The sequence below is a fragment of the Staurois parvus genome, unplaced genomic scaffold (assembly GCF_062004578.1).
Source record: "Staurois parvus isolate SC_StPar_1 unplaced genomic scaffold, SC_StPar_1.0 ptg000080l, whole genome shotgun sequence".
NCBI classification, from domain to species: domain Eukaryota; kingdom Metazoa; phylum Chordata; class Amphibia; order Anura; family Ranidae; genus Staurois; species Staurois parvus.
This window is the reverse complement of record NW_028317876.1, coordinates 6,021,487-6,093,575: the sequence shown is the minus strand read 5'-3', so window position 1 is coordinate 6,093,575 and position 72,089 is coordinate 6,021,487. Positions and strand designations below refer to the sequence as shown.

General features: G+C 43.7%; 1 pseudogene; it reads right to left on the bottom strand.

Moving 5' to 3' along the window:
- Positions 1 to 45,413: 45,413 nt before the first annotated feature.
- LOC149469168 (uncharacterized) lies at positions 45,414 to 71,517 on the bottom strand (annotated as a pseudogene).
- Between the last annotated feature and the right edge of the window lie 572 nt (positions 71,518 to 72,089).

Genomic DNA, 72,089 nt, shown 5'->3' with positions numbered 1-72,089 from the left:
GCAAATTGTGTAAAACAAAAAAAAATAAATACTATGTTACTATGGTAACATTATACTACTTTGGTCATAGTGAAATATGAAAAAAAAAGAAATGTAATAAAAAAATAAGAATAAAAAAAAAAAAATTATCAATTTTTTTTTCGTACTGTCACTGATCAGTGTCCCTGATCACCGCCATGCCAGTTATATGAAGACGCTGTACTGCACTGCTGACAGTATGTAAAAAAAAAATAGTGAAAATCATTTTTTTTATTTCTTCATTTATGGAAAATTATGACAAAAAAATTACAACTTCAAAAAACTCGCCATGACTGTTATGAAATACGTCGGACTGTATACTTTGCAAAAATGGGTCATTTGGGGCATATCTGTACTGTTCTGACATTCTTGGACCTCAAGAAATTAGATTGGCTGTCAGAACTTCAGGATTGATCAATATTCAGATACAGTCAGGTCCATAAATATTGGGACATCGACACAATTCTAACATTTTTGGCTCTATACATCACCACAATGGATTTGAAATGAAACGAACAAGATGTGCTTTATGCGGGAATGCGGGACCATTCACAGTGTGCAGCACTGCTCACAAATGCGCAGTGGGTACCCGGCTGTAAAGCTGTCACAGACGGGTACCCATAGTTAAGATGTCGACGCCGGGGACAGAGGAACCTGGCTGCGGCGAGCACACTGCTGGATCAATGGAACAGATGAGTGGCTGTTTTTTAAAATCTACAGTTTTTGTAGCTGTTGACTTTTATTTTTTCACAGGAGACTGGAGGTCAGCTTTAACAGTAAAATTAGAGTGCTACAGTGTTTACAATTCATTGTCAAATTTGAATCAGCTTCTTTGTGTAAATTATCAAAAGGGTATAGATATTATATCCTTGAATTGTAAACAATGTAACACTCTAATTTTTCTGTTAAAGTGCCACTTATAAATGTTCAATAAACCTGGATTATTTTTTCATTGCACACAACAGTGGTCTGGGTTCTTTTACAGCACCAGTTAACACACTGTGCATAAGCTCGTCGGCTTGCAGCCCACAGTGGGACCCGACCTCCCAAGGTGACAAAGCTGCTTCTGCATAGACAAGACACTCAGATAGCATTTACAACCCGGGAGTGGAAGTTTCAGAGAAGAGTCTTCAGCAGGTTCAAATACAGGAAAACACAAACAGAAGAAAAATAGAAACAAAAGTAAACACATGTAAAGCAGGGTGTGCTATCATCCAATTTTTGATTGTACGTTGGTATCTGTATAAGAGTATATGCCTGCTAAATGTTCAGTGTGCCACTGCATAAGAGCCCCATGTTGCCAAAAGCTTACCTGTAGCCAAATGTTCAAAATATGTAACTAAATTTACAATCCACCATGTACAAGATGGGCAGTGTTAGGATATAAAGATAGCACGTTTGGTTTGGAGTTTCACATTAAGGTGAAAGTGTAATGGCACCATCTATCTGAAATTTAATATACACCCAAAGAGAGGGCACCAAAAAGTGTATGTGCATAAAATGACTTCAGCAAAACATCTGTGCACCTTGGAAGCCCCCTGCACTAAGACAGACACAGTACACAAAAAGGCCTCAGCTCTAGTTCCAGATCAGGTTAGTCCAATGATATCCCACATTTCAATTACATAGTTACATAGTTAGGCTGGCTGAAAAAAAGACAAAAGTCCATCCAGTTCAACCATTAAAAATAAAAAAGTTAGAATCCTATACCCACAGTTGATCGAGAGGAAGGCAAAAAAACCCAGCAAAGCATGATCCAATTTGCTCCTGCAGGGAAAAAAATTTCTTCCTGATCCCCTAATGCTGCATCTATTTAATGGTGACAAAGTGTGTTGGGGACTAAGCTGAAGATCATAGGCAGTGTGTATCCCTATTGAAGGGGCTACAAGACTGGTTTAGGAAGATACATTTATATTGTTTGTTTAAATCTAGCCAGTCTGGTTAAATTATATACCTAGTTTTAACATAATTATTATTTTTACTAGAGTTCCTGAAATAAATCTGGACAATTCAAACTGAAAATGTATAAGAAAGGTAATAACACTAAAAACTTTATGTCAGGGTGCGTGGTCTGATGTGAGCGGACGCCCTCGGTTTGACTCCTGCTCCTGCCCCGAGACATCCTGTGTGCTGTGAGCTGTGACAGAGAGGAGGCTCCCTGTTGGATAGTACTGGCAGCTGGGTTGAGCAGTGGCGGTCCTGCAGACTTGAAGTGCTGGCGGTTTGGGCGGCCAGAGCTCCGGAGGCTGACAGCAGCTTTCTTGATTGATTCCTCTGAAGTTCTGGGGGCTGTGGAGAAGAGGAGGGCTTCCTGTCAGGCAGCGGAGATAGCTGGGCTGTGCTGGAGGATGGAGCTGAGGAGTGGCAGCCTGTCTGAATGATCCCATAGAGGGATTGATAAATCAATAAACCGGCTGAGTTGTAATAGAACCCCCGATATATGCAGCTTCCATGACCAGAAGGAAGGGAAAGGAAGCAGTGCAGCAGGATGGGGCAGGCATGCATGCACAATGATCCGCAAAGGATAATGGAAGTCAGGCAGCAGCCAAGCTGGAGTGCTTTGTACACACTCCTGCAAAAGGGAGCCAACCTACCTTGCAGCAATTGTAAAATCCAGGCGGTGGCTTCCCCAGCAAAGAAAAACCAGGGGCAACCACGTCTTTCGGACCATTCGCAATGAGTGTTGCCGTTCAGCCTGGGGGAGAATCGTATAGGACAATGGAAAATAAGCCCTGTTTGGTTGGAATTAAAGGGAGAATGGAGGGGTTGGTTCCTGAGGAAGTCACGTGACCAGGAGGGGACAGGAGGGGTGAAGTAACTGCTGAGAGGTGGAAGAGTCGGATGAACATCAAGCGTTTAAGACTTATGATTATATGGGTCTAACGAGAAGGGGAGCATGAATTACACCTAGTGGTGATGGGGTATTGAGCACGTTTTGAGGTGTTTTTTCAGAATCTGCACCATCTATAAGAGAGAGGATAATTTGGTTGAGTTTATTGAGGTTACTCACAGTATAGTAGTCTACAGTGTTGCATTATGAAATATGTTTTTTGTTTGAGTGCATTTTTCACATCTCTGGAGCCATCAAGGAGAGTGCAGATGGAAGAGTTGGTTTGAAACAATACCATTGATTAACACAGCGCACTTGACCTATATTGATTTGTATCTAATCACAATGTTACCAAGTGTTTCATTCAAAGGAGGGACAGCACGTTTTTACTTTGTTTGCACAGCACTGAATTTGTGAAAATGGACTATACACACTATTATGGACTTATATAGTATCTACGCATAGACATACCAATCACTTTAGGGTTTAATTTTGTATTGAGAGATTTAAAGGGATAGCGCACCACATGGTTGGTATTTACTCATGTTAGGCGTGTTAGAGTGCACAGTATTAGTGGTTGCAGCAATCCTTGTTTTGATATATATATATTATTTTTTTTATATTTCCCTTATATTATTTAAAATTAAGGAATTAGGTGGGATTTTAACAGCGCACCAAGCACTGTTACTCATATACATCTAATAATATGGCTCCATTGGTAGCTGAATTGAAACGTAAAGGGAGAATTTGGTGTGGTCTCTCCTTGTCGGTAGTAGGACGGAGCAATTTATTCAAGATGATCTGGATGCCACAATTACTATACGTACTACATAACTCACCAGTATGGATACCTAAGCAGTAGTACCAGAGAATAGACACTATCTTTAGGGAATTACTCTGGAAAGAGAACAGTCCAGAAAAAGTTTACGTATGTTACAGTTATCTAAAGATAAGGGAGGGATTGCGTTACCACATCCCTGGAGCTACTTTCTTGCGGTGCAGTTACAAGATCTAAAGGAAAGTAACTTACCGATGAAGGAAGATTCCAGTGGGAAAATGATGTTAGTAGGTACATGCCATAACATGTTAGTGGAAGTTATGGAAGCAGATGCTTTCCACTTTAAATGTCCCACTCTCTCTATAATTAAAGTATGGCAAACAGTGAAAGCGCTGATGGGCTACAATGGATATACAGAATATTCCCCACTTTAGGATAACAATCATTTACAGAAACTGCAGTTAAGAACATTGGAGTGGAGTGAGATGCCTTTTCTCCGCAAAGTAATTAATACAAGTGTATCTAAGGGCCTGATGTCAGATTTGTATGCTAATATAAGTGATGCAGTAATAGAAAGAAAGTGGGAACTCCTGTGTAGGAAAAAAGTAGGTGGAGGTCTTAGGAATTATCACAGAGGAGCAGTGGAGACATAAATTGAAATTAGGGCTGATAGTATCCTTGTCTCCCTTAACAAATATTGTCTCACCTTTTTTCGTTGCATAGGGTGTATCGTACGTACCCCCCAGAAACCGTTTTTATTTGGGCAGAGGCAAGAAGCCAGGTGCCCACGGTGTGAAGATCCAAGGGGAGACCTTATCCATGTAGTAGATGCCCAAAGGTACTAGGGTGAGGTTCTTGGCACCATAAACTCCGTATATGGCACATCTTGAAGGTTAGACCCAATGTTGAGCATATTGGGCTATGTGGATGAGGATAAAGTTTTGCGTGGGGCACAGGTGGCGATGCTTCGGTGTCTATTTCAGGCACGTAAATTAATCGCACAAAGATGGCTTGCAGTAATGCCACCTACAGTACATGCAAGGAAAGGGTGAGGATTGTGGAGGATACAATAAGAAAAGAAAGATTGGTATATATTTAGGCGGGGATGTGTAAAGGAAGCCCTGGATAATTAGGGCGGGATCAACTCTTGGAGATCTGGGAGAAACCAGGTAGGAGCCCAGGTGGGAAGGGAAGGGGAAGGAGAATTCCTGAAAGAAAGTCACATATGGTTGGTAAAGAACGTAGGTTAGAGGTATATTGGGAACCCCTAATAGAAGTGGTGCTTAAAGCAAAAATATAAAAGGTAATGTAATTTTTATGTAATGTATGTATAGTGGAAAATACATTTGATTGTGTATGAGTGAAATTTATTTACCAGGCCAATTTTCAGCTTTCAGCGCTGCCGCACTTTGATTGACAATTGCGCGGTCATGCAACATTGTACCCATATGAAATTTTGATCTTTTTTTTCTCACAAATAGAGCTTTCTTTTGGCGCCGCTGGGCGCTTTACTTTTTGCGCTATAAATAAAAAAAGTGCAAAAAATTTGAAAAAAAAAAAACATTTCTTTGTTTCTATTATAAAAATTTTCAAACAGGTATTTTTTCTCCTTCACTGATGTACGTTGATGAGGCAGCACTGATGGGCACTGATAGGCGGCACTGATGAGCACTGATTGGCAGCACTAAAGGGCACTGATAGGCAGTACTAATGAGGTGGCACGGATAGGCGGCACTGATAGACAGCACTAATGAGGTGTCACGGATAGGCGGCACTAATATGCAGCACTGATAGGCGGCACTGATAGGTGACACTGATGATGGGTACTGATAGACGGCACTGACTGGCATCACTGCTGGGCACTGACTGGCACAACCCCTGGGCACTGACTGGTGGCACTGACTGGCAGCACTGCTGGGCTGCACTGGTGGATGGCACTGGTGGGCAGCACTGGTGGGTGGGCACAGGTGGGTAGCACTGGTGGGCACAGGTGGGTGGCACTGGTGGGCACAGGTGGGTGGCACTGCTGGGCACAGGTAGGTGGCACTTCTGGGCACAGGTGTGTGACACTGCAGAGTGGCACAGGTGGGTGCACTGCTGGGCACAGGTGGGTGATCTGCTGGGCACAGGTGGGCGGAGCTAGTGGGCGCACTGCTGGGCACAGGTGGGCGGAACTTGCGGGTGGCACTGCTGGGCACAGATCATCAGGGCACTGATCATCAGTGCCCTGATGATCGGTGCCGATCCCCGCTCTGACAACTGCCGGTTCTCGGCAGTATTTTCCTCACGATCTGACAGCGGGAGGAAAGTGCAGCCGAGAACCGGCAATTGCATTTCCCTCTGATCAGCGTGTCATTGGACACCGCTGATCACGTGGTAAAAGACCGCTGTGATCGGCCTTTTACCACATCACGTGATCAGCTGTGTCCGTAGGACACAGCGATCACGGAGATCGCCGGGTGCGCGCCCCCTGGGGCGCGCAGGAGAGCGCGTTCTGGGAGGCCGTCATATGACGTCCACCCAGAACTGGCCGGCCGCAGTGCAGCCGTCATTTGGCTATCTGCGGTCGGCAACTAGTTAAAGTGGATTGTATGTTTGAAAAATTTTTTTCAATAAAGAATTTTTATTGGAAAAAAAAACCTTCATGTCAGAATGATCAGGTGATCCTGAGATAAATGCAGACTTACATGCAAATCTCTTAAAGATCAGGATCAGTCTTGCTCCTCCCTCTCCCTACTTAATTTAAGAGTTTATTCATTAATTCAGACTCAGCCACAGGCCAAAATCTGAGATATGCGCAGGAGTGGGTTTCGGCACACATCTGAATAAGCCCTTAACAACCAATAGGGTACAAGGGGCCTGTTAAGTTGCCCGCGTATGTGACATTCACTTTAGCAATTCCACTGAAAAAAGAATATGTTACAATATCTAATAGTTACAATAAAAAGCATGCTCTCAGTTTGAAGTGTTTGTGGCAAATTTAGTAAAAAAAAAAAAAAAATCAGTTCAAGGGATGGTACTTGCAAGCAATATGAAGTGTTCCTTGTGCTGCTGGTTGTGGTTTTAGTTGAAATCCTCTGTCCTCTAATCCCCCCTACCCGCACGGCCATAATCTGTTGTTGCCCACCTCCTTCATTCATAGAAGCTGTACTTTACCTTCCATGAATGAATCTATCTATGAATGTAGTACGGGCGGCTGAATGGATGAGTTGGGTGGAAAGAGTGGGCATAGTCAACACTCTTGAGGAGTGCATATGACAGGTTCTTTGGCTTGTATAAACCCCTACGTTGCAGCAGATTATGGCTGCATGGGTGAAGTGGTAGGGGGAGAACAGAGGAAAGAGGATTTCAACTAAAACAGCAGCCAGCATCACAAGGTTTTTATTTTACATTTTTGACTACAGTTTCTCTTTTTCATGGAAGACTGTTTAAAAAGCTGCACGTTAAACATTTAAAACATTTTATGATATATAATTTATTTTGATAAATTAGCCTGATATACCTCATGCTCTTCTTCCACTACAGTGGTCATTGGAGCTGTTAAAAGATTATTTCTAAAATGTTCAATTTCAGCGATGCTTTGGTTCAAATTATCAGCAACTTGTGCCTGAATCTGAAAAATTCAATTTTAAAACTCTTTATTGATATGAACGCTGTACAAGGATGCTAAAATCAATCTTTTATTACTAAGATGTGAAAACAGCCATCATATAAATAAGTCTAAATATACAAAAAATTCAGCGCAATACTAAATAATCAAATGATAAATATACATAAATCTTGCTCCATGACAATTATTTACATACCGTATATGTGCTAAATCATATCACCTTATAATAAACATCTAAACGTGCTCCATACCATAATAATGTCCATAATAATCATGCGTTTTCTGAAACATATTCACTGTGCGTTTATATATTAACAATGTCACAATAAGACTCAGTGCTCCAGGTGATAATGTGCAAGCTCTCCTCTATATATATATATATATATATATATATATATATATATATATATATATATATATACACATACATCAGGTGATTTCCTGTGACCGCCAGTGTTATGTCCTCCGACACACTTATGCGCTCACCTTGTGTATTGACCTGAAACGTCAGGTCAAACCGCGCCTTTACCTTTAACCCGGACGGGTATACTGATGTATCACTCTCCAACTCCTCCAAATTCCAAAATGCACTTCTTGGAAGTTGACCCAAACCCTCAGGTCAAAAGCGCATCTTTCCCTTTAACCCAGGTGGGTTCGCTGGTGTGTAATAGTTCCAACTCCTCATACACCTCCAAACTTCAAAACGCAGAGTTTACTAACACATGTCAAAGTTGCAAAATTGTGCTTAGGCATTAACATTTGTTTTACCCTTAGGTGCAAAGGGGTTAAATTGCAGAATCCCACAGGGGTTAGACCCAGGAGGAACCTGGATCTGCATTTGCAGTAGATTTTCATCTCCCTCTCCGGCGGCTCTAACTTCCCCCTTCTTTAGGTCCCAAGCTCGATACATATTCATTAAAATTTGGCATCTCAGGAGCAGCAGTCAAAATGCCCGCATTTCTATCCTATCATAAAATGGAGCTCCATTAAAAAAGGGAAGCTTGGCTTATTTTGCACCCTCCCCCCCTCCACTGTTACTTTTTGGGGGGAGTGGATACCCGGTTTTGCAAGGTACCTGCTCCCACTTCCGGATCAGTTTGTCATGGTGAACTGGGCAGGAAGTTCGGCCTCGCTCCTCTCCCCCTGCAGTCTTCTGGGACACTTCACAGGTCCCAGAAGACTATGGGACCAACCACAAGGTGAAGCGTAACTCGTGCAGTAGGAAACCAGCTGTGAAGGCTTCAAGGCTTTACTTCTGGTTTCCCTTACTTGCAATGCCGGCGCTGGGAACCCGGAGGCTAGTGAAGAACTAGCAAGGGTGAGGATGGCGCTGGACACCTGGACAGGTAAGTGTCCTTATATGAAAAGTCAGTATTTATAGCTGTTGACTTTTAATTTTTTGGGGGACGCTTGGAACTTCTCTTTAAGCTGTTTATGCCAATGTTTTTTCTAGAGGTGCATCTAAGAAGGTACAGGCATTTTTCATGGATTCACGTATTGTGGTTTATATATATTCTGCATTTCCTTTCTTTTTTTTATTCATTAGCTTTTTTTTTTTTGCTTCTGGGTTTGAAAAAATTGATGCACCAATCCAATCATTTTTATTTTTCTAGAGTGACAGGGAGCAGTAACATCTAGGGCTGTCACTACTGGGTTTGTCCCCTCACTTAACTTGGTATATTTGTTTTAGTACTCAAAAAAAAAAAATGTTTTTTTGCCTGAGTCCATCTACCACTCCATCTATAGTAGCTCAGCCCCCTACCTGATCATGCTAAGTCGTCACTCCACCCTCCTCACCTATCCCAATGTCTGTTCAGTGAGCAAAATACTCCTCTCAAGGTTATACATTTCCTTCAGAGTTACTCCAGATTTCTGATGCCATCTTCCGAAAGTGCAACATTCTTGAGACATATCCTCATCGACTTGTTGCCCAGTTGTGAACACAAGATGAAACTGTACACCAAACAACCACTCATCCCAGTTAAAGGACAACTCACAACTATTAAGTCCAACAGCTTCATTTATCTTTTGTATATAAGGCTCTTTCCTTTTACAATTTCACAAATTAGATTGGAAGCTCTAAGGGCAGTGCTCATACCAATGTATTTATACCATACTGTAAAGCATTATGGAATATGCTATCTCTATATAAATAAATCAGATTCATAATGATAACAACAATAAAATGCATTATCAAATTTCTTCTATATGCAAGAAATGTAAAAGAGGAACAATTCTCACCACACTAACACCTTCCTGTGTTTGCTGCAGAAGATCACAAACAAACTGTAGTTGTATTTGAAAAGCCTGCAAATAGTAGCAGTATTAATTTAATGAAAAAAATACCGATGTGCAATATACATTTAAATATCTATATTGGTAATCTTAAAAAAAGAACACAAATTGAATATGTTAAATACTATGACATTATAATTTGATGATTTGTTTTACCTAACAAACCAGTTATGTTGGCCAGAGATTTTTACCTTTTCTTTCGATCGATTGGAATGATGAGATTATTTTTCACCGGGACACATACAGCCTGTACCAATCAATATGGCCAAATCCCATTGTTTACATGCGGATCGGGACCTAAACACTGCCGTGAACACAGGCCCTCTGCATTCAAGGCACTAGCCACACATTTTACAAAATTCCTACTAAATCTGAAACATAACATTTATTTTGAAGTGGTGGAAATTGACAAACTGCATGTTATGTGTAATGTCTATGTATATTGTGTACATGGGCATAGGGGGAGATGTCATTTTAAAGTGGTTGTAAAGGCTCAAGGTTTTTTACCTTCATTCTGTGCATGAAGGTAAAAAACTGTCTGTGTGCAGCAGCCCCCATAATACTTGAGCCCCATCCCGATCCAGCGATATGCATGAGAGCCTCAGCTCTCTGGGGACTCTTCCTCCTCATTGGATGAAACAATCAAAGCCAGTGGGCCAATGAGGAGAGAGAGAGGGGGTAGGGCTTAGCTGAGGCACTATGTGTGAATAGGCACGCAGAGCAGCGGCTTGGGAGTGAGCCTACTTAGGTGCCCCCATAGCAAGCTGCTTGCTTTGAGGGAACTTGAATGGAGGAAGGGGCCAGGAGCATCTGCAGGGGACCTTAGAAAAGGAGGATCGGGGTTGCTCTGTGCAAAACCACTGCACAGAGCAGATAAGTATGACATGTTTGTTTTTAAATTGCCTTTAATATCACTGTAATGCTCTATTTTATTAATTTTAAAACAGTATTAAGTCCAAAGGCAAACATTATATTGCAGCCTACCAATTCTTATATGTGATGGTTGCATTAGCTTTTTATTTTTTTTAAGCTCCCTTATCCTCACATAGTGATCCTTCCAGTAAGTCTGTTTGTTTCTTTTCAGAAGAACAAGCTCACTTGCAGATGTAGCAGCTAGAGGGTTGACACAAGCCATTTATCACTGACACAGGTGGTTACAGAAATACAGTCTGCCAGAAATATAGCGTGCTCCTACCTTACTCTTAGAGATGATGACACATCACTAAATTTGTAAAGCTGTGGTGTCAGCCTGTCTACTTTATTTCTGATGGACTACAAAGAGGACAGATCTCTCCTCATCTCCATAGCCCCTCCTTGTACACAGACAGACAGCACAGCACGGGATGTTATCAGCTGAAAAGATTTCTTGGAAAATCAACAAGTATTTTTTGCACAACTGAACAGATATCACAAAACACTTTCAATTGTATATTTAGCAGACCAAAAGGGAGTAAATAAGAAAAGTTCGTTGTTAACCCCTTCGCGCCGGCGCCTCCCGGCCCTTTAAGGGGTTCAGAGGCCAGGAGGCGGGGCAGGGTTTAGGGTCATGTGACTGCCGTGACACGCCGTCACGGTGGTCACATGATTGGGAAAGGTTCCGATCGAAAGAGGAGATCAGGATCTTTCTATGAGTACCGGACATGTGTGCTAAGAGCACGCAGGGCACACGCTCTCTGCACACATGTTCTTTTTTAATAGAACGCAAATGTGTGGCTGCTCGGTGTCTAGGCCCAGACGCCTGGAAGCCACACATTTGTGGTCGGCCGACGTGAAGAGGTTAAGGTTTACACTTTAAATTCTTCATAACAATGAATAAAGAATTCACTTGTACTGGTACACAGGAATGTCAACTGAAAAGCCAAGCAGTAGCTGACAGCTATTCTGGTGCCTGGAGAACTATAGGACATTGCAAAGATGAGCTCTTTCACCCACTAGGTCTTTAAATAGTTGTAGAGTGTCAGGCAGGATGGAGTTCTTCTGTAAATTAGATCATGACACAAAATATATACCTCTATGGTGTCTTGAAAGCTTCTGTTAGAATCCAGCATAATATGAAAGCCAGTCTCTGTAAATAAAAAGGTTTTTTTTTCAACTCATTTTTCATTGATTAAGGACATTTAAACGGTTTTCCACTTTTCCAGCCAAATTGGGTTAACACCTACTTATACAGCGGGTAAAATAAGTATTGAACACGTCACCTTTTTACTTGGAAATACACTGCTCAAAAAAATTAAAGGAACATTTTGAAAACACATCAGATCTCGATGGGGAAAATATCACGCTGGATATCTATACTGATATGGACTGGGAAATGTGTTAGAAATGTAAGGATCCCCCATTATTTGATGGAAATGACTAAATTCAAAGACCCCTCAAAAATCAAAGTGAATAAATGATGCAGCAGGCTAGTCCATTTTGCTGAAATTTCATTGCAGCAACTCTTCCATTTTGCTTGAGGTGATTGTAGCCGTATTAGTGCATTTGCGACAGGAACAATTGAGTACTGTCCGTGATACTTTTTTTATTTGCACTAACATACAATTTTGAGGACAAGCTTTCGGGGTATGTCCCCTTCTTCAAAGTCCAAGCTTGGCCCTCGCCCCTTTTGAAAATACATTCACAAAATGTTCAAGGCTTCAATTCGCCTCAGAAACGGGCTAAAGTTTTTCATCACCTCAAATCGCAACAAATTGATGTGGTATGTCTACAGGAGACCAGGTTTTCTCAGTCCTCCGCTCCGCGTTATCTTTCACCTCACTATCCCATCTTTTACACGGCCTCGGCTCCTGAGAAGCGCCGGGGTGTTCTGATAGCTTTTAAACGCAATCTCCCCTTTGTCTGTTCTAGGCATATAGCGGACCCCACAGGCAGGTATTTGCTTCTGCAAGGCACCCTCTGGGACCAGGAGGTTACCTTTGTCTCTTACTATGTGCCTAACCGTTTCCAGCATAAATTCTTTTTGCATCTTTGCACCATTGTTTCTCGACACTCTAATGGTCTTCTTCTTGTTATGGGGGATTCGAATGTTACCTTGGATTCCACATTGGATAGGCGCTACGCACGGGGAGCGACCCCCTCTCATGACTTGGTGCTAGAGGAACGTATGCGCTCTCTTTTGCGGATGGCGGGGCTAGCGGACGTCTGGAGGGAACTTCATCCAACTGAACGCGACTTTACGTTCTATTCCAATCCTCATGGCAGTTTTTGTAGAATTGATCATATATTCATGCAGGTCCAGCAGCTCCCCTCGGTCCGACGGATAACTATTCCCTCCTCACCCTGGTCAGATCATGATCCCTTGGTACTCCTCCTTGCCCTTTCTGGGTCAGAACGGCGCCCTTTTCATTGGCGCATCAATGACTCTTTGCTGACCACTCAGGCTACCTGCCAACAAATAGAATTCTTTTTACGAACATACTTTGCGGAAAATCCGGGATCGGTCTCTTCAGCAGTGCCCCTTTGGGAGGCTCATAAGGCCACGATGCGGGGTCATGTTATACAGCTGGCTGCGGTCCGGAAGCGGGAGCGGGAACGCCGACTCTTGGAGCTTCATTCTCTCCTGGCCTCTGCGGATGCGCGTTGGAAGTCATCTCCATCCGTGGCCCATAAATGCGCTCGGGACACTCTGGCGACAGAATTGGACCTCCTTGCCTCTTCGGAGGCGGAACGGGCCCTGCGTTGGACCAGACATAAATTTTACTCCTGCGCTAATAAGCCCGGTCCCATGCTAGCCAGGAAACTCAATTCTGTGGGGAAACCCCATAAACCGATTCGACTTCGACTTTCCACAGGTGGCTGTACTTCTAATCCCCAGCAGATTGTTTCCCGATTTTCGGACTTCCTTTTGCGCCACTATGCTGCCCCAGATCCTTTCCCTGTGGCCCAGGCAGAGGCATTCTTTCAAGACCTCCATCTTCCCGGATTAACCGAGGCAGCACAGGCAGCCCTCAACGCTGGTGTCACCGTACCGGAAGTGCTCCAAGCGATCAAATCTTTACGGTCCACCGCGGCCCCAGGTCCCGATGGCTTCTCCGGTCTCTATTATAAAAAATTCTCAGCCCTATTGGCGCCCTTTTTAGCGGCCTATTTCAATGAGTTACGACAGGGCTCTTTGCCCTCTCCGGACGCACTTAGGGCACATATTGCTATGATTGCTAAGACGACCGACGATGTCCAGGAACCGCAAGCCTTCCGGCCCATTTCTCTTCTTAATGAAGACCTGAAGATATTGGGCAAGATCCTTAGTTTTCGCATCAATAAATATTTGTGTAGCCTGGTCCACCGGGACCAAGTAGGGTTCGTCCCCGGGAGGCAGGCGGGTGATAACGTCCGTAAGGTGGTCCATCTTATACATTTTCTGCAACAACGGAAAATCCCAGGATTCCTACTGTCCTTGGACATATATAAAGCTTTTGATTCTCTATCTTGGGAATATCTGCGGTTTGTGCTGTCTCGCTGGGGTTTCGGGGATTCTATTCTCTCTTGGATTCAGGCCTTATATTCCTTTCCCTCGGCCTCCGTTACATACGCTGGGTATTTCTCGGATCCCTTTCCTGTTGGGCGAGGGACGAGGCAGGGTTGCCCGCTGTCCCCGGCGCTCTTTGTCCTGGCGCTTGAGCCACTGGCTTTAGCGCTCCGGACCGATTGCAATATATCAGGGGTTCCATACGCGGGACAGGAGTTTAAGCTGAGCCTCTTTGCGGACGATGCCCTCTTGACCCTTACTAATCCTCTGACGACGCTTCCTAACTTGCAACGAGTTCTTGAGCGCTTTTCCTTGATTTCGGGTCTACGTATCAACTTGGATAAAACCGTCGCTCTTAATATTACTTTGGCTTCAGATTTGGTTTCGCGCCTACAATCCCACTTCCCTTACCGGTGGGCTTCCTCTTTTTTGGAATACTTGGGCATTCGCTTGACCCCCACCTATGACTCCCTTTTGCTGCAAATTATTATCCTTTGCTTAGCTCTTTATCTTCTCTTATGCATTCCTGGCAATTTCCGCACCTGTCTTGGATAGGACGGGTTCATTCAGTGAAAATGACCATCTTGCCGAAATTGTTATATTATTTTCGCACCCTCCCGGTGCGGGTTCCCCTTCACTTTCTTCGGTTGCTTCAGGCGAAGTTCATGCGTTTTATCTGGGCCGATAAACACCCCAGAGTCTCTAGAAATACGCTCTTTGCTCATAGACTCCAGGGTGGTCTAGGGGTAACCAATGTAGCTAAGTATTATCAGGCGAGCCAGATTGCCCCGCTGTCTATGTTGCGCGCTTCCTCCGATGTTCCTCTCTGGGTCCTGCTGGAACTACCTAATTGTGCCCCTATCGCACTGTCGACACTCCTATGGCTTCCCCCTGCCCTGCGCCCTATGGCGCTGAGTCCGATGTTGCTCCATGGCCTACAAGTCTGGGACTCGGTACGTTACTCCAGTGGCCTGATGTCACCTTTTTTGCCCTTGCTTCCAATCATTAACAACCCTCTCTTCCCACTGGGTCTAGATTGCCCGAGGGCATTTTCTTGGTGGGTGGCTCATGGTTTCTCACAGGTGCAACACTTTTTGACTTTTCGGTCCTTTCCCGCCTGGAATGTCCTTCGGGAGTCTCGGGATGTTCCCCCAGTGGAATTTTTTCGGTACCTTCAATTGCGGCACTGGCTACTTTCGCTGAGGGCCACTTCTGCTTTCCCATATCAGAAATCTGCCTTTGAACGGCTTTGCCAGCAGCACCCGGGCGCCCCGGACCTTATCTCCCTTCTTTACGCAGCTTTGAACAGACGCTCGTCTCACACTTCTCTTTCATATGTTGTTCAGTGGGAACGCGACCTGGGAGTGGCTGTGGATCCGGAGGACTGGAATAAGGCCTGGTCACTCATAGCTAAATGTTCATTTAATACGACCACGCTGGAAGCAGCCTACAAGGTATTGTTCCGTTGGTACTGGGTTCTGGCTCGTCTGGCCCAGGCTAACCCTGCCTGTAGTGATCGATGTTTTCGGGGTTGTGGCCATCGTGGCGATGTACTGCATATCTGGTGGTCATGCTCGAGGTTGGTTCGTTTTTGGTCTCGTGTGTTTGGCCTCCTTTTCACTTTGTTTCATCTCTCCATACGCCGGGATGCTCGGTATGCTTTGCTTCATTGCCCCATACCGGGCCTCTTGGCTCGTCAGCAGCGGTTGGCTTCCTATTTGTTTTTATCGGCTACTAGGACAATTGCTCAGGCCTGGAAGAGTCCGTTTGTACTTTTCCAGGGGGTGCGGGATCGTATGACTACTATGATGCTCAACGAACAGATGTGGAGTATATGCAACGACTCTCAACATAAATTTTTGAAAGTATGGGAGCCGTGGTTGCAATACGCCTTTCCCACGCTCCCTCCGGCCAGTGTGGGGAGGTAATGGAGTTTGGTATTGGCGCTCGTGGACCCCTGCTCTTTGGTTTTTTTTTTTTTTTTTTTTTTTTTTTTCCCTTTCTTCTCTGCTCTTCTTCTCTCCTTTTCTGTTTGTTTTGATGTGACAGTGGACAACTGTCTTTCGTTGCAATAGTCAGAGTCTTATTGATGTTATTGTAACCTATGTGCCATTGATAGCCCCTGCGTGGGCATACGTTTTGCCTTATTGGAATTAGAGCGTTGTCTGCTCTATTATGCCTTTTTTATTGGTGCAATTGATAGCCCCTGCGTGGGCGTGTTTTGTTGCCTCTGTTTTATACTGTTTAAAATTAATAAAAACCATTGAAATACAAAGTCCAAGCTTGTCCTCAAAATTGTATGTTAGTGCAAATAAAAAAAGTATCACGGACAGTACTCAATTGTTTCTATTGCAGCAACTCAGAATGGTACTCAGTAGTTTGTATAGCCCCCACGTGCTTGTATCCATGCCTGACAACATCGGGGCATGCTCCTATTGAGACGACCCATGGTGTCCTGGGGTATTTCCCCCCAGATCTGGACCAGGGCATCACTGAGCTCCAGGACAGCCTGAGGTGCAACCTGGCATCATCGGATGGACTGAAACATGATATCCCAGAGGTGTTCTATTGGATTTAGGTCAAGCGAGTATGGGGGCCATTCAGTGGTATCAATTCCTTCATCCTCCAGAAACTGCTTGCACACTCTCGCCACATGAGGCCAGGTATTGTTGTGCACCAAGAGGAACCCAGGACCCACTGCACCAGCATAGTGACAATGAGTCCATGGATTTCATCCCGATACCTAATGGCAGTCAAAGTGTCATTGTCTAGCCTGTAGAGGTCTGTGCATCCCTCCATGGATATGCCTCCACAGACCATCACTGACCCACCACCAAAACTGTCATGCTGAATGATGTTACAGGCAGCATAATGTTCTCCACAGCTTCTCCAGACCCTTTCACGTCTGTCACATGTGCTCAGGGTGAACCTGCTCTCATCTGTGAAAAGCACAGGGTGCCAGTGGCGGACCTGTCAATTCTGGTGTTCAATGGCAATGCCAATCGAGCTCTATGGTTCCGGGCAGTGAGCACAGGGCCCACTAGAGGACGTCGGGCACTCAGGCCACCCTCATGAAGTCTGTTTTTGATTGTTTGGTCAGAGACATTCAAACCAGTGGCCTGCTGGAGGTCATTTTGTAGGGCTCTGGCAGTGCTCATCCTGTTCCTTCTTAGACAAAGGAGCAGATACCGGTCCTGCTGATGGGTTAAGGACCTTCTATGGCCCTGTCCAGCTCTCCTAGAGTAACTGCCTGTCTCCTGGATTCTCCTCCATGCTCTTGAGACTGTGCTGGGAGACACAGCAAACCTTCTGGCAATGGCACATATTGATGTGCCATCCTGGAGGAGTTGGACTGCCTGTGCAACCTCTGTAGGGTCCAGGTATCGCCTCATGCTACTAGTAGTGACACTGACCCTAGCCAAATGCAAAACTAGTGAAAAACAGTCAGAAAAGATGAGTAGGGAAAAAAATGTCAGTGGCCTCCACCTGTAAAGCCATTCCTGCTTTGCGGGTCGTCTCGTTGCCCATCTAGTGTACTTGTTAATTTCATTAACACCAAAGCAGCTGAAACTGATTAACAACCCCCTCTGCTACTTAACTGACCAGATCAATATCAAAGAGTTTAATTAACTTGATGCTATACTCTGATTGAAAAGTGTCCCTTTAATTTTTTTAAGCAGTGTATATTTCTACAGGTGCTATTTACATTAAATATTTTCAACACATGTCGGTAACAACCCATGCAATCCATACATACAAAGAAAGCAAAACAAATAAGTTCAGAAATTAAGTTATGTGTAATAAAATGGAATGACACAGGGAAAAAGTATTGAACACATGAAGAAAGGTAAGTGCAAAAAGGCATGGAAAGCCAAGACACCAGCTGATATCTGTCAGTAATTAGAAAGCAACCCTGCCCCTTATCAGTGCAAATTAATATCAGCTAGTCTCAACTGAGCGCCTATGGAAAGGTGTCTTACTACCTTTGTGCCAGACAAGAAACATCTCATGATGGGTAAAAGCAAAGAGCTCTCTCAAGACCTTCACAACCTTATTGTTGCAAAACATACTGATGGCATTGGTTAAAGAAGGACTTCTAAACTTTTGAATGTTTCAGTGAGCACTGTTGGGGCCATAATCCGAAAATGGAAATAACATAATTTCACAATAAACCGGCCACAACCAGGTGCTTTTTTTTGACAGAGGAGTGAAAAGAATTATCATTATAAGAGTTGTCCAAGAGCCGAGGAGCACTTATGAAGAGCTTCAGAAAGACTTAGGAATTAGGAAGGAATTAGCAGCTACAACTGTTGCAAAGAAAACAATAAGTAATGAACTCAACCACCATGGACTATATGCACGCTCACCATGCAAGACGCAAGAAAAAGCATGCTGAAGCTCATTTTAAGTTTTTCTGCATAACATTTAGACAAGCCTGTGAAATACTGGAAAATATAGCCTGGTCAGATGAGACCAAAATTGAACTCTTTTGATGCCATAATACTCACTATGTACCAAGACATCCTTGATAAAAATCTGCTGCCATCTACCAGGATGATGAAGATGAAACGAGGGTGGACATTTCAAGCAGTTGTAAAGGAAGAAGGTTTTTACCTTCATGCATTCGATGTATGAAGGTAAAAAACCTTCTGCGTGAGGCAGATCCATCGAGGTGCACAGCAGCCTCAGCTGTCCCGGCTCTCTGTTTCCTCACTGGCTGGGACAGCAAGAGGGAGCCATTGGTTCCCACTGCTGTCAATCACAACCAGTCAGCCAATGAGGAGAGAGAAGCGGGACCAAGCCAAGGCTCCATATGTGAATGGCCACACAGAGCAGAGGGTGCCTCCATAGCAAGCTGCTTGCTATGGGGGAACCCGACAGAAAGGAGGAGACAGGAGAGCCTGTGGGGGACTTGAGAAGAGCAGGATCCAGGCTGCCCTGTACAAAACCACTGGACACAGCAGGTAAGCATAACATGTTTGTTATTTTACAAAAGAAAAAAAAATGAACCTTTAGTATCGCTTTCAGCAAGGCAATGATCCCAAACACAAAGCCAAGGAAACTCTCAATTGGTTTCAAAGAAAGAAAAAAAAAAGCTGCTAGAATGGCCCAGCCAATTACCTGACTTGAATCCAATAGAAAATCTATGGAAAGAACTAAAGATCAGAGTTCATAGAAGAGGTCCACAGAACCTTCAAAATTTTAAGAATGTTTGCGTGGAAGAATGGGCCAAAATCACACCTGAGCAATACATGCGATTAGTTTCTCCATACAGCAGGTGTCTTGAAGCTGTCATTACCAACAACAGATTCTGTACGAAGTATTAAATGAATTTCAGTTAGCGTGTTCAATACTTTTTCTCTGTGTCATTCAATTTTATTACACATAACTTAACTTCTGAACTTAATTGTTTTGGTTTCTTTGTATTTATGGATTGCATGTGTTGATACCGATAAGGTGAAAATTTCATGTCAATAGCACCTTTAGAAATATATTTACTGAAAAAATGGTACAGTACTTATTTTACCTGCTGTATATTCTCATTCACATAGCATAACAAAAATATGTTCTTTACATTTTACTTACTCTTTACTAAAAACTCCAAAATTTAAGTTTTCTTCTGCTGAACAGAGGTGGCTGGGGAGTTAGGGCTTGTTCATACCATAGGTGCATGAAAACTAGTGGTGCACCAAAATGAAAATTCTGAGGCCGAAACCGAAAATTCACTTGGCTGAAAACTGAAATGGACAGTTTTTAAAAATGTATATATTTTGGAAAAAAATACACTTTAATAAAGAAAAAAAACCCACAATATATACCCCAATTTTTTTGTAAAATATGAAAGATGATGTTATGTTAAGTAAATAGACACCCAGCATGTCATGCTTTAAAATTGCACATGCTCGTGGAATGGCACTAAACTACGGTACTTAAAAATCTCCATGGGTGATGCTTTAAATATTTCTACAGGTTAGCAGTTTAAAGTTACAGAGGAGGTCTAGTTATAGAATTATTGTTCTCACTCTGACATTCGTGGCGATACCTCACATGTGTGGTTTGAACACCATTTATATATGTGGGTGTGGCCTACATATGCGTTTACCACTACGTGCGAGCACGGGGGGACTTTAAATTTATTTAATTACTTTTTTTACACTGTCCCTTTAAAAAAAATTTTCTTATCACTTTTATTCCTATCACAAGAAATGCAAACATCCCTCGTGAGAGCAGTAAGCAATGACAGGTCATCTTTATGGAGGAATCTGGGGTCAATAAAACCCCACATCTATCCTCTACAATGTAAAACATTAGATTAAGAAAAAAAGCATTTTTATAATGCCTTTATCCAGTCCTCAGGGCACTTTTCTTCCCACTGATACAAGACACTATTCCTTTCCTCCCACCAACAATGGGGCATAATTACTGCTACTGGCGTCAACAATGAGGCACTATTTCTCCCCTTGACACCAATGATGGGGCACTATTCCTCCCACTGACACCAACGATGGGGAACTATTCTTCCCACTGACACCAACGATGGGGAGCTATACCTCCCACTGACACCATTGATGGGGCACTATTTCCCCCCACTCCAACAATAGGACACATCTTCCCTTCACTGAAAACTGACGCACAGATTTCACTAGGGATGCACCGAAATTTCGGCCACCGAAACATATCAGACGAAAATAGCTCTATTGGCATTTTTCCGACAGGAAAAAGTTAGCCGATACAGGTGCTGATACAGGAGACTGTGTGTCCTGCAGATGTGAGGGGGGGGGGGGGTGGCTGAGAAAGGCAGGAGCGGAGCAGTGTATACAGTGAATGGCTGCCACTAGATGTCAGTGCCGGTTTTCAAATGTAGTTACCGGCTTTTAGTTTTCTTCACTATAGCTCACAGAATTAGCTGTCACTTTCCCCCCAGCCAAAAGATACAAAGTTACCTTTTAGTTTCTTTCCCGATATAAGAAAAAACAAAGTTTCCTTTAGCTCTGGGGAAAATGACAGCCAATTCTGTGAGCTACAGTGAAGAAAAAAAAAAGCTGTCAATTGCATTTAAAAATCAGCACCGACATATAGTGCCAGCCAGTGAGGGAGCCTCTTTGTATACACTGCCCCTCTCCTACCCCATCCTTGCACACACTGCCCCCTCCCCCCTGCAAAGAGGATCTGTCACTCATATGCTATCACATGGGGGACTATTGATCCCCTATGTGATAGAAATAAAGTCATAAGTTAAATTTATATATATATATATATATATATATATTATACATATATACAGTTGTGCAGAAATTTTGACATTGATATTGAAAATATGACTGATCATGCCAAAAAATGCTCTTTTATTGAAGGATGATGATCATATGAAGCCATTTATTATCAAATAGTTGTTTGGCTCCTTTTTAAATCATAATGATAACAGAAATCACCCAAATGGCCATCATCAGAAGTTTACATACCCTGGAATGTTTGGCCTTGGTACAGACACACAAGGTGACACACACGGGTTAAAATGTCAATTAGAGGTTAATGTCCCACATCTGTGGCTTTTCAAATTGCAATTAGTGTCAGTGTATAAATAGTCAATGAGTTTGTTAGCTCTTACGTGGAAGCACTGACTTATGCAGGCCATAGATGGGTCGAAAATCGGCCGATTTTTTGGCCGAAAATAAAATCGGCCGATTTTCGGATCGTTAGTGGGCTTTTTTTTTCGGCCGTTTTTCGGTATTTTTTTCGGTATTTTCGGAAGAAAAAGAAGAAGAAGAAGAAGAGGATGATGATGATGAAGAAGAAGAAGTAGAAGAAGAAGAGGATGATGATGATGAAGAAGAAGAGGATGATGATGAATAAGTAGAAGAAGATGAAGAAGAGGATGATGATGAAGAAGAAGAAGAGGATGATGATGATGAAGAAAAAGAAGAAGAAGAGGAGGAGGATGATGAAGAAGTAGAAGAAGAAGAAGAAGAGGATGATGATGAAGAAGTAGAAGAAGAGGATGATGATGAAGTAGAAGAAGATGAAGAAGAGGATGATGATGAAGTAGAAGAAGATGAAGAAGAGGATGATGATGAAGTAGAAGAAGAGGATGATGATGATGATGAAGAAGAAGAAGAAGAAGAGGATGATGATGTAGAAGAAGAAGAGGAGGAGGATGATGAAGCAGTAGAAGAAGAAGAGGATGATGATGAAGAAGTAGAAGATGAAGAAGAGGATGATGATGAAGAAGTAGAAGAAGAAGAAGAAGAGGATGATGACGAAGAAGAAGAAGAAGAGGATGATGATGAAAAAGAAGAAGAGGATGATGATGAAGAAGTAGAAGAAGAGGAGGAGGAGGATGATGATGAAGAAAAAGAAGAAGAAGAAGAAGAGGAGGATGATGATGAAGAAGAAGTAGCAGAAGAAGAGGATGATGATGATGAAGAAGTAGAAGAAGAAGAAGAAGAAGAAGAGGATGATGATGAAGAAGTAGAAGATGAAGAAGTAGAAGAAGAAGAGGATGATGATGACGAAGAAGAAGAGGATGATGAAGAAAAAGAAGAAGAAGAAGAAGAAGAGGATGATGATGAAGAAGAAGTAGAAGAAGAGGATGATGATGATGTAGAAGAAGAAGAAGAGGATGATGATGAAGAAGAAGAGGATGATGATGAAGAAGGAGAAGAAGAAGGATGAAAAATAAAAGGAATTCCAGTCCGGCAAAAAGTGTCTCTGCAGAGAGCTCTGCTATTTCTTTGACAGTTCTTTGACAGTTCCTTGACATTTACAGAGGTTGCAACATTGTATCTATTTGTTTCCGAATAAAAACATCTGTATCCTAAATGGATACAAATAGATACATTGTTGCAACCTCTGTAAATGTCAAGGAACTGTCAAAGAACTGTCAAAGAAATAGCAGAGCTCTCTGCAGAGACACTTTTTGCCGGGATGAAAATCGGCCGATTTTTTTAAACATTGGTGGTAACGTCGGCCACTTGAACGACCGATTTTTCGTTTTTTAAAAGAAAAATCTGCCGTTTTTCTCCCCGTCTATGGCCTGCATTAGCTAGATACTGAGCCATGGGGATCAGAAAAGAGCAGTCAAAAGTCTTGCGTAACAAGGTAATGGAACTTTAAAAAAGATGGAAAAGGACATAAAAAGATGTCCAAAGCCTTGAATATGCCAATCAGTACTGTTAAATCACCTATTAACAAGTGGAAAGTTCAGGGATCTCTTGATACCAAGCCAAGGTCAGGTAGACCAAGAAAGATTGCAGCCATAACTGACAGAATTATATATATATATATATATATATATACTCATATACATATATATACAGTTGTGTTCAAAATAATAGCAGTCAGTCATCACTAACCTGATCAATCAATCACTGTTTTTGGTAGAAATGATATTTCTACATGGCAAATAATTTACTAGCAGGTGTAGTAGAGTAATAGAAATCCAACAGACCCAACAGTCATGACATACATGCTGCTAATTCTGTGTAATTGAATCACTAATTGAAAGGGGCATGTTCAAAATAATAGCAGTGTGGAGTTCTATTAGTGAGGTCATTCATTCTTTGAAAAACAGGTTGCAATTATTGCCCTTATTTAAGGAAGGAAGGCAGCAAATGTTGAACATGCTGGTTACAATGCATTTCTCTCTGAAATTCTAAGGAAAATGGGTAGTTCCAGACATTGTTCAGAAGAACAGCGTACCTTGATTAAAAAGTTTGATTGGAGAGGGGAAAACATATAAAGAAGTGCAGAAAATGATAGGCTGCTCAGCTAAAATGATTGCAAATGCTTTAAAATGGCAACCAAAACCTGAAAGACGTGGAAGAAAACTACCATTCGAATGGATAGAAGAATAGCCAAAATGGCAAGGACTCAGCCAACAATCAGCTCCAGGAAGATCAAAGAAGGTCTAAAGTTACCTGTGAGTACTGTTACAATTAGAAGACGCCTATGTGAAGCCAAGCTATGCATGAGGGGGAAGGGAGGAGGGGGCCTGTTTGTGGATTCCTTCAGCAGGGGGCCAGACTGCAAGAGAGGGGGGTGAGGGGCTGCCTGTGTCAGGGACATGGAGGACTAGAAGTCCCAGCATGGGCAGGACAGAAGAGTGAGGGGCTGCTGAGGGGGGGGGGGGTGTCAGGCAGCAAGCCTAGAGGATGGGGGAGAAGGGCCAGCTCCATGACACTACCACTCGCATGGATAGAATAGCCAAAATGGCAAGGACTCAGCCAACAATCAGCTCCAGGAAGATCAAAGAAGGTCTAAAGTTACCTGTGAGTATTGTTACAATTAGAAGACGTCTATGTGAAGCCAAGCTATCTGCAAGAAGCGCTCGATATTAAAACCAGTGAAATAGTGATATCTAAATGCACTGAGTTACTGCCATGTGATTGGCTGGTTGGAAATTTGTGTTACCAAGCAATTGAACAGGTGAGTGTATATGGGGTTCTCATACCTGACTGCAAAATTGGAAATACACTAGTACATCTGTCATAAGGGAAGTATGTAGGCTGCCATCGCTGACCTCTCATTTTGATAATGCTGCCTAGCTGTCATGCATAAGATTCAACATTTTCTGATCCAATGACCCAAAATCAGTATAGTGTTGACGAACCCCCTTTGTATGCAACATATTTGCTGCATCTTTGTTACCAGTCTGTTATTCAAAAGTACCAAAAACATAACTAAAGGCAAAAGTTTAGTTTTTAAGATTTGGATGGAGTGGTGAGGGCTTAGAATCACTGCCAGATTTGTATTGCTGTCTGTGTACCCATCAGGGTAATCAGTAATAAAAATGGGAGAATAGAGGAGAAATCTTCCTATGAGGACACTTGTGTCTGTGTTACTAAGAGAGGATTTCCCTGAAAATGGAAAGAATTCCACTTCCTGTTGAGTCTACAGAACAATAAGTGAAGAAAAATCTCTCCAATGAGACAAAAAAGTAACCCCCCCCACCCCAAAAAACAAAAAAACCTGCAGTATTAAAGTCGTTGTAAAGGCGCATTTCTTATATTTTAAAAATAGCAAACTTGTCATTCTTACCTGTCTATAGGTGACATTACCACTCCCAGGTACTCCCAGCCATTGTCAGAGCACTCTTTCCTTTCCCTTTGCAGCCAATGCTGGCTAACACAGGGGAGATGATGTGACCAGACTGGAGCGACTTAAAAATAGGTAAGTATATACGTCTATCTTATACAGGTGAGTTGGCAGAGGTGTAAGGTGAGGGGAGGGAGCATTTTTAAGAGTAGATGAGTTTAGCCTGGAATACTACTTAAAGTGTTACTAAACCCACAACAGTAAAATCAGTCTCTATATGCAGTAACACGTGCTTGTTATACCCACTGTGGAACCTAAGGGGTTAATCCTCTGCATTGTGTAAAGAGGATGTTTGATCCTGTTTTCTCTGATCCTCTCCTTCTTCTACTGTCCCCAATCCACCTGCTGACAGGCCAGAACCTTGGGGACACTGCACATGCTCTTTTTGATGTATAGTGCTAGAGTTTTTATTTTTTCTTGGGAGAGTGCATGTGATCAGTACAGGGCCAATCAGCGCTGTCCAGACAGAGGATTAGGTGTCCTGAAGCCTCATAAGACAATCAGGGGAGAATGAAAACTCCTCCTACAATGTTTACTTACTTCCCTTCCAGAGTATTTTCCCCCCTTCCTGACCAGACCATTTTTTGTGTTACAGCGCTGAGTTACTTTAACTGACAATTGCGCGGTCATGCAACGCTGCACACAAATTAAATTTTACGTCCTTGTTTTCCCATAAATAGAGCTTTCTTATGGTGGTATTTTACCGCCTGTGCGGTTTTTATTTTTTGCGCTATACAAAAAAGAGACCGACAATTTTTAGAAATAAAAAAATATTTTTGACTTTTTGCTATTAAACATGTCCAGTAAAAATTAAAAAAAAAATCAAATCAAATTTTGTCATAAATTTAGGCCAAAATGTATTCTGCTCCATGTCTTTGCAAAAAAAAATCCCAATACATGTACATTAATTGGTTTACATGGAAGTTATAGCGTTTCCAAATGGAGGTATATATACTGGAATTTTTATTTTTTATTTTTACTAGTCATGGTGGCCAGGGGCGGACTGACCATTTGGAAACTCGGACACTGCCCGAGGGCCCCGGGTCAGTAGGGGGCCCCATGAGATGCCCCTGGTACCTTTTTCATAGGCTTTTTTTGAGTTTCGGCAAGGACACAGGGGCCCCATGATCCCCTATTGCCCCGGGGAGCCCCATGAGTTGTCAGTCCGCCCCTGATGGTGGCGATAGCGGGACTGCAGTGGGCATTCTGACACTGGGGGGAACTGACTTGGTCAGTGCTAATAAAAAGTACTGACACTGTACCAATGGCACTGGGCAAGAAGGGGTTAACATCTGGGGCAATCAAAGGGTTAACAGTGTGCTGTTTGTAACTGTGCAGCTGTGTTTGTGTTTCACTGTAAGCACACTGCTTTGCATGGCTGTGCTATGCAGAGCCATGCAAAGCAGTGTTCACAAGCTGACAGGGGAGAGAACTGTTTTGTTTACATACAGTTCTCCCCCGTTGGAGATGCTCGGCAATCACCGGGCGCCATCATCACCGGCAGAGACCTGGTGATTGACAGCCGATGCTGTGAATTGCGGGAATTGGCGGCGCGGGTAAGGCGTGCCCGCCTCTCACGAGCCCCCACCTGGAAATGCAAAATCACGTATATATACATGATTTTGCGCACCAGTGCTGCCCTATAGCAGTACTTCTGTTATAGGGCAGATGGGAAGCGGTTAACCAGTGCTCTGCTGGACACTGATAGAAGTCACAAGACTGCTCTAACTGCTGATAAGAAAAAGGTATTTAGCAGTTTATATTTACTACAATCATTGCATTTCCGTGTTGTGTGTACTGTGGGAGATCAGATATAGTGAATGCAGGGTCCTAGTGACACTTTAAGCATACACCTTTGTAAGAGCCGTATTTGCCCACATGGGATATACAGGGGTGCATTTATTATGTTAGTGGGGCCATACGCACTGCAGAGACACAGCGGCTGCTCCCAATCTGACATCCGTGTGGATGAAGGTTTGTGTTCCTAAACTCACACTGTCTGCATTGCAGGACACACATGTATGTCATTTTGGGAGCAGCAGTGGCATCTCAGTTGACGGGTGTATGGGACTGTCTGTGCCTCCCATGCAGTCAAACACACTTAGATAGCCCATTAGAGGAGGCCTCAGGGTCGGTTCACAGTCCTGGTGCGTTTCTTAATGCGTGTTTTTAACATGTTTCGGTGCGTTTTTGACATGTTACGGTGCGTTTTTTATGCATTCCAGTTCATTTTCCCCCTCTTTTTCTGCAATTTAAATAGGGACATGTGCGTTCCAGTGCATTTTTGATGCGTTTTACCGTGTTCCAGTAGTTATGTGCAAATAAATAGCAGCCTGTTCTACTTTTTCTTGTGCAACAGGAACACGCTGGTACTAAATGCACTGATGTGAACTATGACATTGACAACCATATAACCTATTTTCTGTGTGTTTAGGATGCTGAAAAACAGCAACTGAAACGCATGTAGTGTGAACTGACCCTCAAACTCCAGACTAATCATTTTCTTCTAGATGGTTCTCCAGCTGGTTTAAAGCACAGAAAAGGATGTCTACCCCTGCAATATTCACCTTCTATCTGGAGCTGTCCCCCTCACTACATCTATTCCACCACAAGATGGCCTCAGTTCAATGATACTCAGCTTCCTTTAGAGAAAATACTGAGTGCTGGTTATCATGAACCCGCCCCCTGAGGGACAGTCCTCATGGCGCCCCCCATTCGCTGTATAATAAGGGCCGCCCATATCCAACAGAACAGAGGACCCAGCAGCTTATGTGAATGGCCCTCTTCTTGTCATGGAATGGTCAGGGAGTTCCTGGGGTCACGTCCCTGGGCCGGGTGCAATGTCCATGTTATCCTCCCATAGTAATGAGAGAAGATGGGAGATGTGAGGTGTTTACATACACTGCATTACACCATGAAGGTCAGTCTATAGCTGGGGTGGTTACCAATAGTCCGGAATGTCATACCTCTTTCTCCTCCCCACGGCTCCTCCATGGTAGGTTCTTCCAACAGCCCGCTAATAACCGCTCTGCCAACCCCCAGAGAAGTGACGCACTCTACATCTACTGGAGGGGGAGGGACCCGCGGAACATCATGTGACAGGCAGCCAGTCTCTAGGAGTAACGTTATCTTAGGAGATCCGCCCACACCACGCTCTCCCTCCGCTGACTGGGGAGGGGGAGGAGTCGCGGAATACCAGGCGGCAGAAAGCGCTGATTGTCCTTTACTGCAGCAGACCCGCCCTCATCACGCATTCCCTCCACTTACTTAATATGGGGCGGAATAACAGGAAGCAGGGAGTCCGTTACTGCAGGAGACCCGCCCACATCGAGCTTGCCCTCTGCAGACTGGGGAAAGGGGAGGAGTCGTGGAATACCACGTGATAAGGAGCGTTTTACACGAGGCATGTGCTCCATAAAGTATGAGGAGAGAACATGTATGTCGTGTTATTTATTGTATGATGTGTACAGGTATCTGTGAGGACCCTATAGGATGATACCAGATCAGGGCTCTGATTCTATAGAGGGGTTTTTTGGAGGAACTCGTGGACACACTGAGGAGATGAGAATATAAGGTCTCATTCACAAGTCCTCTGAAAAGTGATCCATTCTCAGATTACTACTGAGAGGTGTGTGACAGGCAGTGAAGAGGTGTCATGTCGCCTTCTTACTGCCACATTTAACCCTATACTTGCCATACTACCACACAATGTGATTGTGATGCAGGATGACAGGAAAAACAAGCAAAGCTGCGGTATTACTGGCCACCGCAACTGTCCAATACAGCTGGATGGGAGGTTACAGATCCTGTGGATGGCAATTCAAACTTGGGGTGCACAGTTTGACAGGCAGTACTGTCAAAAGCACCCCTTGAGTTGAATCCTTTCGTTGCCAGGTCTGTACGTCATACAGATCTTACGGGGGGGTTACACATAATCAGGTAGCTGTCGTCAGCGGGATTGTGTATAAAACTGACAAGCAGACTCCTGCCTGTCAGGTGGAAGCAGTCGGGCTCTGCAGCCAGTTTCTACATACCCCAGACACACCTCCGCTCTCCTCCCCTTTTTGCTGTGACCTGGAGAGCGATGTGTATGACATCATTTCAGGATCACCCTACATATCGCTGTACACACTGGAGTGAGAGCAATAGTACGGCACAGGGTGAAATCAGGCATTAAAACACTTCTGAAAAGGTGAATCCAAATGGATCACTCTTCAAAGGGCACAGCAAGTCTGAAAGAGCCTTTACTGCCCCCTCTCCTCTGTGTGTCTGTTCATGAGGGAAATAGGTATTTGATCCCCTTCACAAAACATGAGTTAGTACTTAGTGGCAAATCCCTTGTTGGCAATCACAGAGGTCAGACGTTTCCTGTAGTTGGCCACCAGGTTTGCACACATCTCAGGAGGGATTTTGGCCCACTCCTCTTGGCAGATCCTCTCCAAGTCATTAAGGTTTAGTGGCTGACGTTTGGCAACTCGAACTTTCAGCTCCCTCCACAGATTTTCAATCGGATTAAGGTCTGGAGACTGGCTAGTACTTCTTCTTGAGCCCCTCCTTTGTTGCCTTGGCCATGTGTTTTGGGTCATTGTCATGCTGGAACACCCATCCACGACCCATTTTCAATGCCCTGGCTGAGGGAAGAAGGTTCTCACCCAAGATTTGACAGTACATTGCCCCGTCCATCATCCCTTTGATGCGGTGCAGTTGTCCTGTCCCCTTAGCAGAAAAACACCCCCACAGCAGAATGTTTCCACCACCATGTTTGACAGTTGGGATGGTGTTCTTGGGGTCATAGGCAGCATTTCTCATCCTCCAAACACGTTGAGTTGATGCCAAAGAGCTCGATTTTGGTCTCATCTGATGACAATACTTTCAACCAGTCCTCCTCTGCATCATTCAGATGTTCAGTGGCAAACTTCAGACGAGCCTGGACATGTGCTTTCTTGAGCAGAGGGACCTTGCGGGCACTGCAGGATTTCAATCCTTGTCGGTGTAGTGTGTTACCAATTGTTTTCTTGGTGACTGTGGTCCCAGCTGCCTGGAGATCATTGACAAGATCCTCATGTGTAGTTCTGGGATGATTCATCACTGTTATCATGACCATTGACACTCCACGAGGTGAGATCTTGCATGGTGCACAAGACCTAGGGAGACTGACAGTTGGTTTATGTTTCTTCCATTTGCGAATGATTGCGCCAACTGTTGTCACCTTCTCACCAAGCTGCTTGGTGATAGTTTGGTAGCCTAGTCCAGCCTTGTGTAGGTCTACAATCTGGTCCCTGACATCCTTGGACAGCTCTTTGGTCTTTGCCATGGTGGAGAGTTTGGAATCTGATTGTTTGATTGCTCCTGTGGACAGGTGTCTTTTATACATGTAACAAAATGAGATTAACAGCACTCCCTTTAAGAGACTGCTTCTGATCTCAGCTTGTTACCTGTAAGAAAGACACCTGGTAGCCAGAAATCCTGCTGGATGATAGGGGACCAAATACTTATTTACTTCATGAACATGATACTTATTTACTTCATGAACATGCAAATCAGTGCATAATTTGTTAGACATGCATTTCTTTTAAATTTTTTGTTGCTATTCTGTCTCTCAGTGTTACAATACACCTACCATTCGATTTTTAGACTGATTATTTCTTTGTGAGTGGGCAAACATTCAAAATCAGCAGGGAATCAAATACTTATTTCCTTCACTGTGTGTGAAACGGGGCAAGTTGTCGACAACACTAGCTCAGCGATGACAGCACAGATCAGAACAGGACCAAGTGCTGCTCTAGGGCAGTGGTCTCCAAACTGCAGCCCGGGGGCCAAATGTGGCCCTTTGCTTGTTTTTATCCGGCCCTTGTAGCACTATTCTATCCACTGACACCAACAATGGGGCATAATTTCTGTCGCTGACACCAACAGTGGGTTAGTATTCCTTCCACTGATACCATTGAAAGGTACAATTTCTTCCTATTGACACCAACAATGAGGCATAACTCCTTCCAATGATACTAACATTGGGCCAATATTCCTCCCACTGACACCAACAGTGAGGCACTATTCCTCCCACTGACACCAACAGAGAGGCACTATTCCTCCCACTGACACCAACAATGAGGCACTATTCTTCTGACACCTCCCACTGGCACCAAAGGGCAAAATTCTTCCCAATGACGGGGAATTATTCCTCCCACCTACACCAACGATGAGGCACTATTCATCCCACGGACACCAATGATGGGACAGAATTCTTTTCATTGACACCAATAATGGGGCACTAGTCCTCCCATTGACAAAGATAGGGCATTGTTTACACCCACTGGATTCCAGGACATTTTCTATTCCTACTGACCCTAGTCCGGCCTCCCCTAAATTCTCAAGCACAATAAACTGGTCCTTTGTTTAGAACGTTTGGAGACCCCCTACTCTAGGGGATTCCATTCTATAAGGATTTAAAATTTGTAGTTATACCTATTCTGTAAATCCCAGAGGGCTCTGGTGCCGATGTATAGCCAGCACAAAATGGCATGTAAATCCTGGAGCTGTCTGTTATTTAGCAGTGCAGTAATATTTGGACACATCAACTTCTGCATGATAAAGAAGACCAAATAAACTCCAGAAGCTAAGTCACACCCTGTCCATGTACACAGATGTACATCTGTCTCCCAGATTTGTCAGCGTTCTGGCAGCTAAGCATGGCTGGGCTGAAGACAGTACTTACCTTGATTTTTGAGCTTCTCCTACTAAACAGGGTTTCCTCCTGGCTAGTAAAAATGGGATAACTGACTAGTGTCATTAAAATAGAATACTTACCATGATTCTTATCAAATTCCTTGGGGTGTCTACTTTCCAAAAAGGGGTTATTTGGGGGGTTAGGTGCTATCCTGGCATTTCAGGGCCTCTGAAACTGTGATAGGTAGTCAGGAAGTGTAATGAGGAAATAAAGCCCTTTAAAAGCCTGAAGGTGCTTACTGGATTTTGGGGTCCTGTACTTGGCTAGACTGCCAAAACGTCTCTCACATGTGGTACCCCCATACTCGGGAGAAGTAGCAGAATGTATTTTGGGGAGTAATTCCACATATACCCATGGCATGTGTGAGCAATAAATCATTTAATTTACAATTTTGTGTAAAAAAAAAAATAAAAAAAATTTTTTTGTCATTTTCCAGATACTTGTGGTAAAAAAATAAATTCTTCTATTGATTCAATATGCCTCTCAGCAAATAGCTTGGGGTGTCTACTTTCCAAAAAGGGGTCATTTTGAGGGGTGGGGGCATTTTATGCCCAGCATTAGAAGTTTATGCTACACATCACTCACTCTTCTAACCACCTGAAGATCAAGCCTTTTCTGCCACTTTTTGTTCACATTATATATATATATAACATTATATATTTTTTAAAGCAGACACCCTAGTGAATAAAATGGTGCGTACTACAATTTTTTATGGCACATAGTACTTGCGCAGCGTTTTTTCAAAAGCAAATTGTTTTTAAAAAATACACTTTTTTTACTTTTAATGCACAAAAACACAATATATAAAAGATGATGGTATGCCGAGTAAATAGATACCAAACATGAAATGCTTTAAAACTGCGCATGCCCCGTGCAATGGCGACAAACTGCATACATTTTTAATATCCATAGGCAACGCTTTAAAAGCTACCATTTTAGATTTACAGAGGAGGTCTAGTGTTAGAATTACTGCCCTTGATCTGACGTTCATGGTGATACCTCACATGTATGGCGCAACCGCTGTTTACATACCGGCACAGGTCAATGCTTGTGTACAGAGGCGTGCGCACATGGGAGGGGCGAGTTGTTTTTTTTTTTTTAAGTTATTTTGATTTTTTATTTTTACACTGTACCTTTCATTTTTTTTAATCACTTTTAAGGCTATCACAGGGAATGTAAATATCCCCTACAACTTCAATGGGCATTGTCATATATTCTTTTTTGAGAAATCTGGGGTCTATTAGACTCTGGATATCTCCTCTGCCCTTTCATTATCTAATCAAACCAAGATCGGTGTGATCAGATGCTTTCCCAATTTACAAATGGCGCTGTTTATATCCTGCGAAACTGAAGTGATGAAATGCTCGTAGCTTCTGATTTCTTAGGCTACAGAGATGATTGGCACCACTCTGGTCTCCAATCAGCTCTATGGTCAGCTGGCAGAAACACCAGCTGCATTCTCAGGTTCCCCTGATGACGCGGGACTACCTGAGAAGGCCGTGGAAGGCAGCGGGGGAGGGGGGCATCATCTCCCGCTGCTTGTAAAAGCAATCCTGCAGCTAATTAGCCACTAGGATTGCTTTTATATGAAAGCTGATCGCCGGCTGAAGAGAATGTCACCAGGATGATGCCTGCAGCTGTAGGCATCATCCTGGTATAACCATTCAATGTCCAGTATCATCACTGATCAATCACCAGTACATCACTGATCCTTGTTGGGTATATATGCTATGTTCTTTTTTTTTTTTGTATGCAGCCTGTGGACTGAATGAAAAAAAGCGAAGAAATCTCTGCCAGAAAAAGTGTGTGGTATGCCCACCATTAGAATATACCGCCCTGCATCCACCCACTTTTAATGGTGGGCACACATTAGGTCACACGATGCCACATGCTCCAGTTCCAAGATTTTACAAATGTCTAAATAGTGGTACGTTTGAAAAAAAATTGTCCACGTTTAAGTGGTATCCCATATGGAAAAAGGATGACACCAAGTCCCAAACTATCTTGTCACTACTCCCCATGTAGTCTTGGCATCTGGGGGGCTCCATGTGACTATCTTTTCCCTCGTAAATCCGAAACTTATAAGTATAGCCTGTTGTCCTCTCACAGGTCTTCTACATCTTGACCCCACATCTGGCACGCTTGCAGGGGAGAAATTGTTTGAATGCAAGACGGCCAGAAAAATTAATCAGGGACTCATCAACGCAGATGTTTTCCTGGGGAGTATAGACATCTGCAAATTTTTGGTTAAGGTGATTTGCGAGGGGCTGAATTTTGTGGAGCCAGTCACATTCAGGGTTACCCCGAGGTTGATAGAGTGCATTGTCGTTTAAATGCATAAAACACATTATACTCTCATATCTATGCCTGGCCATGGCAGCAGAGAACTCGGGCATATGATGAATCGGGTCTGCGGACCAATACAACCGCAATTCATTTCTTTTAGTAATGCCCATGTTGAGGGTTAGGCCCAAAAAAAATGTAAATTCGGAAACCGTAATGAGTTTCCATACGACTGGCCTGGCAAGGTTTGAATTTTGGTTGGTGGTGATAAATTGTTGTGCATATAAATTGCTTTGATCGACAATCAACGCATACAGATATTCTGTGAAAAACAGCTCCAAAAATAAAGGGGAGTAGTTACATTTGCTATTTCCACCTGAATTTTGGGTTGGGCAGTGAATGGGGGAAGTACAGGTGCTCCAGAATTTGTGGGCTGTCAATCGGGATTTGCAAGCACATCCGGAAGGATACTAGGAGCCCAATGGGCCTGTGTGCGAATTCTTGGTGGCTGCGAGACAATACGTGTACTCAACACCGCATCGGCTTGTACTGGACTTATGGGACTCGCCACGTCACCAAGTCATACTGCAGTGCTGGTATTATTATTATACAGGATTAATATAGTGCCAACAGTTTGCTCAGCGCTTTACAGTATAACGGGAGACAATACAGCAACAATACAGTTCAATACAAGAGGGTTAGGAGGGCCTGATCTTGGGAGCTTACAATCTAAGAGATATGTGAAAGACCAAGATGTACTAGACCGCTGGTCCTCGCCAGTTCACCAAAAGGTAGCGCGGCACTAGTACTGGCACACTGCATATGAGAGTCCTCAAAATTTACCGACAAGTGCTAACAGAGATCAGGCCTGATTCTGCGAACAATGTGGTTTTGTGTGCAATGTATCAAGTGACAGGGACCTACTAACACTGCACTTGCTGGGGGAGAAGGGGGGGTAAGCGTAGGGGCTAAATGCAGGTGCTGGCAGGTGTCGGGGCTGATCCCGCTAACACTGCGTTTTTGGGGACGCTATACTAATGTGTAGCAGTATTTCTGCTATAGTGCAGTCAGGAAGCGGTTACAGAAGCGGTTTGTGTTACGTCGCTGCGTTACTTTAACTGACAAATGCGCGGTCATGCAACACTGCACCCAAATTAAATTTACGTCCTTTTTTTCCCACGAATTGAGCTTTCTTTCGGTGGTATTTGATCGCCTGTGCGTTTTTTTATTTTTTGCGCTATTAAAAAAAAAAGACTGACAATTTTGAGAAAAAAAACTATATTTTGGACTTTTTGCTATAAAACATGTCCAGTAAATTTAAAAATCAAATTTTGTCAAATTTCGGCCAAAATGTATTCTGCAACATGTCTTTGCTAAAAAAAATCCCAATACGTGTAAATGAATTGGTTTACGTGAAAGCTATAGCGTCTACAAATAGCGGGAAAGATACTGGGATTTTTTTTTTATAATAATAATAATGGCGGCGATCAGCGACTTATGGCGGTGATCAGCGATTTATGACAGTGATCAGCGACTTATGGTGGGACTGCAGCAGGCATTTTGACACTGGGGGGGAACTGACTTGGGGTCTCTGACATCCCCAGTGACACCAATACAGTGATCAGTGAAAAAAAAAACACTGACACTGTACTAATGGCACTGGGGAGGAAGGGGTTAACTTTTTTATTCACTGAAAGGGTTAACTGTGTGAGGGGAGTGTTTTACTAGTGGCGGGGAGGTGTACTTCACAGGAACACTGATCCCAAGAGCTAAACTCCGCTCTCAGGAACAGTGTGTTAGGAACTTACAGGGAGCAGAGCTGCAGGGTAGACACTGCAGCCGTGCTCCCTGTCAGTGATTGCCGGTAATCGACGGGACATGGCAGGTAATGACCGGCTGAGACCCGGTGATTGACACCCGCGGCCGCGATCGGTGGTGTGGGTAGGGTGGGCGCGTGCCCCCTACCTGTTTTGCTAAACGACGCTTTTGTCTCTCCCGCGGAGCTCCGGGCGTTTGCGGCCAGCGAAGACGCGGTCTTTCCTGCGGTCGCGGCCAGAGCAAGACGCCGCCGCTCCGCCCCCGACTCTCTGCTATCAGGCCCGCCCCTGGGAGGTCTGTGTGTGGCCCCCTGGCCTCTCCATTAGCTCCGGGGATCACACCGGGCCTGCACAGTCTGCAATAAGGCCTGGAGGCCCAACGTGGTGGAGGAGAAGCCCCTGACAGGCCTGGAGGCATACCCCATCTGCCCCCTTTTTATACGGGATGAATTAGAGGCTTCTGTGCTCCCTTTTACAGGCCTTCAATGCTGCCATCCGCCTGGCCTGGCTCTCGTGGACCCACTTGCCCCATCTGGTGCTGAGACCCTGGGACCTTTGCTCGCTCCGCCTGGCGCTTCATCACCCTAAGGAAGGTATCGTTCAAGTTACAATTTCAGCCTACACCTACTCCTCCCCCTCAATTGCGACAATTTTTTCTACAATTTAATGGCTATGGCGGGACGCATGAGGTGCTCCGCAGCAATCGTTCTTATGTAAACGCAACCCCGCTGAGGGACACGCACACGTAGCCAGGGAAGATGACCATCTGATCTCCCTGCACTGCGCCACCGAAACATCTATCTCGGCAATAGGGCTTCTGCACCCTGCATGTAATCTCTACCAGCTGTAGGTGCTTGTGAATGATCTGGGCTTCACCTAAAAATGCATCATACCCCACGCACCAAACCCAAGCGGGTGTGATTCTGTTCACTGGGCGGGCCCGTGAGCGGTTTCACTCCTCCGGTTATTTTGGAGTCGCTTCATTTTTGAGGCTTTGGTTGACTGAGATTCCTATTGCCTTACGAGTCACTTATAGACCACCTATTCGTGGGTGTATTAACCTAAGCTGTTTGCTTTGTGTTTTCTTGTTTTTACTAAGTCGAGTTGTTCTGGTGGACTATTGTGTCCCCCTCCGAGCTGGCTAGTGGTCTGGATTGGTGTCCTGCCCGCTACATGGCCTCTTTGTGGGTATATCACCCACAGTTGATTATTACGATGTTTGTACTAATCTTACTGTTTCACATGCATATTGCTTGTATACCAGATGGTTTCTTGTTTTCTTTCTTCTTTTCCATCTCCTTTTCTTTGCTCCTTGTAATGTGTGTTTTTTGTGTTTTTATACCTTTTTCTTTTTTAGGGCTCTCGGGGATCGTGGCGGATTTGATCTGTTTACCTTCCGATCGCCATGTCGTTGAACTGGTTATCTTTGAATGTTCAGGGAATGAACTCCCCGCAAAAACGGGTAAAAATATTTAAGTTTCTCCGGGCTCGCCATGTTGATATTGCTTGTCTGCAGTAAACTCATTTCTCAACTACCTCCGCCCCAAAATATTTTGATGCTCGCTACCCTCAGATAGTTCAGGCTACTGGCCCTACTAAACAAAGGGTAGTTCTTGTTGCTTTTCACAGCAAAACCCCATTTGTCTGTGTGAAGCGTATTGCTGACCCCAGTGGCAGGTATCTTTTATTACAGGGCACGATTCAGGGTATAGATGTCACAATACTGACCTACTACGCTCCCAATGTCAACCCTGGACCCTTTCTATCACATATCTGCTCCCTCCTGGCTGTCCATCAACGGGGTACCCTTTTGATGGCAGGAGATTACAACTTAGTAGTAAATCCCTCCTTAGATAAATATCCTGCAGAGAATGCTAGTTCTTCCACGTCAGCTAAATCCTTTACCCGTATGTTAAGTACCCATGATCCGGGGGAAAGACTATACTTACTACTCTCACCCTCATCATTCTCACTCTAGAATTGACCATGCTTTTGTATTGCGCAAACATCTCCCTTTGATACGCTCAGTCTCTATTCTCACGGTTCCATGGTCTGATCAGGACCCCACTCTGGTGGTTTGTCGATCTCTCCTTTGTAAGTCAGCCTACTCCTCTTGGATTATGAATGACTTCCTACTTTCGCTAAAGGAGATTCAGGCGGAACTACAGCGCAAATCCCAAGAATACTTTCAGCTAAACTCGGGTTCTGTCTCTTCTTCGATGATGTTGTGGGAAGCTTACAAGGCTGTTCTTAGGGGTCATATTATTCGGATAGCTTCGAGGCGGAGGAGGGATAGACAACATAAACAGTGTCAGCTGGAATCAAAGCTAGCTTCCGCGTCGGCTAAATTTAAGTATGTACCTACCCCATCGAACCATAGAGTGCTAGATTAGGCCCGCCTGGAACTGGATCTCTGTTTGACGAATGAGGCTGAGCGCTCTTTGCGTTGGACGCGCCAGAAGTGGTATAGTAAAGCAAATAAACCAGATTCCATGTTAGCACATAGATTACGCTCTTTTACACATCACCCCAAACCGATTTCTCTACACACTCGTCAGAATGCTCTCACAAGTAACCCTGTAGCGGTATTGGAGGAGTTCTGGCATCGACTTGCCAGACTATACAGATCCGACACGGGCTGACTCTCAGTCTATTTCTGACTTTTTATCCCATCTGTCCTTGCCTACTTTGACTCAGGCTCATAAGGACCTGATGGACCGTGATATCCAAATATCAGAAGTTTTGCAATGCATTGCGGATCTGAAGACGGGCAAATGTCCAGGTCCAGATGGTTATACGGCTTTATATTACAAGAAGTTGGCTGATGTGCTTGCCCCTCACCTTGCCGCTATGTTCAATGCGGTGAAGGGAGGTTCGAACTTTTCCCCTGACTCTTTGACTGCTAATGTGGTTATGATCCCAAAACCGGATCGTGATTATTCCTCTTGGGCAAACTATAGGCCAATTTCTCTTATTAACATTGACATGAAAATCCTCACCAAGATCTTAGTCACTCGTTTGAATTTTTTCCTATCTTGTCTGATAAAAAAGGACCAGGTGGGTTTCGTCCCCCACAGACAAGCCGGAGATGCCATCAGACGCAACATTTGGCTCATGTTCGCAAAATTGATATGATGCTCCTATCTCTAGATATCAACAAGGTCTTTGACACTTTGTCCTGGCCTTAGCTCATGTCAGTCCTTCACCGTTTTGGATTTGGTCTCTCGTTTTTACGTTGGATCTCTTCATTATATATGTCCCCTCAAGCAAAACTCAAATATTATGGTTTTGAGTCCTCAACGTTCCCGATTGGCAGGGGAACTAGACAAGGGTGCCCACTTTCTCCCATACTATTTATCTTGGCTTTGGAACCTTTGGCAGAAGCTATTTGTATGCATCCTGATATTAAGGGAATAGACGTAGCTGGTTCTCAGCATAAGTTATCTATGTTTGCTGATGATATATTGTTGTCGGTCACGAACCCGGGGGTCACTTTGCCAAATTTACTTGCAGTTTTGGATTCCTTTGCAGCTCTCTCAGGCCTCAATGTCAACCCTGCCAAATATAAGGCTATGTCAATTACCCTCTCACCATCACTCTTGGCTACTCTGAAAAATTTGTTTCCTTTTCAATGGCTCTCGGCCTTGCCGTATTTAGGAATCAAGCTCACCCCGACTTATGAAGGACTTTACCGGGCTAATTTCCCCGCCGTCTTTAATGAACTGACAGAGCTGTTGTCCTCCTGGTCTCACTATCTGCTTTCGTGGTTCGGTAGAAATGCGATCCGTATGACTTATTTTCCCAAATTATTGTATGTGTTTCGAGTTTTATCTGTCCCTGTTCCCTCACATATATTGCATATTCATCAGCGAAAACTCCTGTCTTTCATTTGGGGTTCTTCTCGACCCAGAATTAGTAAACAAATCTTATTTGCTCGTAAGACCGTGGGTGGGTTATCTGTCCCAAATCTTCAGTCTTACCATCTGGCAGCCAATATTGCCCCCTTAGCCCATCTTCATGCATCTCACCACTTTCCCTTGTGGGCTACTATAGACTTGATGGATTCCCACCCGATACCACTCTCTTCTTTGCAGTGGCTTCCCTCTACTCATCGGCCTTCATCCCTTAGTCTGACGCTAACGCTTCGTCTTTGGGATTCTATTAAATATTCCGCTGGTCTCATCTCTGCCCACCTACCGTTACTACGTTTGCTACATAACCCATTATTCCCCCCGGGTCGTGATAACCCTGGACAGTTTGCTTGGTGGCAAGCACATTGCTGCCATGATGTACATTCGATGCTATCTCCCACTCGAATACTCATGTCTGAAACTCTGCGCTCCTCTCATGATATCCCATTGAGGGAACATTATGGCTATCTTCAAATCCGCCACTTTATCAATACATTAATACAGACGCACTCGGGACCCTATCGGCTGTCCCCCTTTGAAAATAAATGTAGACATAGACCCCATACTCCAGGCTTAATTTCTCTGGTCTATTCTTCTAGAATTCCCCTGGTCCGTTCTTATCATCAGCGTTGGCAGTCGGAACTCGGGGGCACTCTGGATCAACAGGATTGGCGGACCATGACCCAAGCGTTATCTAAATGCTCTAGGAATGTTATCATACTAGAAAATACTCCTTTTAAGGTTCTTTATAGATGGTATTACACACCTGCTCGTCTGGCTTGTTTTATCCCTACATATTCCCCGACTTGTTTTCGGGGCTGTCAACAAATGGGTACTATGGTCCATATTTGGTGGACTTGTCCTAAGGTTTGAAGATTGTGGATCAGAGTTTATGACCTTCTCCGTACTATGTTTCACACAGACATTAAGCGCAACCTGTATGAAGTGCTTTTATTTAAACCATTAGTGGGCCTACTTCGTTCCGAACGGCAGCTGGCATCACACCTGTTTATGGCTACTAAGCCGATGATCGCAAGGGCGTGGAAGACTCTCCTGCTCAGCTGTCAAAAGCCGGATGAACTTCATAATGGTCAATGAAAAACTCACGGCTATACTGTTAGACACCCACACAAAATTCCTGCAGACATGGCGTCCCTGGCTTGATATAGCCCAACTATCGAGATTTGACCAGTCCCTTTTGTCAATATAAAATTTACATATCAGTTTCTTTTTTTATGCTGCGATCCCCCTGGCGTCCTTTTTGTTTTCGTCTCCTTCCTCTTCGTTCCTCTTTCCTTTTGTCTAGTCTGTTTTCATGCTATGTGTACTGATTGTGATTATTGCTTTGAGTGCCGCCCCAGCAATACTATATCCTTATGATGGACTCCATCGGGAGCCCTGCGTGTAGAATGCCCATTTTTATTCAGAGAGGTTCCATCCCATATCATCTCCACTTTCTATATGTTGATATAGTGCCAATTTTTCCTTAGAGTTTATATTCTCATTGGTCTATAAATGTTTCCCATTTTTGCAACTTATTGTTTTCTCCCCTTTTTTTTTTTTTTTCCTCTTTTTGGACTCAGCACTTAAGTATGCTGTTTATTTCTGTCTCTCCATCAGTACATATTTTGTAATATTCATCGAATACCTTGTATGTTTTATTCCTGTTGGTCAATGTATCTGTTTTTGACTGATTCACTGCTCCTATCTATTCTATAATAAAATTCTTTGTAAAAGAAAAATGATCTGCTTCAAGCCTTATATATTAAAATAAATAAAAGAGTATCTGCACTAAAGTGTCTTAACAAATGCTGCAACGTATGATGGCAGAGGAGGCTGTGTCACAGTAGAAATGCAGCAAGGTTGTTAAAGATTACATGGACAATGACATCTGAACTGCATTAATCATTTATCTCTAATGCAAAGCAATACTTTGTCTAACTTGCATCTGAAGTACCTAAATATGCCATGCAACATGTATTAAGTGCAACTTCATGTAGTGGTGTGCCAAGAATCTACATTCCCATTAGTGATTAAGGATGTGACGAACATGGTGCCCGACCCCTGCCCTTCTCACCAACTCCTGACAAAGGACCAGCCGATCTGACACCGTGCTGTAATTTCCGTAACAATGCCACTCTCATCTGCACCCTGCACAAAGATTATCCAGCTCGTGGGACCACAATCTAGATGCCAGCAGCCTGAAAGCGATTGTCACTGGGTAAGGTTAATTAGCAATTAACTCTTTAAGCTACCACCAACCTTTTTACTGAGAGGGGGAACTCAATGTTAGCAATTACAAATATAATTTTAGCATAAATGTCTGTAACACACACTTTCATCACAGTGTCACCACAGACAGGTATATTCAGAGATTTATCATATACAGTAGCACTCTTGAAGATACAGGGATTCTTTTAGTTTGCATTAAAAGCTTTAGAGATAATTTCAACACTTTTCCAAATAGGGTTTAATAATAGTGGATGGGGCATATAGGGGTAAGGTTAAATAAACCTCGAGCCTATGCTGCTATCAATCAAGACAGTGTCAAGACAAAGTAGAGGGGTCAGGATTAGGTAACACACACAGAGAGCAGAGCTCAGTAATATGTAATGCACGTAGTTCAGGGGTTAGGATTACGTAATGCTCAGTGATCATGAGTAAGTAATGCAGAGAATGCATTGTGAACACAGGAGGACACTTGCTTGGCATAGGTGCCCACAAGGGAACATTTTGCAGTTTCTCAAAGAATTCAAAGCATTCTCTGATTGGACAAGGTGGAGAGGTGGGGCAGTGATGTATTGATCTCAATCTTGTCCAATCAGAGAACACTTTGCATTTATTTAACCTAGTGGGCAACCTGTTTATAATGGAGGACAGCTACTCAGCACAGGACCTTAAAGCTAGCAACAAGCTGAACCAATGTAACAAAAAAATTGCTATATCTGCAATTTACAGTATCTCACAGAAGTGAGTCCACCCCTCACATTTCTGTAAATATTTTACAGCTTATATAACTCAACACACAGTCATTAATGTCTAAACCGCTGCCAACAAAAGTGAGTACACCCCTAAGTGAAAATGTCCAAATTGGGCCCAATTAGCCATTTTCCCTCCCTGGTGTCATGTGACTCGTTAGTGTTACAAGGTCTCAGGTGTAAATGGGGAGCAGGTGTGTTAAATTTGGTGTTATCGCTCTCACTCTCTCATACTAGTCACTGGAAGTTCAACATGGCACCTCATAGCAAAGAACTCTCTATGAGGATCTGAAAAAACGAACTGTTGCTCTACATAAAGATGGCCTAGGCTATAAGAAGATTGTCAATACCCTGAAACTGAGCTGCAGCATGGTGGCCAAGACCATACAGCGGTTTAAGGGGACAGGTTCCACTCAGAACAGGCCTTGCCAAGTTGAGTGCACATGCTCAGAGTCATATCCAGAGGTTGTCTTTGGGAAATAGACGTATGAGTGCTGCCAGCATTGCTGCAGAGGTTGAAGGGGTGAGGGGTCAGCCTGTCAGTGCTCAGACCGTACGCCGCACACTGCATCAAATTGGTCTGCATGGCTGTCGTCCCAGAAGGAAGTCTCTTCTAAAGATGATGCACAAAAAAGTCTGAAATAGTTTGCTGAAAACAAGCAGACTAAGGACATGGATCACTGGAACCATGTTTTGAGGTCTGATGAGACTGGGCCGCAGGGTAGTATTCCAACATGATAATGACCCCAAACACACCTCCAAGATGACCACTGCCTTGCTAAAGAAGCTGAGGGTAAAGGTGATGGACTGGCCAAGGATGTCTCCAGACCTAAACCCTATTGAGCATCTGTGGGGGATCCTCAAAATGGAAGGTGGAGGAGCACAAGGCCTCTAACATTCACCAGCTCCGTGATGTCATCATGGAGGATTGGAAGAGGACTCCAGTGGCAACCTGTGAAGCTCTGGTGAACTACATGCCCAAAAGGGTTGAGGCAGTGCTGGAAAATAATGGTGGCCACACAAAATATTGACACTTTGGGCCCAATTTGGACATTTTCACTTAGGTGTACTCACTTTTGCTGCCAGTGGTTTAGACATTAATGGCTGTGTGTTGAGTTATTTTGAGGGAACAGCAAATTTATTTTTATATACAAGCTGTACACTCACTATTTTACATTGTAGCAAATTGTCATTTCTTCAGTGTTGTCACATGAAAAGATAGAATAAAATATTTACATAAATGCGAGGGGTGGACTCATTTGTGTGAGATACTGTAGCTTAAAAGACCAAAACTAATCATCCAAATGTACAATACCAAAGACAATGAGGAGGCCTGTAACATTCTCTCTCTCTCTCTCGAAGAGCAATAGATGAAGTGACCTACTGTAATTCCCATGATACAACAAAAGCAACCAAATTGGTGTAAAGCCCTATAGCTATGGAAATATGTGATGGTTGTAGTTAGTGATATTAAGTTTCTGCTTTAAAAAAAACCCCAAACACATTATACTTACCTGGTTGGTGGTTTTTGCACAGGGCAGCCCTGCTCCTCTTCTCGGGTCCCCAGACGGCAATCCTGGCTCCTCCCCCTTGACCAGTGCCCCCCAATAGCAAGCCGCTTGCTATGAGTGCACTGGTGCGGGCTGGCTCCTGAGCCCCGCCCTAGACACAGAGCCATGGCTTGGCCCCGCCCTCTTCTCATTGACTCACTGGCTGTGATTTACAAGAGAGGGAGTCCCAGGACAGCCTACGCTCTCATGCATATTGAGAGGGGGCTCAAGTGAGTATTAGTGGAGACCCCGGGGGGGGGGGCAACACACAGAAGGTTTTTTTTTTTTTAAAAATCTTCATCCTTTACAACCACTTACATTTCACTGTGGTGGTGAACTTGCAATTGATGTAGCACTTTGCACTGGCAGAGGGTAAGAACTGGGTGACTGAGATTGAGAAGATATCAGATACGGCAATCCCTGGAGCACAGAGATCAGGAGTTGAGGAGATAGCTATGGCAAACTTGCAGATCATGCAGCATGTAGTAGCAGCTGGGAGAGAATTGAAAATGTGGAGGCAGCAATTAAAGTATCACTAAACCTATTAAAACTATACTTCTTTGCTATGAAGAGAATAAATTCATTAACAGATCACATTGTAATTTTTTGCATAAGTACCTTCTTTCCAGCAGTCACATGATATAATCTACTTGCTCTGTAACACACTGAGAGATTGGTGGGTGAAGCAAGAATGAATCCAGTCACGCATGCTCATATTTTGGAGATTAATAATTGTAGACTGCTATATTCTGTAACAGATTTATGAAAAATCACCCCAAAAAACTGCTAGTTGTAAAGAGATTAAGTGCATAAAGATAAATAAAGATAAGTGCCATCAGTCTTTTTCTTCTGTATTCTACCTCCTTTTTTTTCCATTAGGCATTAGTCCAATTTGTTCCCTATTGTACCAATTTCTATTTGATTTCTAAATGTTTGATATTTAAAATACAGATTGTAAAAATAATTGTATTTATTCTTACATGACTATTACTTTAAAGCATGTATTTTTGTTTAACAAGATCTCTAAGACAACGCAAATGATAGATTTAGTGTATATTCAGTAGCTCCATGACTCAGGTCTTTCCATACTTTAGTCTCCTTTGGTTTTCAGGTCTTTCTTTGTTTTCTGAAAATAAACAATCATGTAATACAATAAGTATTCTGCCATATGGAAATGTTTTATTATAAATCACTAAATTACATTTTTGTAATACACAGAAAATAGATAGTAATTATCTTTGGGAAGAAACAATTTAAAGCAGGTGTTAACTGAAAATTTGCAATGATTTTCTCTTGTAAATGACTACTGAAAAATAAGTAACCTTTCAAACCTAACTGTGCAGAATAATAGCAATCATGCTGTTTGAATAGCCAAGATTATCACTAATTTTGGCTGAAAATGATTTCTGGCATCACTGGCTGTTCTGCATATACTGCTCACATACTAATGCCAACAGTGAAATTCCACTATAAAAGTTGGTCAGCAAGGTGTGCATGATAAAAGAAAATTACTACCACACAAGTGACACATTTTTCAAAATTAAATACCTGGTTGTGACTACCAATCCCTGCTCACCACCTAAGGGAATGTAAACCACACTAGGATGCCAGAACAATTATGACTTAACATTGTATGTTTTATATATTAATACCACAGCAAAAGGAAAGAAATATATACATCATTGATATGAATTAAAGTGTTTGTAAAGGCATACATTCTATGCATGAAGGTAAAAAACCTTCATTGTGCAGCTCCCCTCTGTGGCAATTGTGCGCTTAGACACATGGACGCTGACCACCATCTTGTATCATGATCTGAAAATATCATTCTCACTCCTCCAGTCCCCCCCTCCTCCCTGTGAATGGAATGTAGTCTGTATGTGAACTGGGGTCACAGGTGCATGGGCACAGCTGAATAAGCGTCATGGTTGTAATCCTAATTAGCCTGGTGCCAGAGTGTCTGACAAACACTTCCCTTGGCCTGGTCGTAAAGCCACAACTCAGTTGGTCACTTGACATGTAAGCCTTACAGCAGGGGCCATAAAACGTACATCCCACATGAGTCACTTTTCATACAAATTCATAAACTTCAACAGGAATTGGGCACATTGATATAACACATATATTCAGATAGGTCATTTTAATACAAGTCACATGACACCTTACATTCCTATGTAGCATCTACAAGAGAGTAGAAAACAGTATCTTTTATCCGGAATGGCAGGATATGCCATATTTGGTATCAGGACGTTTGGAATATGATTCTGCATATTAATCTGCCAGTTGCTAGGATGCTACCTGTACCTATTGTAGGTTATTGACCATGGTATAAACTTGGAAAGGATTTGGTCATAGCCTGGGTCCCCGCCTAACACCCATCCCCAAATGAGGCGATTGGCTCTTTGCTTTCAGGAGACACCCCTTGGGGATACTAGAAAAAAGGATGACATGCATGGAAAGAGAAAAGAAGAGATTCTCCCTTTTAACACCAGGAACCATTTTTAGGAAACAGGCAACCTTTTTGTTCGGACGTTTGGACTCTGCTTAAACCAAGGACTTTTGCAAGTATCCTACCTTCTGAAACTTCTTTTATTTCTCTGTTGTTTTATTTCTCTCTTTATATATATATATATATATATATATATATATATATATATATATATATATATTTGTTACATCTTTTCTGTAAATATTTTAATTGCACCATTTTGACCTTTTTAGTAATAAATCTTATTTTCTGAAAAGTGTTAAAACTGTCTCTAAAGCTTCTAATGCAACTTTTAAAAGTTGTTCACTTCACAAGGGCATTTTCTTTCTCTTCTTGTACCTTACCCACAGTATATAACCTGTTATTTGTACCTTTGATGCCTTTAATGAAGTATGGATACTCTTCATGTCAAACCTTATTCACCATTTCTTCTCTGTTGATGTTAAGCTACTCATGAATTCTAGATGGCTCTTAAAAGCAACTTCTTTAAATGTAAAAGGCCTGAATAGACCATTTAAATGTTCCATTCTATGAAAGAAAGCAAACACACAGAAATATGATGTTCTATGCATCCAGAAAATTCATCTTTGCAAAACCAACCCTCCCTCAGTCAAGCATTGCAATTTCCACCACTGCTTTTTTGAAGAAAGGAAAAAGGAAAAAGAAAGAAAAAGAAAGGCTTTATACCATAGCATACCAACCACTTTTTACAGAGTGTGATAGTGGAGGGAGGTATATGATTCTAGGTGCGCAAATTAATCACACATACACACCATAAACCCAACATTTCATATTCCTGATATGTGCCTGCTGTACCATGTACTTGTATGAAAAAGTATATTGTACTCTTTGTATTGCTTCCTTTGTGTGAAATCCCTATTGTTCCTGCCAGTCCCTCTGTTTTCCTATTAAAAACTGACCACACTAAGTAAGAGAACACACCATGGTCAGTTCTCTAGCTAAGCTGGGAACTGAGTCGGCTCTCCTCCAATGATCAGACTTGTCCTAACCCCCCCCCCCGCCCCCACCCCACACAGCCATTCACTTGCCAGATCAGTGTACTGCTGTTTCTGCTCTTGTACAGCTGGGAACAGAGGGAATGTGATCACTTATAAAAAAACATAAATTGTTTTTGTTTTATATCTATACACAAATGCTTTTCCTTTTATTTCTATTGTAAACTGAATGGATTGTTTTACAAGGTGAAGGTTTACAATCACTTTAATATTGAAGCACTCCATATAAACTAAAAAATATTATTGACTGATCTCATTAAGAAAGTCAGGAAGCTCCAACAAAGTCACCTTATTATCAGTGACTTCAAGGAGGTTAAAGATAGTGCCCTAGATTCCACTAACAAATGATGAAGGATGTACCTGCACTCTCCTTAACTTACTAAGATGTTAATAATTATATGATGCATGGAGAAGCCTACATGGGTCTGAACGTGACTACCTTTTTACACTGAAAAATGTGGAATAATATGTTTCTAGTGGACCAACATATTCTGCAACAGATAGGGCTGACTATGACAATATAACACAGTCTGACCACATACCAGTCTATCTGCCTGTGTTAAGACTACAAACTAAACCGCACCTCTCCTCTGAGACTGAACTTAACCACTTTACGTAACCCTGTCCATGAACAACATATCACAGATGGAAATTGAACAATATTTCAAACTTAATGCTAACTCTGTTACCAATGTTAACATTTTATGGAATGCTCATAAGGAGTATGTCCTCCAGCCCAGGAGAAAAAAATTAGAATGCAATAAATGACAGATACTGCCAACTTCAATGGCACACTAGAAGATCGTAAAGTGATACTACATTTGATTTTTTCTTAATTAAAATAAAAAACATGTTATACTTGTCTGATCTGTGCAACGATATTGCAGAGAGTGGCCCCTTACCTCGGTCTTCAGGAGCCCCCCACCGTTGCTCTCCACTTCTCTTTTCTGATTATCCCCTCAACAAGCCATGTGCTCTGGGGGCACTTGTGCAGGCTGCTGCCTGTGCTGCAGACATGCACAGCACTGGATCAAGAGAGGGAAAAGGTGTCTAGGGACAGAGAGGGGGGAAACTAGTATTTGAGTGTTTACCTAAAAAACAAAACGACTTTAGAACTACTTTAAGCTATGATGTCCCCTGCAAATTATTATCCAAAATAATTGCTTGGCACCAATTATAAAACCTATACCAAGAATATGACTACTTGGTTGTAAGACAGCCTCAGCTGATTAAGAATAGGATTTGTAAAAGGTCACCAGGTTCCATATGGTACTGGGTGACTTTTGAATTTAGTGCAGTGGGCAAAAACTGACTGGATACCTTCTCTGCTCCTTTCTCTGGATTAAGCCATTTGACCAAGTACACGGGGATATCTAAGAGCTGTCAATTTTATAATTAGTCTCAAGTTTCATTGGCTTTCCTATCCAGGTTCTATACACTATATCCAGCAACAACGTTTGCACCACAGGGCTGCTATCCACAGCTTTCAACTCCTTACTAATGGCACTAGACAAAGGTGCCCCATTTCCTCCCTAATTTATGCCCTGATCATTGAGTCATTTGCTGAGGTCATTAGAAACCACTCAGAAATCTCAGAAATAGCAGTTTTGGACAGGGAGTACAAAACGTTACCTCTACGAGCTGCAGTTGACTCTGAACCAATAAATATATACAGGTGTACCTCAGTTTATGAATTAATGCGTTCTCTGGGACGTTTCATATTGCGAAAAAAATTTGTAAACCGAAATGCGGTTTCCCATAGGAATGCATTGAAAACCAATTAATCCGTTCCGGAGGTCAGAAAAAAGTAAAAAAAAAAAGTCGCTGTCGCTATAGATCAGTGCCGGATTTTAAATGTAATTACCAGGTTTTTTTTTTCCTTCACTATAGCTCTGAGAATCAGCTATCACTTTCTCCCCAGCTAAAAGAAAGAAAGTTTCCTTTTAGTTTGTTTCCTCCCAGTTAAAAGAAACAATGTTTCCTTTTAGTTTGTTCCCGAGATAAAATAAATAAAGTATCCTTTAGCTCTGGGGAAAGTGACAGCTAATTCTGTGAGCTACAGTGAAGAAAAAAAAAGCCGGCAATTGCATTTAAAAATTGTCACCGACATACACTTCGTATTGTGAAAAAATTTTTAAACCGAGGCATTTTTTTTAATGGATTTTCATTCTTAAACCGAAAATTACGTTAACCGAGGCATTCATAAACCGAGGTACACCTGTACAAGAAACGAAGTCCCAGATATAAAAAATCTATCCTGTTTATGTTGAAGGCCCCTTCTGGTATGAAGATCCTAATGTATTCTGCTGTTATAAAGCAATAGAGCTGGAACAACTGAACTATTGGTGCATTCTATGCATGAAGATAAAAAAACGTGTGCAGCAGCCCCCCAGTCCCCCTTAATACTTACCTCTGTCCCATCACGTTCCAGCGATGTGCACAAGTGCCTTGGCTCTCTGGGGACTCTCCCTCTGCATTGGCTGTGACAGCAGCGGGAGCCATTGGCTTCCGCTGCTGTCACAGCCAGTGAGCCAATGAGGAGAGAAAGACCAAGATGCGGCCCTGTGTGTGAATGGACATGCAGAGCAGCACCTTAGGAGTGAACTTGCTTGGGTACCCCCATAGCGAGCCGCTTGCTCTGTGGGCAAAGGAGGGAGGAGCCAGGAGCACTTGCGGGGGACCCAATAAGAGGAGGACTGGGGATGCTCTGTGTAAAACCAGTGCACAGAGCAGATAAGTATGACATTTTTTTTTTTAAACTTGCCTTTAATATCACTCCAGTGACCTGTTGGGAGCAATTCCCCTGGGTTACTTTTCTCCACATGCCTACCCATCAACAAACAGGTACAACATCGTTTCTTCCTTGACTACTTCTGAATTTTACCTTTGGAATTGGGTGTCTCTAGGCTTCAATTATATTGAGTAGCTATATGACTAAAGGTCTACTTAGGTCATTTGAGGATTAATGTCACAGCTACCTTGTCCAAAACAAGGACTTTTTCAAGGCCACGGTGCGGGGTCATGTTATGCAGCTGGCGGCGGTACGGAAACGGGAGCGCCGACTTTTGGAGCTTCATTCTCTTCTGGCCTCTGCAGATGGAAGTCATCTCCATCCGCTGCCCATAAACGCGCTCGGGATGTTCTGGCGGCAGAGTTGGATCTACTTGCCTCTTCGGAGGTGGAACGGGCCCTGCGCTGGACCAAACACAAATTTTATTCCTGTGCTAATAAGCCGGGCCCGATGCTGGCCAGGAAGCTCAATTCTGTGGGGAAGCCCCACAAACCGATTCGACTGCGACTTCCTACAGGTGGTTGTACTTCTAATCCCCAGCAGATTGTTTCCCGTTTCTCGCGCCTCTACGCTAAACCAGATCCCTTCCCCGTGGCTCAAGCAGAGGCATTCTTTCAAGATCTCCGACTTCCTGGGTTATCCGAGGCAGCACAGGTGGCCCTGAAGTGCTCCAAGCTATCAAATCTTTACAGTCTACCGCGGCCCCAGGTCCCGACGGCTTTTCCGGTCTATATTATAAGAAATTTTCAACCCTGTTGGCGCCCTTTTTGGCTATTTTAATGAGCTACGACAGGGCTCCTTGCCCTCTCCAGACGCGCTTAGAGCGCATATTGCCATGATTCCTAAGACGACCGATGATGTACAGGAACCTCATGCCTTCCAGCCCATTTCTCTTCTTAATGAAGACCTGAAGGTACTGGGCAAGATCCTTAGTTTTCGCATCAACAAATATTTGCGTAGCCTGGTCCACAGGGACCAGGTAGGGTTCGTCCCTGGGAGGCAGGCGGGAGATAACGTTCGTAAGGTGGTCCATCCTATACATTTTCTGCAACAGCGGAGAATCCCGGGATTTTTACTGTCTTTAGACATATATAAAGCCTTTGATTCCTTATCCTGGGAATATCTGCGGTTTGTGCTGTCTCGTTGGGGTTTTGGGGATTCTATTCTTTCCTGGATTCAGGCCTTGTATTCTTCCCCTTCGGCCTCCGTTAAATACGCTGGGTATTTTTCAGATCCTTTTCCTATTGGGCGTGGGACGAGACAGGGTTGCCCCCTGTCCCCAGCGCTCTTTGTCCTGGAACTTGAGCCGCTGGCTTTAGCGCTTCGGAACGATTGCAATGTATCGGGGGTTCCTTACGTGGGACAGGAATTCAAGCTGAACCTTTTTGCGGACGATGCCCTCCTGACTCTTACCAACCCCCTGAAACAGGTTCTTGAGCGCTTCTCCTTGATTTTAGGTCTCCGTATCAACTTGGATAAGACTGTCACCCTCAATATTACTTTGGCTTCAGATTTGGTTTCGCGCCTACAATCCCACTTCCCTTACAAATGACCCCCACTTATGACTCCTTGTTTGCTGCGAATTATTATCCATTGCTTAGCTCTTTATCTTCTCTTATGCATTCTTGGCAATTTCCGCACCTGTCTTGGATAGGACGGGTTAATTTGGTGAAAATGACCATCTTGCCGAAATTGTTGTATTATTTTCGCACCCTCCCAGTGGGGGTTCCCCCTCATTTTGTTCGTTTGCTTCAGGCGAAGTTTATGCGTTTTATCTGGGCCAATAAGCACCCCAGAGTATCCAGAAATACGCTTTTTGCTCACAGACTCCAGGGTGGTCTTGGGGTGCCCAATGTAACCAAGTATTATCAGGCGAGCCAGATTGCCCCGCTGTCTATGTTGCATGCCTCTTCCGACATCCCCCTTTGGGTCCTGTTGGAACTACCTAATTGTGCCCCTATCGCAACGTCGATGCTTCTATGGCTTCCCCCTGCCCTGCGCCCTATGGCACGGAGTCCGATGTTACTTCATGGCTTACAAGTCTGGGACTCGGTACGTTACTCTGGTGGCCTGATGTCACCTTTTTTGCCTTTGCTCCCAATTATCAACAACCCTCTTTTCCCATCGGGTTTGGATCATCTGGGGGCGTTTTCTTGGTGGGTGACTAATGGTTTTTCGCAGGTGCAACACTTTTTGATTTCTCGGTCCTTTCCCACCTGGAACTCTCTTCAGGAATCGTGGAATGTCCCCCCGGCGGAATTCTTTCAATTGCGACACTGGCTGCTTTCGTTGCGGAGCACTTCTGCTTTCCCGTACCAGAAATCTGCTTTTGAACAGCTTTGCCAACAGCGTCCGGGCCTTATATCCCTTCTTTATGCAGCTCTGAACAGATGCTCGTCGCATACTTCTCTTTCATATGTTCTTCAGTGGGAGCGCGATCTGGGAGTGGCTGTGGATCCGGAGGACTGGAATAGGGCTTGGTCATTCATAGCTAAATGCTCATTTAATACGACCACACTGGAGGCAGCCTATAAGGTATTGTTTCGTGGTATTCGGTTCCGGCTCGGTTGGCCCAGGCTAACCCTGCCTGTAGTGATCAATGTTTTCGGGGTTGTGGCCATCGTGGAGATGTCTTGCACATCTGGTGGTCATGCTCGAGACGGTTTCGTTTTTGGTCTCGTGTGTTTGGCCTCCTTTTCACCTTGTTCCATCTCTCCATACGCCGGGATGCCCGGTATGTCTTGCTTCATTGCCCCATACCGGGCCTCTTGGCTCACCAGCAGAAGTTGGCTTCTTATTTGTTTTTATCGGCCACTAGAACAATTGCCCAGGCCTGGAAGAGTCCGTTTGTCCCTCTTCAGGGGGTGCGGGATCGTATGACTACTATGATGCTCAACGAGCAGATGTCGAGTATCCGCAACGACTCCCACCGTAAATTTTTGAAAATATGGGAGCCGTGGTTGCAATATGCCTTTTCCACACTCCCCCCGGCTAGCCTGGGGATGTAATGGCGTTCGATACTGGCGCTCTTTGACCCCTGCTTTTTGCCCCCCCCCCTTTTTTTTCCCCTTTCTCTCTCTCTCTGTTTTTGGTGTGACTGGACAGCTGCCTTTAGTTGTTAGAGTCAGTTGCATTAATGTTTTGTACCTTATGTGCCATTGATAGCCCCTGCGTGGGCGTACCTTTTGCCCTGTTGGCGTTAGAGCACTGTTTTCCTTTTATTTTGTTTTTTTTTTTTCTGTGCAATTGATAGCCCCTGTGTGGGCGAGTTTTATTGCCTCTGTTTTATAATGTTTAAAAATTTATAAAAACCATTGGAATACAAAACAGGGACTTTTTCAAATACTTCCATATTATGACTCTATTGTCTTCTGTGTCTGGACATCACAATGGAGCATTCAAAAGCAGCAAAGGTATTTGGCTTTTCTTTATCCTACTTTGTCCCACTGTGCCCAGCTAGGAAAAATGCACACAATTAAACTTTGAGAAAGGGAATTGCACCAGATCAGAAATCAGTGGCAGCGAACAATAGCCTTACAAATTCCACATATTTCTTACACATTGCTTTATAGCAGCAAGGTAAACTATTGCTCTTACACTGTCATTTTTGTAAACTTTTGCTCTGGGTTGGAAAAAAGTACTCCTGAAACAACTGGCTTCCTAAACCCTCCTAATGAACACACTCAAATTGAATATATGTTTGCAAAACTGCTTAAGAACTAATTTTCCCTGAGTACTTTTCCCCTTACCATCACGTGCTGGGTTTTATTTTCATCTGCTTTTCTCTGGAGGTCGTAATTTTCAATTAATGTCTTGTTCAACAGGTGGTGTAACTCTTCTTTTTCTTTAGCGTAAGACAATGCAGTTTTCTGTGAGGAATCTAACTTTTCTATGAGCTCTTCTTTTTCAGTATTAGCTGCTGCTAAGTCTTTATGAAACGTCTTTTTTTCTTCTTTCAAACGTTTTACTTCTTTCACCAATAACTGCTTCTCAAAACGTAGATGGTTTCTTTCATCCTCAATTTGTTTCCTTTGTTTAAAAAGTTCTCCACATTTGTCAGTCAGTGCTTTTGCTTGCTGATGATATGCTTTTGCATTTTGCTCTGCTATAGATAACTGTACATGAAGGAAGTTTTTTTCTGTTCTGAGCTTGTTGATTTTTTCTCTGCACTGCAGATTTTCAGAGCTTAGGAACTCTGAATCAATATGCAGTTGTCTTAAAGCTTTCTGAAATGCCTTACTTTCAAGGTGGTTTGCGGTTTTCATCTCATCTGCTTCACTTAAACCTTTTAACCCTGCTATTCCTTCATTTATACTTTTAAACAATTTTTCAAGATTTTCCTTATCAGATGTATTCTTATCTTCTGTTTTTTCTAGTGTTGGCTCAATTTCCTTACACTCAGGACTAAAGTAATCAGGATCACAGGGTGGAATAAGGTCCGTAATGCATAGTAGCATGTCAATCTGTACAATGTCCTCAAATTCTTTATTTTTCATCGTACTACTCAGCGGACCACTTTCATTTACATTTACAGTGCTATCAGATAAGCTTAAACTTTCAATGTTTGCTTCAGTCTCGTTTTTATGTGAAGTATATAAATCTGGTCTCCAACAGTCAACTCCCTCACTTTCAAATGAAACATTTGATTCTTCTGGTTTGCACTTTTCTGTATTAATGCTTTGCAGGTTATAGTTCTGCTGTGTGTCAGCATTTACAGGTGAATTTTGATCACTGTCTGATGATGGTCTGATGGAATCCAGTGTACCCAACTGCTCTGATGTTACAATCAATGGGGATTCAACTGCCGCATGCAATAAATTATGTTTGCCTAAGCAATCTTCCTCTTCAGTATTGTCAGGACATTGCCCTTTGTCTTTAGCATAGATGATGTCATTACTCTGAAATGAAATAATTAACAATGGAACTTATTCATAAAAATGATGTCACATTTTAACTACACTACTACAATGGGGTTGATTTACTAAAGATAAAAAGGCTATTCATTTTGCAAGGGAATTTTCCCGTATCTTAGTGAATGAGGTGAAGTTCCACTGACCTGATTTATCATATGCAAACAATAATATGTGCAACCTGTGGTGTGATGCTACTCCTAGTCATCCACATGAGACTAAGCTCTGAACGGTAGAGTTTTAGCATAAAATTAGAAAAGTTTAGGGATTATAATTCAAGTATGTTTAACAGTAACGGTCAAAAGCAAGGGGACCTGATCTTACTTGTCCACAATAGTCCAGGCTTTACCAGTCATGGTGGGCATACCCTCGAAGGGGTTTTCAGGGACTGACTGGGTTCCATAGGGATGGACTATGGCCCTGAACCTGTATAGTACACTATGGCTAACTACACACGTTGTACTTAGCGCCAGGGTGAGTGCCCATGCAGAATTCAGCAACATTACAGGCCATCCCAACAGACAGGTGACCTGGTAGCATGGCTTCCATTTGTGGAATTAGAAGTCAGTGGGGAATTGGTAAAAAGAATTAATAGATATAATAAAGAAAAATATATAGATGGTAAAGCTAAGTGATTACTTTGTGAAGAAGAGGCCCATCACCTTAGGACAGGTGCCCAGCAGGTACGTCTTCAAATGCTTGTAAGCATCCAATCACCTGAAGGTACAAGCCTATATCCCACGGTCTATGAATACCTCGCCTGATTCCTGTACTGTATGCTTTAGATATATTGTTTTTTTTTCCTTTGTGAATATGGTGAAAATCTACTTTGCAAATACCCAAAGCCAGTGGAAAATTCTCTTGCAAAGCAACACTTCCTTTGGAAAGTGAACAGACTATTTGCTTTTGGTAGATCAACCCCTATTTATTCAAATTTCTTCTTAGCTAATCAAAACATGAGAAAAATAACTGTACACTTATAAACAAATACTTTTAAAATGTTTTGCCAGCCTGTATTACAAAGAAAATGAACAGGAACACTGAATATAAAAGAAAAAAGAAATATGTTATAAAAATTTGAAACATTAAAACTCATGCATCTTATTGCCTATTATTTAAACCATAATGCAAATGTTAAAATCAGAAATAATTAAGATGTACATTTTCATTTCTGCAATTTAAGATTATAATGATTTGTGGACTGTGCACCTCAAGGTGGCCTTTTCAGATCTGTACACCTGTGTTTTAGCTTTTTTGAGTCACAAGGCCAGCTCAGGAATCCTATTCATTTTTTGTGTGCAGTGGTGCTGTGTTGTGTCTGCTGGTCCCTCCTCTACGTGTCAACCAAGCTAATATCACTATCTCTAGCAGTGGGCAGTAAGAAGGTGTAACGGGAGTGACTTTTGGGGGTGGGGGGACCGCTTGGTCAGCTCATGTCCCCCTCATGTTTACAGGGTGTAAATGTGAATGTCCCAGTCTTGTGTATAGTGTGTGTTCCTTTGTTCTCGGCCATGTGGTTGCCCATTGTCTATTGCCATGTGGCTATTCCTCTGTTCCTATTCCTTTGTTCTTGGCCACATGGCTGTCCATTGTTTATTTGCCATGTGCTTCATCCCATTGTTCTGTGTCTTGGGTTGGTTAAGGTGGTTCACTGTAGCTCTTACCACTGATGGGGCTGGCTGATGATGTATTCCCTGCAGCCCTTCCCACTGATGGGGCGGGTTGATGATGTGTTTCCCGTTCCTGGTTGTGTTTCCCCGCCCTCTGTATATATCCTGTGTTTTGTGTTAAAATAAAGAGTTGGCTTCCTGTTTTAAGAAGAGCTGGGTGCTGTCTATTTCCTGAGGGATTTCAAGGGTGTGGTCCGTGGATGGTGTTTGGACAGGGGAAGCTGCGGTATAACGGAAAATACCCAAGAGTGATCGGGTTCCGGTTCCGTTACACTGGTGGCAGCGGTGGGACCGCACAATCAGGTACAGGCAGCGGTGGGAAACACAATCAGGAACAGGAAACACATCATCAGCCCGCCCCATCAGTGGGGAGGGCTACAGTATGGGCAGGAAACACATCATCACCCCTCCCCATCCAACCAAGACACAGAACAATGGGGCAGCACATGGCAAGGACAAAGGACAACCATGTGGCCGAGAACAAAGGAATAACCACATGGCAGTCCAATAGGCAACCACATGGCAGGGACAAAGGACAACACACCAATACACAATAGACCTTCACATACACACCCTGCACCCTAACAGGCACAGGGTCACTTAAACATAAGAATTTGGGGAGATGATAGAGAGGTACCCCCACACCCAAAAGTCACTCCTGTCACAGAAGGCATTTCTCACTGAAAGAAAGTAGGCTGAACCTGTGTTGAAAAATTTTGAACATGTCTTCAGTCAGGCTACAGGCCTGGTGGCCATGGTCTTGTTGTTCTCACCATCTCCAATCCTGTAGAGCAGCGGTTCTCAACCTGGGGGTCGCGACCCCTTTGGGGGTCGAACGACCATTTCCCAGGGGTCGCCTAAGACCATCGGAAAACACATATTTCCGATGGTCTTAGGAACCGAGACACCGCTGCTCTGTCTCGCGATCTGTGGGCGGGATGATATGCTGCCCCTGTAACCTGGCCACACCTCCGGGATCACTCAACAGCTCCGCCTCCTCGCCGCTGATTGGCCACCGGAACTGTAGCTCAGGAGAGGCACACAGGCGGCCAATCACCGGCGAGGAGGTGGAGCTTGGAGAGGAGGAGCCGAGCGGCAGAGCGCGCAGATCGAAGAAGATCGAGGGAGCTGCAGGACCGAGTAAAGAGGAGAGAGGCCAGAGAAGGAAGACAGCTGACAGGTAAGTGCAAATTTTGCTTCTGCAGGCTGTAGATGGGAGAGGGAGAGAGCGAGCCCAGGCTGGAGCAGGGGTCAGCAAGGTAAGTATCATTGGTGTCAGTGGGAGGAATAGTGCCCCATCATTTGTGTCACTAATACCAACGATGGGGCACTATTCCTCCCCCCACTGACACCAACGATGGGGCACTATTCCTCCCCCCACTGACACCAATGATAGGCACTATTCCTCCCCCCACTGACACCAACGATGGGGCACTATTCCTCCCACTGACACCAACGATGGGGCACTATTCCTCCCACTGACACCAACGATGGGGCACTATTCCTCCCCCCACTGACACCAACGATGGGGCACTATTCCTCCCCCCACTGACACCAACGATGGGGCACTATTCCTCCCCCCACTGACACCAACGATGGGGCACTATTCCTCCCCCCACTGACACCAACGATGGGGCACTATTCCTCCCCCCACTGACACCAACGATGGGGCACTATTCCTCCCCCCACTGACACCAACGATGGGGCACTATTCCTCCCCCCACTGACACCAACGATGGGGCACTATTCCTCCCCCCACTGACACCAACGATGGGGCACTATTCCTCCCCCCACTGACACCAACGATGGGGCACTATTCCTCCCCCCACTGACACCAACGATGGGGCACTATTCCTCCCCCCACTGACACCAACGATGGGGCACTATTCCTCCCCCCACTGACACCAACGATGGGGCACTATTCCTCCCCCCACTGACACCAACGATGGGGCACTATTCCTCCTCCCACTGACACCAACGATGGGGCACTATTCCTCCCCCCACTGACACCAATGATAGGCACTATTCCTCCCCCCACTGACACCAACGATGGGGCACTATTCCTCCCACTGACACCAACGATGCGGCACTATTCCTCCTTCTGACACCAACGATGGGGCACTATTCCTCCCACTGGCACCAATGATAGGCACTATTCCTCCCCCCACTGACACCAACGATAGGCACTATTCCTCCCCCCACTGACACCAACGATGGGGCACTATTCCTCCCCCCACTGACACCAACGATGGGGCACTATTCCTCCCCCCACTGACACCAACGATGGGGCACTATTCCTCCCCCCACTGACACCAACGATGGGGCACTATTCCTCCCCCCACTGACACCAATGATGGGGCACTATTCCTCCCCCCACTGACACCAACGATGGGGCACTATTCCTCCCCCCACTGACACCAACGATGGGGCACTATTCCTCCCCCCACTGACACAAATGATAGGCACTATTCCTCCCCCCACTGACACCAACGATGGGGCACTATTCCTCCCCCCACTGACACCAATGATAGGCACTATTCCTCCCCCCACTGACACCAACGATGGGGCACTATTCCTCCCCCCACTGACACCAATGATAGGCACTATTCCTCCCACTGACACCAATGATGGGGCACTATTCCTCCCACTGATACCAATGATGGGGCACTATTCCTCCCACTGATACCAATGATGGGGCACTATTCCTCCCACTGACACCAATGATGGGGCACTATTCCTCCCACTGACACCAATGATGGGGCACTATTCCTCCCACTGACACCAATGATGGGGCACTATTCCTCCCACTGACACCAATGATGGGGCACTATTCCTCCCACTGACACCAATGATGGGACACTATTCCTCCCACTGATACCAATGATGGGGCACTATTCCTCCCACTGACACCAATGATGGGGCACTATTCCTCCCACTGACACCAATGATGGGGCACTATTCCTCCCACTGACACCAATGATGGGGCACTATTCCTCCCACTGATACCAATGATGGGGCACTATTCCTCCCACTGACACCAATGATGGGGCACTATTCCTCCCACTGACACCAATGATGGGGCACTATTCCTCCCACTGACACCAATGATGGGGCACTATTCCTCCCACTGACACCAATGATGGGACACTATTCCTCCCACTGATACCAATGATGGGGCACTATTCCTCCCACTGACACCAATGATGGGACACTATTCCTCCCACTGACACCAATGATGGAGCACTATTCCTCCCACTGACACCGATGATGGGGCACTATTCCTCCCACTGACACCGATGATGGGGCACTATTCCTCCCACTGATACCGATGATGGAGCACTATTCCTCCCACTGACACCAACGATGGGGCATTATTCCTCCCACTGATACCAACGATGGGACACTATTCCTCCCACTGACATCAGTGATGGGGCGCTAGTCCTCCCACTGATACCAATGATGGGGCACTATTCCTCCCACTGATACCAATGATGGGGCACTATTCCTCCCACTGACACCAATGGCGGGACACTATTCCTCCCACGGATACCAATGATGGGACACTATTCCTCCCACTGATACCAATGATGGGGCACTATTCCTCCCACTGATACCGATGATGGAGCACTATTCCTCCCACTGACACCAACGATGGGGCACTATTCCTCCCACTGACATCAGTGATGGGGCGCTAGTCCTCCCACTGATACCAATGATGGGGCACTATTCCTCCCACTGATACCAACGATGGGACACTATTCCTCCCACTGATACCAATGATGGGGCGCTAGTCCTCCCACTGATACCAATGATGGGGCACTATTCCTCCCACTGCAAAATTACAGTTCTGAAGTAGCAACGAAAATAATTTTATGGTTGGGGGTCACCACAACATGAGGAACTGTATTAAGGGGTCGCTGCGTTAGAAAGGTTGAGAACCACTGCTGTAGAGTTAATAAACAGGAATGTGTGGATGTGTGAAAGGTATTGTTTAATATGTGAGGGCAGGCAAAAGAGACTGCAGGAGACTCTGGGTTGCTCCAAGTCAGCTTGTTATAGCTAAATAATGAGACTGTCTTCAGGACATTTATGAAGTTTGGATGTCTAGAGGGTTACATAAGTGGAACTGGTTAGTAATAATGAGGGGTGTCAGAAATGGACTTGCCAATAATGGTGGGACTCACCTGCCTTGTGGGCTGCAGTACCAGGGCTGGCCAGCGGGTGCTCTCAGCAATCAGAGACTCACCCCTGCAATCAGCCAAAACACCTGAAGCTGATTGCAGGGGTTGTATTTAAGGAATGGCCAGACTCACAGTCAAGGCCGTGGTGTGTGTTTTCCATGGGCCCCTGTATCTTGTATCCTGTATTCCTGTTTCTGCCTGACTTGTTGCCGACCCTGCCTGATCCTGACCTCTGCTGACTTCTCCTGTTTGATCCCTGGCTTGTGACCCTGACCATTCTCTGCCTGACCCTCTGTACTGCGCTGCCCGTGAGTTACTGAACCCAGCTTGTGACCCTGACCACTCTCCCGCCTGTTCCTGGTACTCTGTTTGCCCGTTTGCTACTGACCCGGCCTGCCTGACGACTCTTGCTTTGTATGTATTGTTATCTGTGGGTGGTTTGGTTTGTTTGCACTGTGTTTAGGTTTAGTTTTGCACTGCGTTTTGTATTGTTAGTCTTAATAAATTATATTGTTTATACCATATCTGAAGCCTGTGTTTCCCTGTGTCAGTCCACACACCTCTGGTCATACCTGGAGCCCTGACAAGGGGTATGTAAAAATGTTAATCAGCTTCTTTGCATAAATGACCAAAATGGTATAATGATATCCCTGAGATATAAATAATCTAGAACTTTCCTTTTTCTCTGAAAGTGCCACATATATATTTATTACTATATGTATTTATAGTCACTCACAATTTACACAGCACTTTACATATTGTACATTCACAATGGTCCCAGCCCTTAGGTAGCTTACAATCTAAGGTCCCTATCTCACATGCATACTTACACATACTAGGGCCAATTTTAGATAGGAGCCAACTAACCTACCAGCAAGTCTTTGGATTGTGAGATTAAATCGGAGTACCCAAAGGAAACCCACAAAAGCACTGGGAGAACAAGCAAAGTCAATGCAGGTGCCTTGGTTGGGATTCAAACTAAGAAACCTAATTCAACAAACTTGAACACAGTGATCTGGGTTTTTAGCACACTGTGCATCTGCACATCAGTTTTGAATCCACAGAGGAAGCCAGCACCCCAGGATGACAAAGCTTCTACTGCATAGACAGAAACTAGTGTTGACAACCTAACAATGGAAGTTTCAGGGAAGAGTCTTACTGGTAAAATCAACAGGTACGAATATAGGAAAACAAAGACTGGAGTGGAATAGCAAAAGAATAAATGTTAGTATCCAAAAAAGTGTGTATGCCTGTTAACTGTACAATGTACCACCAATTAAGCTTTTAATTTAGTATTGCCAAAAACATCATTGTTTTCAAATGTACAAAATGTGTAACTAAATTTACCATCCACCATGTACAAAATGAGCAGTGTTAGTAGATAAGTAATGGTAGCAAGTCTGGCTGGAGTTTCACGTGAAATTGGCATGGCCCCATCCATCTGAATTTATTATACCCCTAGATAGAGACCCCAAAAAGGATATGTGCATAAAGTAACTCTTCAGCAAATCATCATCTGTGCAACCTTGAAGCCCCCAGGGTGACGCTGTACACAAAAAGACCTAATTTCTAGTCCCAAACAAGTGTTCAAGTCAGAGGAATGGTATCCCACTCTTATTTACTTGCCATTGAGTGCGTTGGCCTTTGAGATGGTGGGGCTATGTCAAAGATCATAGGTAGTCTGCATCCCTGTAAAAGGGCTGCATGCCTGGTTTTGTGAGATACATTTATAAAGGTTATTCTTCTGCCTACAAAAACTTAAAATACCGTAAATTAACTAGTAGATCCTGAGATACAGGGAAATTCACATGAAAATCTCTGTAAAATTCAAGATTAGTCACACTCCTCCTTTCTTCCTATTGGTCAGTGAGCCCCACCAATTACTTTAAAGAACCAATAAGCTATTGGGGCAGTATTAAAGTCAGAAGTTAGGGTATAGAGCTGTCTACATCTTTGTGTCTAATGATCATTTTTACATGAGGCTTTCACTTAAGGTAACATCTGCTTATGCACTTTTTGTTCATATCCTTAGTATGCTTAATACAAAGCTTCCTCTGAGTCAGAGAGGCAGGCTGATGATGTTAGAACCTCTGACACATGCAATCAAAAGAAGTTTTGTATTCATGGATAAAATACATTGCTTTCTATGAATGGCTGAGCGCAGCTCGGACAGATGCTATTGTGTTACAGGTAGAAGCTCTCGACTCGCACCCAGAACATAGTGCTGTATACATACAATTTATACAGCACATCCAGTGGCCTAACGTGTTAGCTTGGCCCAAATGAAAAGTGTAACAAAACCTGGAGATCAGCTTTAAAAGCTAATTTAGGTCTAGGGGCCTAAATTAGCAAAAAGCAGTTTTACATACCTGATTCCCCTAGGTTGTAAGACACTATGTTCAGATGCCTTCTGATGTCATCTAGACCAATGCAGAGCCCATAGCCCTGCACTGGACATGAGGATGCTGAGGGGCAGTCCACTGCCAAAGAATATGGGAGGAAAGGAGAGCAATGATTGCTTGGGGAGGGTGATCTACAAGAAAAATTGCTTTTAGATGCCCCTTTGACCTAAATGAGCATCTAAACCAAGAGTCCTCAAACTTTTTTAAACGGGGCCAGTTTGCTGACTTTCACACTGTTGGGGGGCCGGACTATAGTTTGAAAAAAATATTAACAAATTCCTATGCACATCGCACATATCTTATTTGTACTACAAAAAAACAGAAAACAAACCAATACAATATTTAAAATGCACTGTACACTGTGATGCACTGGACATCAAAATGCACTGTACTCTGTAACGCACTGGACATCAAAATGCACTGTACACTGTAAAGCAATACACTGTACATTAACATACTGGACACCGCAATGCACTGTATACTAATGCACTGGACACCGCAATGCACTGTACACTGCAATGCACTGTATACTAACGCACTGGACACTGCAATGCACTGTACACTGATTCACTGGACACTGCAATGCACTGTATACTAACATACTGGACACTGCAATGCACTGTACATTGATACACTGGATACCATAATGCACTGTACCTGGTGTGCTCTCCTCCTCTCCTGTTGCTCCTCTGACTGCAGCAGGTGAAATCAGGGGCTTCCAGGCTGCCGCTCGCTGGGTCGTAGTTTGAGGACCCCTGATCTAAACCTTTGTAGTTTAGGGACAGCACCACTTCAAGGAAGCTTTTTTTCTTTGCTCGAAGATGGGCTTTGAGCTGAGGAATACTTCTCTTTTTTGATTGATAACTGTTTAAAAGCTTTACATGCAAAACTTTACAAAAATGTAATGATATATCAATTATTTTGGTAACTTGACATACCTCATTTTCTTCTTGTATCCCACTGGTGATTTGAACTGTTAAAAGGCGACTTCGAAATTGTTCAATTTCACTGATACTTTGATTCAAAATATCAGCAATTTGTGACTTAATCTGAAACATTCAGTTTAAAAAATGATTGATATTATTGTAGAATACTATATGGTGATGTTAAACCAATGTTTAATTATCAATAATGATAAATCTGAACAATTCTGTAAAGTGATGTCTTGGTGGGTATTCACTGACACGCCAAAATTTAAACAATGTACTTAAGGTCTATATTGTCATGAAGCCAGTTTGTTTCTGAGACAAAACTATGTTGAGATTTACTAAAACTGGAGCACTCAGAATCTGGTGCAGCTGTGCATGGTAGCGAACCAACATCTCACTTCAGCTTGTTCATTTGAGCTTTGACAAAAAACCTGGAAGCTGATTGGTTTCTATGCAGAGCTGCCCCAGATTTTGCACTCTCCAGTTTGTCCAGTAGTGGTGCACCGAAGTGAAAATTCCGGCGCTGAAACCAAAAATTCAGGATGCATTTGCCAAAAACCAAAAATAGTTTTAAAAATTTTTTTTTAAATGTAATTACTGTGGCTGGCGTTTTTGCATTAAAGTCAATGGGACGTGATTTTGCATTGAAGTCAATGGGAGGCTAATTTGCATTGACATCAATGGGAGGCAATTTTGCATTGAAGTCTACGGGAGGCGATTTTGCATTGAAGTCACTAGGGGCATTTATGCATTGAAGTCAATGAGATGCAATTTTGCAATGAATTCTATGGGACGCTGCATGCCATTATTGGCACCTTTTTTCTATCAGCAAAATGCGGATAACTCTGTTTTTGTCCGATACTTTTTGGTAGCCGATACATCAGTGCATCCCTACAATGTAGTACATCTTCAACAAACTCAATCTTTCCAAAATTGAGCTCATTCCCCATAATGCTGCTGCTAGACTCATCCACCTTACAAACTGTTCACTGTTTGCCACCCCCTAAAATACTAACATAAAAAACATCCACAACTCTGATCCAAGCTACAGCACCAACCTTCTATGATATACAAATCAATAGTGATTCCATGTTAACAGATAATAAATCGTATTCAAGGCAGTATGTACAAAATGAGCACCACAACTGGACCATCTGGCATAACCTACAATGCATGTGTATCCTGAAGCCCAAAATATTGGTCCAGATATATCAGACAATTTCACCATGTAAATTCCAAAATAGGATGCTAATGTCTGGTGTAGATGCTACGTGGTTCATATGTAGTATAATCCTGTAGAACAGGAATACTGACGGCAATACAGTGCTTCTTCCAGGAACATTCTGTAATAAGGTGGAAGGATCTCCGCTGTCTTCAACCATTATGCACCAAAACGAAAACGAAAACCAAAATGCGCTGTTTTTAAAAATGAATATATATTTTTTGGAAAAAAATACACCTTGATTAAAAAAAACAATATATACCCCAATTTTTTTGTAAAATATGAAAGAAGATGTTACGGTGAGTAAAGAGATACCCAACATGTCACGCTTTAAAATTGTGCACGCTCGTGGAATGAGCATGAAACTGCGGTACTTAAAAATCTCCATAGGTGATGCTTTACAAATTTCTACAGGTTAGCAGTGTAAAGTTACAGGGGAGGACTAGTGCGAGAATTATTGCTTTTGCTGACATTCATGGCGATACCTCACATGTGTGGTTTGAACACCATTTACATATGTGGGCATGGCCTACGTATGTGTTCACCACTACATGCGAGCACGGGGGGACAGGGGCACTTTAAACATTTTTAAAAAAAATGTATTTCATTTTTTTTTTTGCACTGTCCCTTTAAAAAATTTTTTAATCACTTTTATGCTTAATCACAAGAAATGCATGAATCCCTTGTGATAGAAATAATCAGTGACAGGTCCTCTTTATGGAGAGATATGGGGTCAATAAGACCCCACATCTCTCCTCTGCAATGTAAAGCATTGGATCGAAAAAAAGCAGTGATCTAGTGCTTTTAAAAAAAAAAAAAAGGCCGGAACCGAAAGTGACATCGCTCCGGTCCCCAAGGGCATAGACATGAGTGGAGGCCATCTTTCCTTCATTCATCTCTGTGCCCAGTGCTGGGATTGTTCGATGGTTTCTCAGGTAAGGCTGAGAACTACCGAGCGGTGACTGGTGGCGGCAGCGGAGATGGCGCCAAGGGGTGGGTTTTTTTCGGCACCTGTATCGGTGCTTTTTTTCATTTTGGGTATTTCAAAGGGTATTTCAGCCAAAACATTTCGGCCACCGAAATTTCAGTGCATCCCTAGTATGTATGTATGTATGTATGTATGTATGTATGTATGTATGTATATATATATATATATATATATATATATATATATATATATATATATATATATATCCTGGGGCATAGGTAGGATCAGTATAACGTCCTGGTCTTCTAAGCTGTGACTCCAGCTACTGCTACTGTGCAATCTTGAGTCACTAGTTCAAGAAAATTCTCCAAACACTCCAATAGAGAATACATTAGAGGGATGAAGAGCATTTATCCCTGCAAACATGTTGCAAATACAGAAAAATAACTGTTGATCTGATTACTTAATTCCTGATGGCCTTCAAAGAACATAGATCTCTCTTCATTCCCATAAGGCTACTTTCACACTGAGGAGTTTTTGAAGCATTTTTGCATTAAAAAAAGGTCCTGAAAAGCTCAAGAAAAAAGCTTCCCGATGTATGTGAATGTATACCTATGTATGTTTTCACACTGAGGCATTGCGCCTGGGGTGCGGTGTAAAAACTCCTGCATGCAGCATCTTTGGGACATGTTTGGTGAGTTAAAAACACCCCAAAAACACCTCTTCCCATTGAAATCAATGGAAAACGCCTCTGAGAAGCGTTTTTGGTGCAGTTTTTAAGTCACGTGTCCTTTAAAAACGCTCAGAAAGCGCGGTAAAAGTAGCCTCCCTGAGCTCAGACAGAGAGCAAAGAAAGTTTTTAGCTCACAAAATTTCTGGCAATATCAAAAAGTATTTTATGAAACAGATATAACAAAACACTCTCATTGGAAATTTTATCAGGCCAAAAAGGAGCAAAAATAAGAGATAGTAATTGTTATGGTTTAAGTCAAAGTGTAACTAAACCCATCAATTTCACTATTTTCCAAAACAGTTACATTCAAGGCATGCTGTGTCACGGTTGCTTGTGCTGTCGGCCGAACTGTCAAGCCATCAAATGGCTGGTGTCATAACTGACCACGTGTACAGCACCATGGCAACTGCTGATCAAACAGAGGCTAAGATGGCAGCTTCCTTGGCTGTAAAGGATAGGAGGGTTTAGTTCCACTTTAAATTCTCCATAACAATGTTTGGAGAATTCACTTGTGCTGATACACAGGAATCTCAGCTGAAAAGCCAAGCAATAGTTCACAGCTATGCTGCTGCCTAGATAACTGTAAAGACCTAGTGGGTAAAAGAGCTCATCTTTACAATGTCCCAAATAGTTGTAGAGAGTCAGGTAGGATGGAGTTCTGCTCTAAATTAGATCAGGACATAAAATATATACCTCCAAGGTGACAGCAGAGCTTCTGTTAAACTCCTGCACAATTTGTAAGACTTCCTCTGTAGATAAAAAGAATTTGTTAGAAAGTATGTAAAGACATTATCCCATAAATATTTCAAATTCTGTTTACTACAAAGCTGAAAGTATATGGAAATGGAAGTGAAGAATGTTCTCTGGTTCCATACATGAATTCAATGTACCTGTCCTGCCGACGTGTCCAAAAACTGCATTTCTTAGCTTTAGGTAAAGAAGAAATTAGCAATCAGACGGGTATGAAAAAGATGTCCATTGCTAACTGGTTTCCCCCTGATAATCCAATACCAATGGTGTGTGCAGCATTCTCAAGAGAGAGCCAAGTTGTTTTCTTAAAGCGATATTAAACCGCAGATAAAAACAAAACATCCCTGCAAGGTAATGGCATAATGTGATAGTATACATTGCATACTAGCACATTATTAACCACTAGCCTACAGGGCACTTATACCCCCTTCCTGCCCAGGCCAATTTTCAGCTTTCAGTGCTGTTGCACTTTGAATGACAATTGCGCGGTCATGCAACACTGTACCCATATGAAATTTTTATCATTTTTTTGTGACAGATAGAGCTTTATTTTGGTGGTATTTAATCACCTCTGGGTTTTTTTATTTTTTCTTAAACAAACCAAAAACCACTGAAAATTTTGAAAAAAAAAAGTTTTTTCTTAGTTTTTGTTATAAAATTTTGTAAATAAGTGATTTTTCTCCTTTGCTGATGTGCGCTTATGAGGCTGCAGTGATGGGCACTGATAGGCTGCACTGATGGACACTGATGAGGCACTGATGAGCATTGACAGGCATCACTGATGGGCACTGAAAGGCAGCACTCATATGGTACTGATAGGGGGCACTGACTGGCACTGATAGGCGGCACTGACTGGCACTGATAGGCGGCACTGGTAGGCAGCACTTACGGGCACTGATGCACACTGATAGGCAGCACTGACTGGCACCACTTACTGGCATTGATAGGTGGCACTGACAGGCACAGATGGGTGACACTGAAAGGCAGCTCAGATGGGCACTGAAATGTGGCATTGATGTGGCACTGGCAGGTGGCATGGATGAGCCCTGACAGCTGGCACTGATTGATACTGACAGGTGGCACTGCTGGGGCTACACAGATCATCAGGGCACACTGATCATCAGTGCCCTGATGATCAGTGTACATGTCCCCTCTGAGGGATGCCAATTACCGACTCTCCTCTGCTCTTGAGCTGTCAGCGTGACAGCTCGTGAGGAAAGAAATGCTGATAACCGGTATTTCCCTATTTACATGAGATCAGCTGTGATTTGACACAGCTGATCACATGATCGAGCCGACATCTTTGGCTCTTTCCGTGGATTGGTGATCCGCTGTGTCCAAGGGACACAGCGCACCGCCAATCACCGCGCTGCACGCTCCCGGAGCCGCGCATGCACAGTTAGAATGGGAGGACTTATTACAAACAAACTAGGTTGCGAGCCACTGAGGTATATTATGAAGGTATAAGTACTAGATCACTGGTTAATAAGCCCACTCTCTTCTGATGTGCATTTTTAAGAAATTAATTTAAATATTAACCGCGCTCTAATATCCACAAAACAAATAAATCAAAAGTGCTATGTGCTTATAAATAAATAAAAAGCTGTCGGTTAGGGGATTCTCCAGCCAAAAGCTAAATGTCAACGGAGATACAGATGATGTCATCAGCCACATAAGGCAATCAGGGGTGTGGAATTTAAAAAAAAAAAAAAATACTTGTCAGCGGGACTAAATTGGGTCCCAGTCTACTTGTCCTCATTAAAAATAAATACATAACTACACTTGCAAAATGTAGGTTCAGGTGCCATTATTCTCAATGGCACCTAAAACGCATTTCGGTTTTGCCATGATTATCACGTGGCAAATCGCACTGCATGAAGCTTGTCGCTTAAAAGAAGCGCCTGCTCCTTTTTGGGCGTCAAGCTTCACGTGGTGCAGTTTTTGCCTCATTTTAGGTGCCACAAAAAATAATGGCACCTGAACCTACGTTTTGCCATTGTAGTAAAGATGTTTAAAAAAGGGTCCTGTGCAAGTTTGGTGCTGTGCGTTCCAAACTCGCATAGCATAGGGTAGAGTGGCATTCTGAGATAACTGCTCACATAGAATGCGATTCATAGTCAGTTTTGCATAGACGTGAATAGAGGACATTTACATCGCATATGAACAACTACCTTTGAAAATCACCCTGAAAACTGACCTGAAAATCGCACCACATAAAGTAAACCCTACTCCTTGCCCACAGCTGGGCTAAATGTAAAGGAAAACCACCTGCCTGTCGCCCAGCACTGCATGTCCTGGGCGTCGGGCGATATGATTTGCACATCCCTGGGCAATGCTCACATTCGGGAAATGACCTGTCACTGTGTAGGCGGAGCTTGATGGGAGACGGACTAGTTCCCCAGCAGATCTGCTTTTCATTTGATTGACAGCACATGTCAGCGGATGGATTTGAATCGCTATTGAACTGAATAGCCACTTTGGGTCTGTACACTGCGGCTGGCTGTCTGGCTATCCAAGGTGAAGGGGTGATGAACTAGGCTCTCAGTTCTCCCTCAGGCTCCCACCACCCCAGTACAGAACTTGATGGGTGAGGTGACCAGGGAAGGGGGGATGAACGCAGTGTGGACGCTCCTCTCCCACTGCAGACGCGGACAGATTCATGTCCCTAGTTGTGACCGCTACAGGACTGGGGTCCTTGCATCGTCACCTTGAGTTATTCTCGTCTTGGAATATTAAAAGTCACCAGAAATATATGCATTCCTCCCATTGAGTGCAATGCAGCCACAGCCCAGGGAGACCTCTGATGTCCCCTAGCCAGGGGCGGACTGACAACTCATGGGGCCCCCGGACAATAGGGGATCATGGGGCCCCTGTGTCCTTGCCCAAACTCAAAAAAGCCTATGAAATAGGTACCAGGGGCATCTCATGGGCCCCCTTACTGACCCTGGGCAGTGCCTGAGTTTCCAAATGGTCAGTCCGGCCCTGCCCCCAGCTGTCCAGGCGTTGTCCTCCCATTGTAAGAAGAAAATATAGGTGGTGCTAGCATACACAGCATTCCACCAGCAGGGGCACACTGTCACAGGGGTGATCACTAGTAACCCCGATTGTGGTACCTCTAGCTGCTCCCGGTGTCTCCTCCATGGTCGCTCCTTCCACCAGCCGGCTACTAACCGCTCTGCCAACAGTTACTCTGCATCCGCTAGAGGGGGAGGGACTCGCGGAATACCACGTGACACGGAGCGCCGCGCCGTCGGCTGTTTCCATCCTCGGGGTCCGCCCACGAAGCGCTCTAGTGTCTGTGTAGGGAGGAGGAGTCGCGGAATACCATGTGACAGGGAGCGCCCTCTGTGTTATTTGAAGCTGTTACTTGAGGAGAGCAGAGCCTAGCACGCGCTCCACCTGGTGGCCGTGGGAGGAGTCGCGGAATACCACGTGACAGGAAGAGCCTGCTGTCTCTGAGGGTAACGTTACGTCGGGGAAGGAGAGGAGCGGACGTAAGCAGAGTCAGGGGAGAGGACATGTATGTTGTGCTGGTTGTTGTACTAGTCAGATATTGGGAAGTTGTAGGACCATACAGAGAGCCTGACTCTGTAGGACAGGGGGGTGCACAACCTTTTGAATAGTGAGGGCCAATTATGTGAGTTGGTAACCGGCCATGGGCTGCAATGAAAGGAAATGATTCAGAATTTACAATTGTTTAATTTGAAGAATAC